Raw genomic sequence first — 72089 nt, 5'->3', positions numbered from 1 at the left:
TTGATGAACGTGTAGGCTCGGAACAACCATTCTCGAACTTCGATGTACCAGGTCAGCTGACTCATAAACTTTGTTTTCACTTGTTCCGGAGCTTCAGATTTGGAAGCTCTACTGATGAATTTTTTGAGGGCTTTCGTTGGAACTAGGTGTTTGTCAAGGAATCGGAAAAAGTCCTTTTTGTGTGTCTTCTTCGTCTTGTACACAAACCCTAGAACTGGATCATCAATAGGACCTTCTGCTAGTAGTTCAGCTTCCGGAAGCACATATTCAATCTTGGCAACAATGTCTTCAGTCCCGTACATATGAGCTAACTCATAGTCGCATCGACAGAATTCCGCGACATAGTCCTTGAGAAAGCCTAATGTTGCATGGTAAGCACCCATGCTTATGTCATATTTTTTAAGACTCTGAAGATGAGCAGCAATGATAAGGACATCATTTGGATTCATTGCAGGGAAGTCAGCATCAGTGATGATGCGGTATGCAGGTTTGTTCCGGATGATGTGATATCGAAACATTGGGCAGTTAAGTTCATACTTTACCAAGATTTTTCTTCCAAACCCAGATATCTTTGTAATCCTCTTCCTTGTCCACACTTCCTTTTGAGGTTGTGCGTTCTTGGAGTAGAAGGTTTTCAATCTTTCAAGCTCAGTCCAAATGATTAATTCCGGAGCATCATTTGGGTGGAGAGGAGCAAATTTTGTGTAGAATTTGTTGAATAGAGAGAGAGAGGCAGATCGAGTTGTTCGGAATCAGTTGTAGGGACATCATAGTACATAAAAGGTATTATGTCCGCATCACGGATAATGCCTTCACGGCATAGTGGAGAGATACCACGCATTGGATCAGGATTATCTTTAAGGGCTTGGATTAGGATGCTGTCTTTCAATGCTTTGTTGATTTCTTCCTGAGACCATCCAAACTTTTGCTTTAGAGGAGGTCCGGATTCCGTGATAGGCTTCTTGTCTTTGTCTTTTCCTTTGTTTAGGATGGAGATCACATGCATCATGTTCTCGTCCACAATGATCTTGGGAGGGGAGGATGGAAGAGGTTCTTCCGGAATGTCTTTTGGGCTCCGGAGAGGAGAACCTTCATCTATTGGAGCAATTTTAGGCTCCGGAATTGGTGGCAACATAGAAGGAGTGGCTCAGAAGGCTTGAGCGGTGAGGAAAGTTTTGGCCTTGGCCATTTGGATTCCCCTTTGAAGAACATCAGGTAAAGAAGATGGCCAAGAAACTGCAGACCAAATTCTTTGCTCTTCCTCCGTGAGCACTTTATCAGGGAACTTCCTAGGAGCAGGAATCCCAAGAACAGCTTTTTCAACAAACTCCTATTCCTCACTTTCATCATCACCATCATTGTTCCCTAGAAGTCCAGAAAGAACTTGAACGTCATCATCGGAACTGATATCTTCATCTCGGAGTTGAAAATCCGAGGCAGTCTTCCAAGGTTGACTTGGACCTTCTCCCCCTCTTGCATCGGTGGCCTTAGAAACCGGTGCAAGCATTAAAGATTCCTTTAGATCAAAAAATTTCTCAAACACCTTTTGAAGACCGGTGTTGAGTTGACGAGTGAGAGCATCATAAGCTTCGGAAGTGGGCGCTTGGGAGGAGAGATGATCAAATAGGTGTCCAAGGATGGCAAGCATCTCATCAAACTTGCGATTCGAAACATCAACAAGGTTCCAAGTGGATCAGAGCAGTTTAATGAGAACTTGTTGGATGATCAAGTTCATCTCATCCTTCTTCTTAATTTCCTTCTCAAGCCTCTGAATCTGCTTCTCATGACGAACATGGGTCTGCTTGATGAGATCATTGGTAGCAGCAACCAAGTCGTCATGGACTTTGAGCATTGTGGTGATTGTATCGAGATAGTGCTCAACAGAAGCATCATATTTTGCTTCAACTTCTTCGATTGAATGTTTGAGCCGGAGGGAGATCAGTTGATCTAGTTGAGCTTCTCATTCAGCCACGGAAGTTCGGGGTGTTGGCATCCGACATAGCTCTAAGGATGGCATCAAGCTTTGAATCAAGTCCGGAGACTTTCTCATCCAGCTTGGAGTTAAGCTTTATCACAGAAGTTTCAATGGATTCGACCTTCTTCATGGTGTCAGATATGTTGGTTTGAATGTCCAAAGGGAAAATGGATCAATGTGTTCTCCTGCGGAAGATCCGTTGTCAGAGCTGGAATGTTGAGGCTTGTGTTTCGGAGATTCCAGATTGAGTGGAGTGACAGAAAGACCGGGTTTATTTGTGGCTGCATCATCATGGAGTTTTTGACTCGATTCTGATTCATTTTAAGTAGAGGAGGAAGATCCGAAATCAAATGCAGGCTTAAATGAAGATGGCTTGGAAAGAAGTTGAACAAAAGAGAACAAGTTTGTATCAACAATATGTGCATCATCTTTGGTTAGCAACACCTCTTCGGAAATTCCATCATCCGAAGCTGAAGGATTTGAAGCATGGGGAGGAGTCTTGGGAGTTTCTCCGGAGGTAAACTCCAGATCAAATATTTCGTCTGAAGGGGAGACATAGGGCAAATTGCTTTGGATAGCTCGCTTCTTCATTGCAATGAGAGTGGACTCCACTTGAGATCTGGTAAGCTCCGGATGCCGAGAGTGTGCCCCGTTCACAAAATATTCCCACAATGGATCATTGACACCTGGTCGTCCTGTACCCTTACGGGGTATCAGACCAGTTGAGGCACAGGAGGTTGGAGGTACAACTCCAGCCTCGGAATGCTTAGGGTCCGGAACAGGGGTTCCGGAGTGTGTGCGTGTGGAAGAAGTAGGGATAGCAAAAGTGACACATGGGTTTGTTTCAGGGGGCAAGGAACTTTGTTCAACACCAGCATCACCTTTTTGAGAAGGTGAGGGTGGATTATGTGCATACTCCCTGTGAGTGTGTGCTTGTGTTTTTGAAACATCGAGGAGTACCTCGGATGAGTGGGTAGGAGGGGTGTTCGGAAGGCCAGAGTCAGCCTGAATGTCATGAGTTCCTACCTGTTGAGAGGAGGAATTGACTTTGGTTCTCTTTTTAGGCTTGGACTTTGAAGGAAAAGTCTTCTTTTTGGCAGACTTTTTAATTTTTCCTCCGGACATGGAAGGATTGGCCTCTTCCGGAGTGAGTTCAACTGAGACTGGGGCAGGTTGTGTTGGGTCAAACACAACCGAAGTCTCTAAGTGATGTTTCAAGTAAGGAGAGTCGGAAGGGATTATGGCCAACATATGGTCCAGAAGACGTCTAACCGGACCAAACGAATATTGGTCTGAAACTCTATAATGCTTAACAGTTTTAAAGGTTAGATATACCTCCTTCGGAATGGTACAGATCGGAATGGGTTCAGATCTCTCCTTGTAAAGTTGTTGAATTGTCAAGGCCCAAAACCTAGGGCTTGAGATTTCATTAGTCTTCCTCTTGACAACGAATTTTCTAAAATCCTGCCATAGCACTTCCGGAAGATCCACTGCATTGCTGCGGCCGGAGTAGATGTTGTAAACCACATACAGCCAGTCTTTGCTCAGGGTGTCCGTTCCACCATGCTTTCCGGACAGCCCTCTAATGATGAAATGCATCAACACAGTCCAAAGACCTAAAACCGATGACTTATTGAAGTCCTTAGCCTTGTAGTCTTGATTGTAACCAATATGATTCAGGAACTGTTGGAATTCTTCAGGGGTTAGTTCCTGAACCTTGAATCCTTCAGGATTCTCACTGACACCAATAGCCTTGAGGAATGTTGACTTGTGGATGGGCACATTCCTATCACCTGTGATCTTAGTTTCGAGAACACCATTGTAGATTATTTTGATTCTTGTGAAAGCGGTGTGCAAGAAATTGAGGGATAGAGGAGGTTCTGGGATTTTGATGAGTGGAATGGTTATGGGATAATTTGTGATGAACTCAATCATTACTCTAATGGGTTCATAAAAATCCAGAGGATTCATCGAGAAAAGTTGTGTGGTGTCTCGAAGAAAGGGCTCAGATGACTGTGATGAGGATGATTCTTTGGAGGATTTCTTTTTGTTGATAGGTTTCTTGGGTGTTGAGGCAGTTGCAGCAAGTTTTTGGGATGAAGATTGGGACGCCGTTGATGAAGGTGGATGATAACTTGATGAACACGATGAACATAACGAATTTGGGGGTTTTGAGAGTATTTGAGCGCGTAAAGAGGTAAAAGAGGGTTTTGGAGAGTATTTATAGGTAAGTGAAACGGGTCGGGTTAAGAAAAGTAATGATGAGGATCCGAAGATGAACCGGGTAGCATTTAATGAATAACCATTTTTGGGAGTGAGTTGACTTGGGAAAGGAAAGGTAGGGATGGCTGATAGCTTAGAAAGGAAACCCAAAACAGCGATTTGATGGTTGCTTTTGGAGACGTGCGATCGTGGCACGAGTTTCTAGGAAGATAAGGATCCTCAAAAGTTACCGTTACAAGAAAAACGTTTCATCTTATGGACTCTTGGGTTTCCGAATGATCGATTCCGGACAATATGAGATCCGGAGGGTAAGGAGTTGAGTTTCGGATTTGAAAATTTAAAGAAATGGTCTGGAATGAGATCAGTCTGGAGTGATGCTTTGAAAGTCCGGAGCCAAACAATTAATTGTGATTCCGGAGCAAAGATTTTTGAAAAAAAATCCAGAGTGCAAAGTTGAGAATTTCGAAATAGTTTTTTTTTTAATGTACCGGAGTCAATTAAGGAAATTTCGGAATATGGATTGAAAGAGTTTCGGAAGATGTAGTGCAATACCTTTCCGGATTTGAATTCCGAGATGGCCTTATGAAGTAAATTCCGAGATGCAAAATGTGATTAAGGTGACTATGTGGACTTTGAACAACAAATAATCAGGATGAACTGTACAACTTAAACTTAAGTGATGGTTAGAAATAAAAACAAGTAAAATGATCCTATGTATTCCGAGAGAGAATAGTTCTAAGATGAAAAATACTTTTGAGATCGGAACCAATTTTCTTTCTAATACTTCCATCAAAGAGAACAAGTCTCTTGAAAGAACTGAGGATCTGGCATCATCATGCCCATCTTGTTCAGAAAACCATTGAATTTGGTTTCGTCTAATGTTTTAGTAAAGACATCAGCAATCTCATCGTCAGATGGAACAAAAATGAGTTCAATGTTACCATTTAAAACATGATCTTTTATGAAATGGTACCTTATGTCAATGTGCTTGGTCATGGAGTTCTGAATTGGATTGTGTGAAATCGCAATGGCACTTTGAGAATCACAATAGATAGGAATGCGTTGAAAGAGGTAACCATAATCCAAAAGTTGAGACTTCATCCATGTAACTTGAGAGGTACAGCTGGCAGCAGCAATGTATTCAGCCTCGACTGTAGATAGTGCAATGGAGTTCTGTTTCTTGGATGACCAACTAACCAAACGACCACCTAAAAATTGACATATATCCACTTGATGTGCTTTTTCTATCCAATTGAAGACCACCATAGTTTGAATCTGAATATGCTTGAAGTAGGAAGCTCTCATTTGCTGGGTACCAGATTCCGAGACCCTTTGTACCTTTGAGATATCGGAAAATTTGTTTCACAGCCAAGAGATGAGACATCTTAGGGTTGACTTGAAATCTGGCACTCAAACATGTTGCAAACATGATGTCCGGATGACTTGCTGTGAGATAGAGCATGGATCCAATCATTCCTCTGTACTTCTTTTCATCAACTGCTACACCTGAAGGGTCGGCAAAGATCTTGTGTCCGAAGCCCATTGGTACTTTGGCTGAGGCACAGGTTTCCATTGAGTACTTTTTGAGGAGTTCTGAAATGTACTTCTCTTGGTGAATGAAAATTCCTCTGTTAGTATGTTTGACTTGGAGACCAAGAAAGAAGCTTAACTCCCGATTCATGCTTATTTGGAATCGATTGATCATAAGTTTGGCAAAGTCAGCAACCATTGATGAATCCGTAGATCCAAAAATGATGTTGTCCACATAAATTTGAACCAGCATGAGGTGCTTTCCATTCGACCTTCGGAACAGGGTAGGATCTAGAATACCTCTTTGGAAACCAGAGCGCTTGAGGAAGTCAGTGAGAGTCTCGTACCATGCGCGAGGAGCTTGCTTGAGGCCATAGACTCCCTTCCGGAGTTTGTAACAGTAGTTCGGAAATGAGAGATTAACAAAACCGGGAGGCTGTTGAAGATATACTTCAGTGTCAAGTTCACCATTAAGAAAAGCACTCTTAACATCCATTTGGTAAACTTTAAAGCCTTTGTGAGCAGTATAAACAAGAAAGATTCTGATGGCTTCAAGACGTGCAACAGGAGCAAAGGTCTCATCGTAGCCGAGCCCTTCAATCTGTGTAAATCCTTTAGCCACCAATCTTGCTTTATTTCGAATAATAACTCCTACGTCATCTAACTTATTGCGAAACACCCATCTGGTACCGACAATGGGATGATTCTGTGTCACAACTAGACAATTAGCTAGGAAATTCTATACTTTTGTAAACATTAACAATGACAACAACTGTAACCATAACTTGAAAATATGTATGATGTTTATCCAAAGACAACAAACTTCCATCAAAATCCAATTGGGAAGCCAAAAATCCATATTAAACACTTCAAATAGTCAACTAAAGATTTGGAAACCCTAAAAATCCCGGTTTAAGTCCAATAAGGACTAGGATTTTCTTATTGGGCCTAATGGACCAATAAGTCTCCAATTTGACTAGTTTGGGCTTAGAACTCGTAATTGGGCTCTAATTCAACCCTTTTTCATGAAACTTAACATTTTGGGCCATAATAGGCTTAAAATGGATTAGCTTACCTTCAATGGGTCTTATTGGGCCATAACAAATCTAATTAGCCCTAATGAGCCATAAACCCATTCTTTTAGTTTTTTTTGGGCCGTGAATGCGCCCTAGAGCCCAATGGGCCGAAAATTTTTATGTTTAGAATCCAAAGACCCTAACTACACTTAATAGACCCAAGCTACTCCACCCCTTTTTCTTCTTGGCCCAAGAATCTCGGCCTATCTATATAAAAAAAAGAAGTTTATGGAGGATAAATGAGAGTTAGACACCTCAACATGGTTTAATGGATAATTGAGCATTGTTCAACATATAACAATGCCTAGTCTCATGTTTCCATGCAAACTTTCCTTCCCTCCCCTTTTTCTTCTTCTTGGCCGAGACCACACACCCACACCACCCACATTCTCTCAAAAATATTCTTCAAAACATTCAAGAATACTCTCCTTCTTTTCATCCAAATTTTCGAGAATTAGAAGCATTCCAAGGAATTTTTCATCCAAAAAAATCACTTCAAGTTTCATTCTAGTGGTAAGATCTCACAAACATATGTAACATATTTTCTTTCTACATTCATTCACTCCTCTTACCACCTAAATTTCATGATTTAGCCACCAAGAACTTCTTAAGTTCGAATCCGTTCAAGAAAGCTTGCTAAAGGCCAAGATCCCTCCATTTCTTCCTTAAAAATCAAAACAACAAACCCAAGGTGAGTTCATACCCCCTTGTTTTTGGTTTTTACATAATTTATGGGGGAGAATACAAGTAAAATGTGTAGATCCATGTGTTTTTGTATGATATGTGTGATTTCTTGAATTTATTTGATGAATATGTGTTAGAAACTTGATCTATTCGAGATTCTTAACCTTGTTAAGGAGATATGTGACCTAAGATATCTTATACATATGATTATCAAGGCAAAAGTATTATACAAGTCCAAACTATGTAAAACAAAACACAAATTCTATTTATTAATCATTTTTGACAAATAAGCAAAAAAATGGAGGAAATGATGTCATTTACGATTTTTATAAGGGTCAAAAGGGTCAAATCACTTAAAATATGAGTTATTATGAAAATCACGGTTTTTAAAGGACTAAAAGTGTAAATTTTAGCCTAATGGGCTAAAGTTTGGGCTTTTCGGCTTTTAGGCCCAATTTGCGAAAAATATGAAACTTAAGGGACTGAATTTGCAAGTTTATCAAAATATGAGTTAAAAAAACAAATAAAAATATTTCAGGGGCTGAAAATGTCTTTCTTACCAAATGGGACTAAAAATGCAAAGTTTTTGGATTTTGGGCTAAAATTGTAAAAATCACGAAAATTTGGACTACAAGTGTAAATCTTTTTAATTAAAGGGCTGAAACTGTCCAAAACTTTATTTTGGGCTGAAATCATGATTTAAATGAGCTTTTGGGCCGAAAATGTCAAGAAACATAATCTAAGGACCTAAAATGTCATTTTTCATAAAAGGGGTAAAAATTTGTCATTTTTACTAGAAAAGGGGCTGAATTGGTCAAACAATTATTTATGGGTCAATTATGTCAATATTAAAATAATTGGGTCAAAAATACATAATTTTAATAACTTATGGTTTTAAATAGAAAAAAAATACATATATTTTTTTGTATATATAAATCTAAATATCATTATAAAACAATTTGGCGAATGTGGTGACTTTTCGATTAAACAATTCGTGTGAAACAAACCTTACGACATTAATACTATACAAAACAAGTAAACCTTATATCGGTTGGGCTTTAATATTTTTAATCATGCTTATTGGGCCTTCGTGACTCATTAACATGACTATTGGGCCCAACATAAATAATACATGTTTATTGGGCTTCCGGTGGCCCAATTACATGCCTAATGGACCCTCAATAGCTTTAGATGGTATTGGGCCTTAGTGGCCCATTGGCATTGCTAGTATGGTCCAAATCAATTATATGCTTAACGGGCTAACGTGTCCGTCGCATACTCGACAGTCTGTAATAACATACATGAGTAGTGGGCCATAGTTGTCCTCATTCGTGTTTGTTAGGTTTTATTCATATTCATGTAAACATCAAACGGTTTGTAATCCATGTTATTCAAATTCATGGGGTAATACTAGGGATTTAGTGAGAATTATCGGTTGTCACCAATAAGTGTCGGCCGTAGCCTGTAGTTATAACCAGAGTCTCCTGGAGGGAGGGCGAGAGTTTGTGTATAGATCTATACGGGGGTGACTCCCCCACACCTGAGCTGTTCGCTACAGTTAGACTTGGCCAGTCTAGGGTGACAAAATCTTAATTCCATACCGGTATTCGCAAGAATGCCAAGGCAGGCGAAATAGTCATTATTATGCATGGTTATAACGACTCACATAGAGATCCATTACCATATCATCATTCATGGGAGTCATATTTATACACTATGACGATGCAAAGTGATTTATACAATAATACAAAACTGCCATACTATTTAAATTGGAAAACATCGGGTTTTCCGGGGAACGACATTATTCACTTCTACATACAACAACTACAATACAAATGAACAATTATGAAAGTCATTCACTCTTACATGTTTTGAAATCACATACATTTATACTTATGGGATCATCACATCTTTTTCGTAAACAGCTTTTGTTACAGAAAATATCGGATTTTATGGATTTTATAAACAATACAAACCATTTTATGTCAAACATGCTTATGAACTCACCAACATTATATATGTTGACCGTTTTCAAAATAACTTGTATTCTCAGGTAACTTTTAGAACGAAGAATCATCAAGCGTGTTTCTGAAACTTCTTTTGTGCAATGCTAGTCGACAAACAATTTATGTTCTGTGATGTTGTAATGTAAAACAATGTACTTGATGTAAACAATGCGGGTTGTCATATGTAATGCATGGGGATGTTTATGTTGTGATTCATTTATATTCATTGTGATGATATTTCAATTGATAGTCACACTAGCCCTCGGACGTTTCCGCCGTCCGGTTCGAGGGTGTGACAGGTTGGTATCAGAGCTCTGTTTATAGTGAACTGGCATATCTAACCACACATTAATATGCAACTATAAACCCAAAGAGGGACTAAATAACTCTGAACAAAACAAAGAAAATATACTAATAAACACTCTTACTTGTGCGACTTTGAAAAATGAACATAATAACAGATCAAAGAAGATGATTGGGAGAACCTGACATCTTGGTTAAGCCATGACTGTTTACAGTTGTATTAGGGATAAATGTAGCCTGATCAACTACATTGATTCAGATTTCAACTATCACATGCCCTGGGGCGATCGCGATGGTCAGTAAACCTAAGGCATACCCTCTTGTTAAACAAGAAAAGAGCATCAACCCGAATTTTTTTACATATCTTAGGAGTAATAATAGTTTATTTATATACCCTCTCGCAGACAGTATGGCCGGCTTCCATCATCCTGGAGATCCGTATTTCCCTAAGCAGGGAAATAACGGATGGCTGGAAGAGGAACCTGAAGAAGACCCCGAGGAGGAGTCTGAAGAGGAACCCGAAGCGGAAGTCGAGGGCGGACCTGCTGAGCCAGTGGTAGACTTGGAAGAAGAAGAGACCGAAGGGGAGTCCGAGGAAGAACCCGGTGATGACGACGATGGTGATTCGGACGTGGAGTTCGAAGTCATCAACCCACCTTACCCGATTAGGGTGCCCGCTCATCGGATGGGCCCAAACGGCCCCACGCCTCCATGGGGCGTGGATATTTGGAGATGGAGTAGGTAGCAGGGGCAGCGACCCCCATATGGGATGGCCAGGGAATTTTATGATCTAAGAGACGGAGGGCCAGCCGACCGGGCACTTCCTGTCATGGTGAGGCGGTTAAGGAACACAGGCGACCTAGCCCAGGACACGGCCGAGCATTTGAATCAGATGCGAGCCACAGTGGCAAGAGCGGAACGAGAAACTCAAGAAGTAATCCATAACTTGCAGGTACGTCAAGCAATTTGGGAGGATCGACTACGAGCCACAGAACGGCAGGTGGCGCGTCTTCAGGGCGCATCCACATCATCAGCCCCACCACCCGACACATCTCAGAGAACTTCGGACCAGTAGACCTCTCTACTAGTGTTAGATTTCTTTTGTACGCACTATATTATGTACTACCGACTCCATGTTTAAGTGATTACACTACTCATAGAGTCGTTATGCTGTCGAACTTTGTACCTTTATGTATGCTCTTTCGAGCAAATTTTCATGTATCAAAGTACGGATAATATTAGTGGAAAATATTATGTGTTTATTCGTGATGTTGTTATCTGCTATGTGCTTAGTGTAAATTTATGGAAACACTTAGATGCGCAAATCGATTCACGAAATTCCCAACTTAAAAACAATACATACTCAACATCTTTCTATACCATAACAGCAATAAGACCCCTACTATCAAGCCCTAGTAGGCTATTGGGAGATTGAGGTGGGTCTAGATGACATTCCTGAAGAAAACCCTGAAGGAGGCCCTGCAATGGGTCAGGAGGTGGGACCCGGAGTGGAACCGGAAGAGTACGTAGTAACTGATTACGAATATGACGAATCTGACTGGGAGTCAGATGAAGGAAAGGACGTTAAGGAGACACCTAGTAAGCCCTACCCATCAGAAGCTCTATCAGACCCACACACGATTGAGGAAAGTGATACAGACTACATACGCTCTCTTGAGAAGGAAATAGCCAAACTCAAGCGTCAACTCTTTGCGGCCGAAGCTAGAGTCGTTCGAGTCGAGCAAAGGGAAGAAGTAATCACCCAGGAGGTGAATGAACTGGATGAACTCCTGATACGCCAGCTTGACGATTGAGTGTCATCATCATCATAATTGATAGAACGTACTCTACTACTTGCTATTTTAGATTCTACAGTATGTAGAGCCAGCCATATCTCCTACTAGTATTGTGCTTCGGTGGATATTACGTCGTAATACTATCGGATCGTACATTTTCCGATGGAATGTATGCCCCTCAGGCAAATTTTCCTGTATTAAAAATGGCTATTCCTAGTAGAAATGCTATGTGTTTTAATATGGGCACAAACAAACCATCGAAACCGTCAGATACTCAAGAACTTTGAGACCAAAATAAACAATGAACTATATGAATAAGACTTAATATTCGTGACAAGTTTACAAATTACCTACTATCATAAACACACCATACGGATATAGATCGAAACATTGTGAATCATACGACAAAACGCGAAAGTTACAGAGTACCACCGGAAATGACGTCGATACTTACGATCATGCGTATCATCATGCAGCAGAAAATGTCATTCCACAGAAATAACAAACACACCCGTGAAGCACCACTCTTGCAAATGGATTTTACTACATTCCAAGTTGCTGTCACAGCTGCCGTAACCGCTGCTATGGCACAACTCAACGCAAACAACACCAACAGAGGTGGAAATAGCGTCGACAACACCAGTCGAAGTAACAACCCCGAAAACCAACGAATGATAGCCTATCAAGGCACTCCAAACCCCAAACCTAAGAATAGGAAGCGAAAGTCTAGGGGTAAGGGAAAGGGGGCAGCCAACCCAAGAATACTCAAAGAAACGAAGTGTTGCAGCTGTCCCTATGGGAATGACACCTGCTACATCGACACCAGCAAGACCATATGTTGGGAGCCTTCCGAAATACAACAAGTGCAATCTCCATCATCAGGGAGCCTATCTGAAGCCGTATTGTAATAGATGTAACAAGAAAGGACACCCCACCCGGTAATGTAGATCTCGACCACAACAGAACCAACAACCAAACAACAACAACAACAATAACATCAACCGCAATGTTGGGGTTAGCCACACCTGCTATGGGTGTGGGGGAACCGGACAGTTCCGCCGGAACTGCCCCAACATTTATGACCAAGGAAAAGGAGGAGCGGGAAGGGTTCTGGCTATGGATCAAGGCGAGAAAATTCAAGACCCAACGGTTGTTACTGGTACTTTCCCACTTAACAACTCTTTCCCTTCGCATCTTACTCGATAATGGAGCTGAGCGAAGCTTCGTTAGTAACAAATTCAAACACATACTAAAACAACAATCCCAGAAGCTAAACGAAGCCTTCATGGTGGAAATGGCTAATGGGGAAAAACCGAATCAACCAAAGATACTTATGAAGGGTACACCTTAACACTAGACAACTATTCTTTTCAAGTAGAATTGATACTAGTAAATATTAGGAGTTTTGATGTGATAATCAGCATGGTTGGGTTGAGCCCCCACCATGCTGATACTATGTGTTGCGAGAAGGCCGTTTGCCTTCACCTCCCTAATCACGAAACTCTAAAAATCTATGGTGATAAACTTGGCGCCAATCCTCGTCCTATCTCGTGCATCAAGGCAAAGAAGTGCCTGCATCAGAAGAACTACGTATTCCTCGCTCATCTTGTGGACAATACCAAGGAATAAGTAGGCATACAAGGTATTCCAGTAGCATGCGATTTTCCGGATGTATTTCCCGAAGAACTTTCGGGAATACCCCAGAGAGACAGGCCAAATTTCGAATTGACCTCATACCGAGAACCACATCAATTGCCAATTCACCCTATAGGTTGACTCCTGCGGAGATGCAGGAATTGTCAAGCCAATTAAGCGAACTCTTGAGCAAAGGATTCATCAGACCCAGCTTCTTGCCATGGGGAGCTCCGATTCTTTTCGTTAAGAAGAAAGACGGATCCTTCAGGATGTGCATCGACTATAGAGAGAGCTGAATAAGCTCACTATTAAGAATCGCTACATACTCCCTCGGATTAACGACCTATTTGACCAGCTCCAAGAAGCTAATTACTCTCCAAATAAATCTAAGAATCTGGTTATCATTAGCTCCGAATCCGAGAAGAGGACATTCCAACAACTGTTTTTCCGAACTTGATACGTCTATTTTCGAATTCATTGTGACGCCTTTCACTCTAACGAATACCCCGTGGTATTCATGGACCCCACGATACATTGGGCCATTCGAGATTCTTGCCCGAACCGGTCCAGTGGCCTATAGGCTGCAGCTACCTGGTGAGCTCGGCAGTGTACACCCCGTGTTCCATGTTTCTAATTTGAAGAAGTGCTTATCCGACGAAACTCTCGTCATCCCATTGGAAGAAATCGAAATCAACGAGAATCTCCTGTTCATCGGGGAACCAGTTGAAATCATGGACAGAGAAGTGAAGCGTACTGAGCAAATTCGCATTCCGATTGTGAAAGTTCGGTGGAACGCAAAACGTGGACCGGAATTCACAAGGGAACGTGAAGACCAGATGAAGCAAAAGTACCCTCACCTATTCTCGCATTCTCAAACCTAGTTTCAAAAGAATTTCGGGACGAAATTCCCTCTAACGAGGGGATGATGTCACAACTAGCAAATTAGCTAGGAAATTCTATACTTTTGTAACCATTAACAATGACAACAACTGTAACCATAACTTGAAAACATGTATGATGTTTATCCAAAGACAACAAACTTCCATCAAAATCCAATTGGGAAGCCAAACCTCAATATTAAACACTTCAAATAGTCAACTAAAGATTTGGAAACCCTAAAAATCCCGGTTTAAGTCAAATAAGGACTAGGATTTTCTTATTGGGCCTAATGGACCAATAAGTCTCCAATTTGACTAGTTTGGGCTTAGAACTCATAATTGGGCTCTAATTCAACCCTTTTTCATGAAACTTAACATTTTGGGCCATAATGGGCTTAAAATGGATTAGCTTACCTTCAATGGGCCTTGTTGGGCCATAACAAATCTAATTAGCCCTAATGGGCCATAAACCCATTCTTTTAGTTTTTTTTGGGCCGTGAATGCGCCGAAAATTTTTATGTTTAGAATCCAAAGACCCTAACTACACTTAATGGACCCAAGCTACTCCACCCCTTTTTCTTCTTGGCCCAATAATCTCGGCCTATCTATATAAAAAAAAGTTTATGGAGGATAAATGAGAGTTAGACACCTCAACATGGTTTAATGGATAACTGAGCATTGTTCAACATATAACAATGCCTAGTCTCATGTTTCCATGCAAACTTTCCTTCCCTCCCCTTTTTCTTCTTCTTGGCCGAGACCACACACCCACACCACCCACATTCTCTCAAAAATATTCTTCAAAACATTCAAGAATACTCTCCTTCTTTTCATCCAAATTTTCGAGAATTAGAAGCATTCCAAGGAATTTTTCATCCAAAAAAATCACTTCAAGTTTCATTCTAGTGGTAAGATCTCACAAACATATGTAACATATTTTCTTTCTACATTCATTCACTCCTCTTACCACCTAAATTTCATGATTTAGCCACCAAGAACTTCTTAAGTTCGAATCCGTTCAAGAAAGCTTGCTAAAGGCCAAGATCCCTCCATTTCTTCCTTAAAAATCGAAACAACAAACCCAAGGTGAGTTCATACCCCCTTGTTTTTGGTTTTTACATAATTTATGGGGGAGAATACAAGTAAAATGTGTAGATCCATGTGTTTTTGTATGATATGTGTGATTTCTTGAATTTATTTGATGAATATGTGTTAGAAACTTGATCTATTCGAGATTCTTAACCTTGTTAAGGAGATATGTGACCTAAGATATCTTATACATATGATTATCAAGGCAAAAGTATTATACAAGTCCAAACTATGTAAAACAAAACACAAATTCTATTTATTAATCATTTTTGACAAATAAGCAAAAAAATGGAGGAAATGATGTCATTTACGATTTTTATAAGGGTCAAAAGGGTCAAATCACTTAAAATATGAGTTATTATGAAAATCACGGTTTTTAAAGGACTAAAAGTGTAAATTTTAGCCTAATGGGCTAAAGTTTGGGCTTTTCGGCTTTTAGGCCCAATTTGCGAAAAATATGAAACTTAAGGGACTGAATTTGCAAGTTTATCAAAATATGAGTTAAAAACACAAATAAAAAGATTTCAGGGGTTGAAAATGTCTTTCTTACCAAATGGGACTAAAAATGCAAAGTTTTTGGATTTTGGGCTAAAATTGTAAAAATCACGAAAATTTGGACTACAAGTGTAAATCTTTTTAATTAAAGGGCTGAAACTGTCCAAAACTTTATTTTGGGCTGAAATCATGATTTAAATGAGCTTTTGGGCCGAAAATGTCAAGAAACATAATCTAAGGACCTAAAATGTCATTTTTCATAAAAGGGGTAAAAATTTGTCATTTTTACTAGAAAAGGGGCTGAATTGGTCAAACAATTATTTCTGGGTCAATTATGTCAATATTAAAATAATTGGGTCAAAAATACATAATTTTAATAACTTATGGTTTTAAATAGAAAAAAAATACATATATTTTTTTGTATATATAAATCTAAATATCATTATAAAACAATTTGGCGAATGTGGTGACTTTTCGATTAAACAATTCGTGTGAAACAAACCTTACGACATTAATACTATACAAAACAAGTAAACCTTATATCGGTTGGGCTTTAATATTTTTAATCATGCTTATTGGGCCTTCGTGACTCATTAGCATGACTATTGGGCCCAACATAAATAATACATGTTTATTGGGCTTCCGGTGGCCCAATTACATGCCTAATGGACCCTCAATGGCTTTAGATGGTATTGGGCCTTAGTGGCCCATTGGCATTGCTAGTATGGTCCAAATCAATTATATGCTTAACGGGCTAACGTGTCCGTCGCATACTCGACAGTCTGTAATAACATACATGAGTAGTGGGCCATAGTTGTCCTCATTCGTGTTTGTTAGGTTTTATACATATTCATGTAAACATCAAACGGGTTGTAATCAATGTTATTCAAATTCATGGGGTAATACTAGGGATTTAGTGAGAATTATCGGTTGTCACCAATAAGTGTCGGCCGTAGCTTGTAGTTATAACCAGAGTCTCCTGGAGGGAGGGCGAGAGTTTGTGTATAGATCTATACGGGGGTGACTCCCCCACACCTGAGCTGTTCGCTACAGTTAGACTCGGCCAGTCTAGGGTGACAAAATCTTAATTCCATACCGGTATTCGCAAGAATGCCAAGGCAGGCGAAATAGTCATTCTTATGCATGGTTATAACGACTCACATAGAGATCCATTACCATATCATCATTCATGGGAATCATATTCATACACTGTGACGATGCAAAGTGATTTATACAATAATACAAAACTGTCATACTATTTAAATTGGAAATCATCGGGTTTTCCGGGGAACGACATTATTCACTTCTACATACAACAACTACAATAGAAATGAACAATTATGAAAGTCATTCACTCTTACATGTTTTGAAATCACATACATTTATACTTATGGGATCATCACATATTTTTCGTAAACAGCTTTTGTTACAGAAAATATCGGATTTTATGGATTTTACAAACAATACAAACCATTTTATGTCAAACATGCTTATGAACTCACCAACATTATATATGTTGACCGTTTTCAAAATAACTTGTATTCTCAGGTAACTTTTAGAACGAAGAATCATCAAGCGTGTTTCTGAAACTTCTTTTGTGCAATGCTAGTCGACAAACAATTTATGTTCTGTGATGTTGTAATGTAAAACAATGTACTTGATGTAAACAATGCGGGTTGTCATATGTAATGCATGGGGATGTTTATGTTGTGATTCATTTATATTCATTGTGATGAGATTTCAATTGATAGTCACACTAGCCCTCAGACGTTTCCGTCGTCAGGTTCGAGGGTGTGACATTCTGAGGGGGAGGGACGAGAGACCAAACTTCATTTCTATCAAATTCAGCCAATTCTTCCTGCATGGTTGTAATCCAATCAGCGTGTTCAAGTGCTTCTTTAATGGATTTGGGTTCAACCATAGAGATAAATGCCGAAAAATGACATTCATTTTGATGACTTGCAGCAGATCGAGTTTGTACACTGGCGTTTGGGTTTCCGATTACTTGGTTCGGAGGATGATCCTTGGTCCAAGCGTGTAACCTTGGAAGTTCTTGTGCAGCAGTCGATCCAATATCAACAGGAGGATTGATTTGCTCCCCCTGAATGGTTTGAACTTTGGGGTGATGCTCCCCCTGAACTTCTGAACCGGAGAGGTTGACATCACCATCAGAAGGGAACTCAAAGAAATTTTCGTTGTCATCAATGTTGATAGGATTGGAGTCGTCGAAATCAACAGCTGCATCTAGAAAACCATCCACATTTGATTCAAGAGAGGGTTGACCATTCTCCCCCTCAACCTGAGAAGGTTGAAACGGTTCGGAATCAAATGGAGAGAGACTTGGGATTGGACCGGAGACATTTTGAGAAACAGGAGCTTCCCGAGGTAAGATTTGGCTTGTTCGAAATTCCGAATCAAGGGCGGTTTCGGAAGGTCCAAAGAGAGTTTCAAAGTCAACTTCAAGGATTGTTTGCTGGTTCGGACATCCTAGCGCTGGAGCATCGGACTCCATAATGTGAGTTGTAACATGGGTTGGCCCAGAATTCCAAACGAAATTGTCATCGAATGTAACATCAAAGCTTTCTTCCAGAACACGAGTTCTCCGATTAAGAACTCTGTAAGCCTTTGATTTAGAAGAGTACCCAAGGAAGATGGCTTCATCAGCTTTAGGTTGGAACTTGGTAAGCTGATCACGGTTGTTCTTGATGAAGCATCTACATCCGAAAACATGAAGAAACGAGATTGTTGGCTTCCGACCATTCATTGCTTCATACGGTGTCATGTTGAGGCATCGATTGATGATACTCCGATTTTGAGTGAAGCATGCAGTTGATACGGCTTCAGCCCAGAGGTAGAGTGGTAGATTTGCGAAGTTAAGCATGGATCGAGTAGCTTCAACAAGAGTTCTATTGCGTCTTTCAACTACACCGTTCTGTTGTGGAGTGTATGGTGCTGAGAAGTTGTGATCAATTCCTTTCTCGGTGAGGAATTTCTCAATGGTTCCATTGGTGAATTCCGAACCATTATCACTTCGGATTCGCCTAACAGGAAGTTTGATGAGGACTTCAATTCCTTTGATAAAATTGATGATTTCAGAGACTGTTTCGGACTTCACTCTAAGGAAGAAAACCCAAGTGAACCTTGTGAAGTTGTCAACAATCACAAGAATGTATTTCTTATGATGAAGACTCTCCACAGTGGATGGTCCACAAAGATCAATGTGTAGAAGCTCCAATAGTTTCGAGATTGATTTTTCGATAATAACAATATGACCTTTCTTCGACTGCTTTCCACACTCACATGCAGCACATAAATGATCATTTTCAAATTTGAGAAGAAGTAGACCTCTCACCATTTCACTAGATACGAGATCATTCATGTACCGAAAGTTCAGATGAGCGAGCCTTCGGTGCCATAAACAACTGACGTCAGGAACGGCTTTGGAGAGAAGGCAGAGTCGTGGTTTGCCAATAATCATGTTGATGTCGAGTGGGTACATGTTCTTGTTACGATTTGACTTGATTAAGCACTCGTTTCGGTCTTCAATCATTACATAGCTGTGCTTCTTGCAAAATTCAACACATCGATTTGAATCAGTGAGCTGAGCTACACTTATCAAATTATGTTTCAGGTCAGCTACATAAGCCACATTTGAGATATAGAAGTTTCCATTGGTGAGAATTCCGTAACCACGAACTTGAGAATTGGAGTTGTTGCCATACGTCACGTAACCAGCATTTGGAGAAAGCTTGAGATCCCGCAGAAAGTCTTTCCGCCCCGTCATGTGCATGGAGCAAGCTCTATCAATATACCATATTGTTTCTTGCTCCGAAGCACAAAGTGCCTGCAAAAATTAGTGAGTGGTGGAGTTTTTAGACTCCGAGTTAGGTTTAGGGACATAGGCACGGGCTTTGGACTTTGATTGTGACTGCGGAACAACTTTGTGTTTTCTGGGAATATTTTTTGAGTTCTTAGGAAACAGACAAAAGGTTAATGTCTTTTCATCTATCTAGTAGTCATATTCAATGACTTGAGGGTTAGGAACAATTTTCTTCGGACCATTGACTTCCGGAGTGGTGGGAACAATTGTAACCTCCGAAACTGTTGTTTCATCAATGTGAGATTTGACTTTCCACACAAGATTTTGCTTTGAATATTTTGAAAAATTTGTTTTCCTAGCAATTTTTGATTTTCTGGATGACACATTTGTTTTCGAAATTTGGGTTTAAAAATTGTGCCATCAGATTTAGCAATGAAAACAGATGAAACAGTCTGAGGAGAGGTGTTTTGTATAGACATGGTATTCACACAAGATGTAGGCTGAGTGGTACTGACCACTTTCTTTGGTTCTACAAGACTGTGAGAATTAGAAGGTCTCTTTAGGATCTTAGTGGGTGTGAAGGAGTTTTGACTATGGGTTGATGAATGAGAATTCCGAGATACACTCTTTTTGGAGTTTTCAAGGAACCTTGAATTTTTTCTAGTCTTAACTTCCTTTTTGTGTGCATTTCGAGCTTCCACTTTAGGATCTACAATATCCTTCCTATTTAACATTGGTTTTCTCTTAGGGTGAGACGAAGATTTTGAAGTTTGTCCTGCAGATGGATTGCTAAACTCGGGATTAATGGGAACCAAATTTGTTTTTGAGATTACTAAGGAATCTGATTCGCAAGAATCAGAGGAGACACAGCTTGAGGTTTCAACATTATCATCTAAGGATGCCCATACAAACTCAGAGGTAACAGTTTCAGTTGTCACCGGAATAATTTCTTCAACAACACAGTTGTTAGGAGGATTATGCTTCAGAATGTAATCTACACAATTTGAAACACTGTGATGAAATTCCATGGTCCGATTCAGGTCCAGGTTTATCAGAGGCGGAAGAGGCGTGGAATCGGGACACTTGACAACAATTGGTTGAAACTCAGGAATTAGGGATGCAAAGTGATATGTGGTCTCAAGAAGGGGTGACAGGGGAGAAACAGGGGTGTCCGAATGTTTGATGTTCGAAACCTCTCCCATGAATGTCAAATTTTGTAATTCCTTCAAGGGACGAGCAATTGGTTTCGGAAACTCGCTTCCGAGACTAGGAGCTTTTGACCATGGATGACGAAAATTTTGAGTCATCCGTTTGTTTGCTTCAAGCATGTCAATAGAATTATGCAAAGCATCTATCTTAGCATTGAGACGTTTGTTATCAGAAATTAAGACATTTCTTTCAGAATATGTGATTTCACATTTGTCTTTCAAAATGATACATTTATTTTTTGACATTACAAGCTCATGCTCTAAAGTCTCGATTTTCAATTTTTTATCCTCAAAACGTAACCTAAGACGATTTAATTCACACTCCTTCTTCTCACTGGCTTCTATGGCGGACTCATAGGCTTTATAAATGGTGCTCATATATGTTTGGATCTGGGTTAGATAAGGTTCACAAAGAGACAGATCAAAATTATTATCAGTAATCATAGATTTTACCTGCTGAACGATGCTTCGACCAGGTGGATCGTTGGTGGCCATGTAGCAGTAGTGTGGTTCAACATCATCATCTTCATCTTCCGACCCAGATGACCAATACCCTTCATCACATTCAACAGTTTGTCTTGCCATAAAGCACATGTTTCTTCCAGTCACCATGTCATCATCATCTCCGGATGACCAATATCCTTCAACATCCCTTGATACAGTAGTTACGAAAGCTTTTTCACTTTCTGCCATCTCTTGAGCTCTTCGGGCGTAGTAAGCAGAGTCCTTGATCTTTGGTTTTTGCGGAGCTTTAGCCAGGCAATCTTTAGCAAAGTGGTTTACATGTCCACACTTGTGACACATAATTTTCGGTTTTTCGGATTTTGGATTCTGCGGTGGTTCCGGAGTAGAGTTTGGCTTAATAATGTTTGGTTTGTATGCGGGAGGATTTTCCGGAGTTGGTTGCGGTTCCGGAGCCGAGTATGGTTGAGGATTGTTTTGATGAGGAACATGAAATCGATTTTGGTATGGTTTGTAAGAGTGATTGAAAGGACGTTTGTATTTCATGGAAAGTAGAGCAAACTCCTGTTGGAAACGGAGTTCAGAGTCTATGGCTTCGGAATCATCAGCAGGATAGTTTTGTGTGGGTAAGACAGGTAAAGAGGATTGAACAAATGGAACAATGGGTTTGAAAGGATCCGAGATGGATGTGTTCGGAATGGTTGGTTCAAAGGAACTGACAAGAGCAAGAGGACCTCCGGAGAGTTCCCTTATGGTGTGAGCAACATTAGATTCATGTCCTTGAAGTTCATCAAAAAGTTGATAAAGCTTTAAATTTTTCAAGGAGTCATTACTTTGGAGACAAGATTTCACATTCCCCCATCCTTTACCGAGGATGTTTATGAACTTGAGATTGTACTCCAAGGAAGTTCGGACAATCCCATGAGCAGTCATGTTGTTGACTACGATTCAGTAACGGTTAGAGTCTGAGGCCACAGATTCACCAGGAGTGGTAGTGAAAGTGTCAAAATCATTGACAACTGAGGTGAGACGCTTGTCTTTCATGTTTTCCGAACCTTCTACCAGGTCTTGAAGAGTGTCCCAAATCTCTTTTGCTTATTTACACAACTTAATGTATTCAAAGAGTGAGGGAGGAACACCAAACACCATTTCCGAGAAAGCAACTTGATCAACATGTAGCTTCTCAATATCATCTGCAGTTAGAGGAGCTGGACGAGCCTCATTGTGACCCATAAGCTGAGCAGCAGCATCTCTCACAACCGTTCTCACAGGAACATGAGGACCTTCTTTGACGGATCTCCAAATATCTTCACCTTTTTCTTTAGCAAGTAAAAATCATTCCATTCTAACTTTGCAGTGATCATATTCTTCCACAACTAGCAGTGGGGCACGTGTAGGGCCACCCACACTATTTGCATTTGCATTGAAATCATTTGTTGAGTATTAGAAGCAGCCATTGAAGTTAAAGTATCTTCAAGCAAAAGTGGTATATAGAAGAACTTTTATCCTTAACACAAAAATGGTTGAAATACCACGGTAATTTCAAACCAACTATAATATGATCTTATGGATTCAAAGGCCAACAACTCAAGCTCTGATACCAATTGAGATAACAAATTGATCTAATGCGCATGGACAAGGTTTGAAAACTCAAACCTTGAGTTAATACTTTAAGATCAATGTCTACTTATTAATGAATATTCTAGTCAAGTCTGGATAGACCAGTCAAGTCTGAGTTAATGTATTCAATAAATGTTAAATCTATAAAGTGAGTGAAGTAAATGAGATATTGCTAAAAAGGTTTGAACAATCCGTCGTTTGATTTAACATTGAATGCTCCTATAAATAGGAGAATGAAGTACATGGTACTAACCGATTACAAACATAGGACTGGAAAAAAGAGTTACATCTGACACTCTGAATATCCGTGTTTGACAAATAAAGCTAAGTCCTATGACTAGTTAAATCAAACAAAAGACAATTGCATTTAATGCATAAAGACAAAATACGGATTCCGGAACAGCAAATAATCCGGACAGAAAGTCCATTCCGGAATGCCTTCACTCTCTTCCTTCATATCACCAACTTAACCTCAGGTTCGGACACTAACAGATTCCAGAACAGACTTCAATTCGGAACTACAGCTGACTTCGGAATTGACAAAAGGATTTAGGATTGCTAGAGATTCACTTTCAGGTTCCAATATTAAGTCATGTATTAAGCCCTTTTTGAGCTTAAGAGCCTTGTTTAGCCTTGCATGAACGTAAAGTTAGCAACTTTACATGTTTTCTCAATTCAATAACGTCTGATCTTCGTTTTGGGGCTTTATCTTAATGTATTAAGAGCTTAACGGGAGGATGGGTTTAGCAGGGGAGTACGCACGACGTACAAGCCTCTTCGCGAGTACGCTTAGCGTACAGCTGGGTACGCCCTACGTACTCGGTCTGTGGGCTTTGCGGTTTTGGGCTTCATGAGTGGGCTACCTGTAACACCTGGTTCCTGGTACGTATTTAAATTCAAGTATTTTGGTGTTCTACTCTGGGACTCGGCGAGTTGGAGGCCCAACTCGTCGAGTGGACTCGACATTATGCGAGGGTTTTAGTGATCTACTCGACGAGTCGGGGGACCGACTCGACGAGTAGGAGCTGTCTAGACAAAACCCTAATATTTGGGTTTTCACCCTATTTAAACAACTTATAACGCCCCAACACAGCCTCCATTGTTCCTCCCAACCCAAAGAAAGCCCTAACTCGAAACCCTAGCCATTATTGTGTGTTCTTGAGCTTGTTGCTACCTTTTTGTGTGTTTTGAAGTTGGAAAGGAGGAAGGAAGTTTGGGAGTTCAAGTAGAAGCAAGAAGATCCAGAGGTTTTGCTCCATTCTCAGCTCATTCTAGGTAAAAAACTGGAACCTTGACCATCTATCTCTTAGATTTTGATTTGGGGCTATTTTGTTGGATTAGTGTCTAAGTCCATAACTATTTTGGTATGTACTTTACCCGATTGTGAGCATGGTCCTTTTGGGTTGCCTTCACCATAGCAATATGTAGGATGAATTAAGGAGAGAAAGGTTTAATTATGATTTATTAATATATTATAAGAATAATATATTAAAGAAGAAATCATATTGTTTAATTAATATTAGTCAAGAATTAATTAAGAATTAATTTTGTGACTAAAAGAGATTAATTAAACTTAGGGGACTGGAATTGTAATTATAGGATAATTGCAATTGGGCTATGGATCACCTTGGAATAATAGGTTGGACGAATTCTATGGGGAAGCCCATTAGAAATCGTCCAAAGCAAGTTCCAGAAGGGGTCCATGGGCTGCTTAGGGCTTAAGCAGTCAAATTAGGGTTTCCTTGTTAGATAACCGTAATAGTCTACCTATTTAAGGAGCCCCTAAGCCCCAAAAACGTGGTGAATGATCCCCTTAGGGTTTCTGGACGATTTTGGGCAGCCTCTCTTCTTCTCTCCTTCATCCAATTGCTTAGTGGTGTTTGTGACTCCATTAGAGGTGCAACACTTGAGGCACTAAGCTTTCTGAAGCCAATCAAAGCAAGGATTGATTGTTATTGCTACATAACACTCAAAGGTAATTACTAAACCCTTATTTCAGTTCTTATATGATAGATCTAGGGTTTGTAAGTCTTGGAAGTTTATTGCATGTTCAAAGTAGAAAACCTAGATCCAAGCAATTAGGGTTGCATGAACACCATAAGATTGATGTTATGCTCAAAACCCATCATATTTCTACCCTTTTTATGAGTTTAGAGAAGCTAAAATCGGATTTTGTGGGGGTGCTTGGAGTTGCACTCCAGATCTGGAGCTATTGGGGGTCCTTATGGCATAAAGGTGTCGGCTTTGTTGCCATAAGCACCCCATGCATCTTGTAGACTTCTTTTATGGCTTTTGAGCCAAAAACCCCATGCATGGACGTCAAGATTGGAACTTTACATATAAAATGGACCCTAGGAGGTAAGATCTATGGTTTTGATGCATTAAGAACCATTATAATCGAATGTATAGTTTTGGACAAAGAGAGACTCAGCGAGTCGCTTGGGTGACTCGGCGAGTCGGGACGCATTTTTCCCCCAAACGTCTTACGGAAATGGTTTTGGTTGAGTGGAAGGAACACTCAGCCTGCTAAGGGTTTGTTTTGGACCTGGAAATCATAGGACTCGACGAGTGGATGAACAGACTCGGCGAGTTCAAGACAATATCCCAACCACATGAAGATGGACTCGACGAGTTCAATGAGAACTCGACGAGTCATAGACTGAACACCTTCATATGGATGAAGATGAACTCGACGAGTTCAAGGACGAACTCGGCGAGTGGGTTGAAGATAGCCCAGTGTGTTGTTGAAGGAGAACTCGTCGAGCTCTTGCTAGACTCGACGAGTAGGGACGAGATTATGGCATTTTGTGGATATGGGGACTCGGCAAGTTGGTGGACCAACTCGGCGAGTCGAGTCAACCAGATGTTGACTTTGACCAGATGATTGACCATCGACCAAGGTGTTGACCTTGACTTTGTCTTGGGCTGGAGTTGACCCTTGTAAGGGTTACGAGGATGAATTGATAAGTTAGAAAAGTTGTTGTGTAGGGATTGAGGATTCGAGGAGAGTTGGTTTTCATTCCGGGATCAGTGCGACACTACACAACTTTGAGGTGAGTCTCCTCCTAGTAGGAGTGGGTCTATGGCCACAATGTCGGCCCACAAGTAAGAGTATTGGATAGATGATTGTCTTTGTGATAATTATCTAGTGTTGATACGAGATATGTTTATTGTGCATGACATGATTATTGTGCTTGATATGTTTACTGTGCTTGATATGCTTACTGTGCTTGATATGTGTTAGAAGTAGTTCGGGGTTAAATAGTCCCCAGTTATCGATTGAAAGATACCGAAGGGGAGGGTAGCTCCCAGTTACCGGTTGAAAGATATCGAAGGGGAGGTTAGTTCCCGGTTACCGGTTGAAAGATACCGAGGAAGGAGCCCAGCTCCTGGTTATGCCCGACAGTTACCGGTTGAAAGATACCGAAGATTATGCATTTTTTGATATGGTTATGATGGGGGAACTCACTAAGCTTTGCGCTTATGACTTTTAGTTTTGGTTTCAGGTACCTCTCCATCTAAGGGGAAGGAGCCGACGAGGTATCTGCGCATCACACATCCACACATGATATTCCGCATTTGAGAAACCTGGGATTGTACTATGATATTATACTATTTGCTAAAATGGTTTTGAGACTTGTGATTTGAGACTTTATGTTTGAAAGGCTTTCAATGTTGTTTTCTGTTAGCTATTTTTACAAGTAATATACTTTAAAACAAAAAAAAAATTGGGTCTCGATTTTGGGATGTTACAAGTTGGTATCAAAGCCTTGATTTGAGGGATTCGGGCACACCTTCGGGGGTGTCTGGACTCAAATCGAGGGCTTGGAAGATTTTTACAAGAAAAATAGTTTTTTAGAATTTAAAATAATGAGTTTGAGAAAGAACAAGGTGTGTGATGCGTGCGACCGGCCCAACTCAAGTAAGTTTTCCCCAAGATACCCATACATGATATATTATGTTATATGATATGATTATGAGAACTGCATGCTAGATTAGGGCTAAGGATCTAGGAAGGATGCCTTATATGCCTATTGTATGAGCTTATGGAGCTATATGCTAGGGCTGGTTAGTCAGTAGTATGATGGCCTGATTAGGTTATGCTTGGTTATGGTTACTCGACGCACGAATGCTGCTTGCTTTGTGCTTATAGGGGTTCTAGCTAGCTTAAACTAACTAGTAAGCGGATATGTAATAGTATTCACAAGCTAGTTAGGAAGGATGGTAGGGACTCCTTGTGCAACTGATGGCGGAGAGTAGGTCGGAGAGTACCCTACGACAAGCCTATTAGTTTGGAAAGCAGCATTAGTAAGAGGGACTTGGTGAAGTCGAAGCAATCCTTGAGAAAAGTACGGATAGATGTGGAAGGTAGTATGGGCCCGTACTACTGGAAGCAGAGGATCCGTACTCGAATCAAGGAGGGCAAAGATGGAACCAGGGAACTTGGAGAGTGTGTGAGACCTCTCGAGAGTATGTGTGACCCTGCCGTTTATGTGTTTATTTCAGAATGGTGGTTACGCGTCATGGAGCAGGAGGTTCAGGGTCGAGATCAGGATCAGGATCAGGCTCGGGTGCTGGATCTGAGCAGGTTGATGGCGGGCTACGCAAGTTCATCGTGTCTGAGATCACGAGGGGTATCCTTGAGTCGACCCCGATCATTTTCGGGTCGATCAAGGAAGGGATTGTCGAGCTGGTGGAGGATCGCCTCCAGGTATTCAGGAGTGACTTGGCGTCCAGCCAGTCGGGGATGCGCACTCTGTCCTTCAAGGACTTCAGGGGGAGTGGTGCGCCAGACTTTCACGGGGTGAAGGACCCCATTGTGGCCAGGAGATGGATTGCATACATCGAGTCTGCACAGTTGACGAGCTTCTGCCCGGAGGGGTCGAAGGTCCGCTTTGCCGCAGGTTGTTTGAGGGATCGAGCCAGAGATTGGTGGGAGTTAGTGGGTGATTCACTGGGGGCCCCAGCCATTGAGTCTATGACTTGGTCAGATTTTATGACCAGGTTCAGGGTTGAGTTTGTGCCAGCCGTGGAGCTTCAGCAGCTGGCCATGGAGTTTCTTGATATGAGGCAGACTACTGAGACTATGGCGGAGATCACCGCCAAGTTCTGGGAGAGGGCCTTGTTGGTGCCTCAGTATGCAGGGGATGAGGAGATGCGGAAGACCCGCTATCATGATATGTTGAGGTCTGACATTCGAGAGCATGTCAGCTATTCTGCTTCCCGACTCTGGATTCCATGATTGCCAGGGCGAGGGAGAGGGAGATTGATTTAGAGCACCTCAGGAAGAGGAAAGCGGAGACATGACAGGTTGTTGGGGTTCCAGGTAAGAAACCCAAGGGATTTGACGCTAAGTCGAAGGGCCAGCCGGGTCGGGACCGCTGTGGGAAATGCGGTAGGTCACACGAGGGAGTTTGCCGCACTGGGTCGGGATCAGGCTGCTATAAGTGCAGCAAGACCGGACATTTTTGGCAGGGATTGTACTGCTCCTGCCCCCACTGTTCAGACATCAGACCTGATTTGCTTTCATTGCAATCATAGGGGCCATAAAAAGGCCAACTGCCCCAGGTTGACAGCAGCAGCAGCAACACCAGTGGTGGCGCCAACCCCAGCGACTACTCGAGTTACGGATGGCCGGAAGGTCAAGTCAGAGGCTCCAGTAGTGAGGAGTCGAGCTTTCTAGTTGACAGCCGAGGAGGCACGCGCCGCACCCGATGTGGTGACGGGTATGGTTTCTTCTCTCTAACTCTTATTATAGGTCGCTTGTGATATTGATGTATTATGCTATATGTTCTGTTTAGGATCGTTCCATGTGAACGGTATCCCAGTTCAGGTGTTGTTTGACTCGGGTGCTACCCGATCATTTGTCTCTCTTGCGCTTAGCAAGAGGTTCCCTGAGTCTTCGGGCATGTTGGATTGCCCTCTAGAGGTCGAGATTGCGGACAACCGATCAGCGAGAGCATCATAGGTTTTCAGGTATTATGTTTTGAGGTTGTTCGAGGAACAATTCTTGGTGAATTTGGTTCCCATACCATTTCGGGGGAACAAGGTTATTGTAGGGATGGATTGGTTGAGCCCCAATGGGGCAGTGATCGACTGTGCGCAGCAGTTGGTTCAGATCAGGACCCCAGGAGGGGGAGAACTGGTGATTCAGGGAGAGAGGCCACAACACGGACCGACTTTATGTTCAGCAGCGAAGGCTAGGCGGTACCTCCAGCAAGGTTGTGCAGGGTATGTCGCCTATGTTATGGATACCCGGGAGGCGGGTCAGGCGACGGTGAGTGATGTGCCAGTGGTACGAGAGTACGTGGATGTATTTCCATAGGAGTTGCCTGGGATACCTCCGGAGAGGCAGGTGGAGTTCAGGATCGACATGGTCCCTGGTGCGGCTCCAATAGCCAAGGCACCGTACCGGTTGGATCCTCCTGAGATGCAGGAGTTGTTTACACAGCTGCAGGAGTTGTTAGACAAGGGATTCATCAGACCGAGCAGTTCACCTTGGGGAGCCCCGATTCTATTTGTGAAGAAGAAGGACGGGTCGCATCGGATGTGTATAGACTACCGGGAGCTGAATAAGGTAACGGTGAAGAACCGTTACCCACTCCCGAGGATCGATGATCTCTTTGACCAGCTCCAGGGAGCATCTTGGTTCTCCAAGATTGATCTGCGTTCAGGTTATCATCAGATGAGGGTCAGAGAGGAGGATGTGCAGAAGACTGCTTTTCGGACATGATATGGTCACTATGAGTTCGTGGTGATGCCTTTCGGGCTCACCAATGCTCCTGCCGCGTTCATGGACCTCATGAACCGTGTGTGCAGGCCGATGTTAGATCGATCTGTGATAGTTTTCATCGATGACATCTTGGTCTATTCCAAGACTCGGAAGCAACATGAGGAGCACTTGCGGGAGGTGTTGGATACCCTGAGGAGGGAGAGCTTGTATGCCAAGTTCTCCAAGTGTGAGTTCTGGTTGCGCGAGGTGCAGTTTCTTGGGCACCTTGTCAACCAGAACGAGATTTCGGTCAACCCGGCCAAAGTGGAGTCCGTGATGAGGTGGGAGGTCCCGAGGTCTCCATCTGAGATTCGGAGCTTCCTGGGACTGGCAGGTTATTATCGGAGATTCATTCAGGACTTCTCCAAGATATCCGTGCCCTTGACCCGTTTGACAAGGAAAGTCGTGGTCTTTCGCTGGGGGCCTGAGCAGCAGGCCACATTCGAGACATTGAGACAGAGGTTGTGCGAGGCGCCAACCTTAGCCCTGCCAGAGGGCGTGGAGGATTTTGTTGTGTATTGCGATGCGTCCATCTCGGGTTTGGGCACGGTATTGATGCAGAGGGGGCATGTTATCGCCTACGCTTCGAGGCAGCTGAAGCCTCATGAAGCGAACTATCCGACGCATGACTTGGAGTTGGGGGCAGTTGTTTTCGCCCTCAAGATTTGGCGTCATTATCTCTATGGGGTCCTTTGTACCATTTATACAGACCATAAGAGTTTGAGGTATCTCATGGATCAGCCGATTCTGAACATGAGGCAGCGTCGGTGGCTGGATGTGGTGAAGTATTATGATTGTGAGATCCTCTACCACCCGGGGAAGGCCAATGTCGTGGCCGATGCGCTTAGCCGCAAGGCAGTGCCGACCAGAGATGTTTGTTTGAGGATGACGGTGGTGACTCCGCTGTTGGAGCAGATCCGAGAGGCCCAGCAGGAGGCTATGAAGGAGAACATCGCAAGAGTGAGCGTATTGTGGGCCAGATTTCCTCCTTCGATTATGACAGTCGCGGATTGTTGACACTACACCGTAGAGTGTGGGTCCCATATCATGGAGGTGTGCACCAGGTATTGATGGAGGAGGCGCACAAATCCAGGTTTTCCATCCATCCCGGGGCGACAAAGATGTACAGAGATCTCCATCCTGATTATTGGTGGCCCTGTATGAAGCGGGATATAGCTTGGTATGTTGAGAGATGCCTGACCTGCAGGAAGGTCAAGGCTGAGCACCAGAGGCATCACGGCAAGATGCAGCCGCTGGACATCCCCATGTGGAAATGGGAATATATTACCATGGATTTCATCACAAAGCTTCCCAGGACCGCTCGGGGAGCAGATTCCATATGGGTCATCGTGGATCGGTTGACCAAGAGTGCCCATTTCATACCGATCCGGGAGAGCATTTCGGCCGAGAGGTTGGTCGACATCTATATTCGGGAGGTTGTGGCCCGACACGGAGTGCCAGTCTCAGTGATTTCTGACATGGATGTGCGGTTCACTTCCAGGTTCTGGAAGAAGTTTCATGACGAGCTGGGTACTCGCCTGCACTTTAGCACCGCTTTTCACCCGCAGACGAATGGTCAGAGTGAGCAGACCATCCAGACTCTGGAGGATATGCTTCGGACGTGTGTTTTAGACTTCGGAGGTAGTTGAGATACTTACCTTCCTTTGACTGAGTTTTCCTATAATAACAACTATCATGCGAGTATTGACCGTCCTCCCTTTGAGATGTTGTACGGGAGGAAGAGCAGGACCCCGATATGCTTGGGTGAGGTTGGACAGAGGGTGATGGGGAGTACCGAAGTGGTACTCAAGACTACGGAGCGGATCCAACAGGTGCGGAGCAGGCTTCAGACTGCTCAGAATCGTCAGAAAATTTATGTCGACAGGCATCGTTCGGACCTAGAATTCCAGGTCATGGATATGGTGCTCCTGAAGGTGTCATCTTGGAAAGGCGTCATTCGGTTTACGAAGCGGGGCAAGTTGGGCCCCAGGTACATTGGACCTTTCAGGGTCGTCGCCTGGGTGGGCAAGGTGGCGTATAGGTTGGACCTGCCAACCGAACTCAGTCAGATTCATAACACTTTTCACGTCTCCTAGTTACGGAAGTGTCTCGTGGACGATTCGGCAGTGGTGCCTTTGGAGGATATTCAGGTGGATGACAGCCTGAACTACATTGAACGGCCTGTGGCGATCCTCGACAGGAAGTCGAAGGATCTAAGGAACAAGAGGGTGGAGCTGGTGAAGGTGCAATGGCAGCATCGCAAGGGCTCAGAATGGACGTGGGAGCCGGAGGACGAGATGAGGGAGCACTACCCCGAGCTTTTTCAGGACTCAACAGCAGACTTCGAGGACGAAGTCTAAAATAAGTGAGGGAGATTTGTAACACATGGTTCCTGGTACGTATTTAAATTCAAGTATTTTGGTGTTCTACTCTGGGACTCGACGAGTTGGAGGCCCAACTCGTTGAGTAGACTCAACATTATGCGGGGGTTTTAGTGATCTACTCGATGAGTCGGGGGACCGACTCGACGAGTAGGAGTTGTCTGGACAAAACCCTAATATTTGGGTTTGCACCCTATTTAAACAACTTATAACGCCCCAACACAGCCTCCATTGTTCCTCCCAACCCAAAGAAAGCCCTAACTCGAAACCCTAGCCATTATTGTGTGTTCTTGAGCTTGTTGGTACCTTTTTGTGTGTTTTGAAGTTGGAAAGGAGGAAGGAAGTTTGGGAGTTCAAGTAGAAGCAAGAAGATCCAGAGGTTTTGCTCCATTCTCAGCTCATTCTAGGTAAAAAGCTGGAACCTTGACCATCTATCTCTTAGATTTTGATTTAGGGCTATTTCTACCCTTTTTATGAGTTTAGAGAAGCTAAAATCGGATTTTGTGGGGGTGCTTGGAGTTGCACTCCAGATCTGAAGCTATTGGGGGTCCTTATAGCATAAAGGTGTCAGCTTTGTTGCCATAAGCACCCCATGCATCTTGTAGACTTCTTTTATGGATTTTGAGCCAAAAACCCCCATGCATGGACGTCAAGATTGGAACTTTACGTATAAAATGGACCCTAGGAGGTCTGATCTATGGTTTTGATGCAATAAGAACCATTATAACCGACTGTATAGTTTTGGACAAAGAGAGACTCGGCGAGTCGGGACGCATTTTTCCCCCAAACGTCTTTTGGAAATGGCTTTGGTTGAGTGGAAGGAACACTCAGCCTGCTAAGGGTTTGTTTTGGACCTAGAAATCATAGGACTCGACGAGTGGACGAACAGACTCGGCGAGTTCAAGACAATGTCCCAACCACATGAAGATGGACTCGACGAGTTCAAGGAGAACTCGGCGAGTCATAGATGAAGATGAACTCGATGAGTTCAAGGACGAACTCGGCGAGTCGGTTGAAGATAGTCTGATGTGTTATTGAAGGCGAACTCGTCGAGCTCTTGCTAGACTCGACGAGTAGGGACGAGATTATGGCATTTTGTGGATATGGGGACTCGGCGAGTTGGTGGACCAACTCGGCGAGTCGAGTCAACCAGATGTTGACTTTAACCAGATGATTGACCATCGACCAAGGTGTTGACCTTGACTTTGTCTTGGGCTGGAGTTGACCCTTGTAAGGGTTACGAGGATGAATTGATAAGTCAGAAAAGTTGTTGTGTAGGGATTGAGGATTCAAGGAGAGTTGGTTTTCATACCAGGATCAGTGCAGACACTACACGACTTTGAGGTGAGTCTCCTCCTAGTAGGAGTGGGTCTACGGCCACAATGCCGGCCCACAAGTAAGAGTATTGGATAGATGATTGTCTTTGTGATAATTATCTAGTGTTGATACGAGATATGTTTATTGTGCCTGACATGATTATTGTGCTTGATATGTTTACTGTGCTTGATATGCTTACTGTGCTTGATATGTGTTAGCAGTAGTAGGGGGTTAAATAGTCCCCGGTTACCGGTTGAAACATACCGAAGGGGAGGGTAGCTCCCAGTTACCGGTTGAAAGATACCGAAGGGGAGGTTAGTTCCCGATTACCGGTTGAAAGATAGCGAGGAAGGAGACTAGCTCCTGGTTATGCCCGACAGTTACCGGTTGAAAGATACCGAAGATTATGCATTTTTTTGGTATGGGTATGATGGGGGAACTCACTAAGCTTTGTGCTTACGGCTTTTAGTTTTGGTTTCAGGTACCTCTCCATCTAAGGGAAGGAGCCAGCGGGGTAGCAGCGCACCACACATCCACACATGATATTCCGCATTTGAGAAACCTGGGATTGTACTCTGATATTAAACTATTTGCTAAAATGGTTTTGAGACTTGTGATTTGAGACTTTATGTTTGAAAGGCTTTCAATGCTGTTTTCCGTTAGCTATTTTTACAAGTAATATACTTTAAAACAAAAAAAAATTGGGTCTCGATTTTGGGATGTTACACTACCTTTTTGGGCCTAGATGCTTGAGTCCTCTTTGGGACATCTGAGTAAGGATATTTTAGACCAAGTGAAGGTTTGGGCTTTTGGATAAAGTCCAAGTTGGAGTTAGGCCCAAATTGGAAAGTTGGGCCAAATATGGGCCTGTGATGGTTTATTTAGTGTTTGGGCCTTTTGGGTCAAGTTTTGGGCCTAAGGATAAAGAGCCCATTTACCCTAATCTTGGGGTGTTAGCCTAGATTGTAATCAAAGTATTAACTAGGTGATTTTATATTGTTATAGTGCGGGATTTCCGGGAGCCAGCAGTCAAAGACTTTTAGTAAGAATTCAGCAATGTGAGGTGAGTTGTCCTCACTATACTCTCGGGTTGAAGGCACCAATGTCGGCCCTTTTGATTGTATCATGATTTATCGTATGCTTGCTATGCTGTAGTGATCTGTTAGATCGATATCCTGGTAGATAGGATGTGCTTTGTTGTAGTGATTTGTTAGATCGGTATGACTGCTTGTATATGCTAGCTAGGTTTGACTATGTTATATGTGGATATGTGATGATGGGTTTGGTTAAGTCGGTCCTGCTGTGTGCAGAAGGCCAACAGACCCAGGGCGGCCCGGATAGACTGAAGGCATGTGAGGCGGACCAATCAGGCCGAAGACCCGGAGAACGGTCCAGAAAGGTTGAAGGCCCGGTGCGACGGTCCAGACATGATGAAGGTTCTGTATGCATGCTGTTGATGTGATATCTATGTTTATGTGTTGTTGAGGTATTTTGGGGAAATTCACTAAAAATTTGGGCTTACAGTTTTGGGTTATGTTTCAGGTACCTCAGATGATCGTGGGAAGGCAAAGGCTTAATCGTGCACCTCCTCATGTTATGTTTTGTGATTTTGGGAAAAACTCTGATGTCAAACATGTTTTGAAAACTGCAATGTAAACAATTAAGATTTTGGATGGCTTGAAAATGTTTAAATTTTTATGAAATTTTATGAATGTTACAAGTTGGTATTAGAGCCCTTGGTTTGAGTGAATTTGAGGAACACTCGTGTGAATCCAGTCTCAAACTAAGGAGAAAGATTTTTAAAATAATTTTCAAATGGTTTTCAAAATGATTGAGGAGGATGCAAGGTGTACGATCAGCCGGAGCCAGTAGTGACCCCAAATTACCCCATAGTTACTTGAGATTATGTTATGTTATGATTAGAACAGCATGCTAGTGATAGGATAGGGATCCTCAGGAATCGTATGATAGAATTGCCTGATATTTGATTCCTTATCTCTTGTAGAGTACTCTATTGATTGTTGTATGACTGTTTCATGTGTGAACTAACTATTGAATGAACGCGCTAAGTCCCATACTGCATGGGTTAAATGGTCTTGGGATGGGGGTGGGGGATTTGGCCCTGCTGTGCAGCTCTTTTCTCAGTCCAACCGTTGTGGGATTGAATCCTTTAGCCTAGGATTGTTTAAGTTATGTAGTATGTGATAGTGTTCATGCGATAGTTATCTGGCACCAATGGAGGGTCGTGTGGTAGTTGGTGGTAGGATGAGTTATATGGGGTCAGCCGACCAGTCGCGATATGTGTAGCTTTCCTCTAGGAAGTGAGGATAGAGAGCTTGTGTATGCTAGAGTGCAATGTATTGTTAGGGTGGTTGTGATGATCATTTGGGACAACTATACATGGGCAGGTCCTCGACTTGTAGATGTTAAGGAACCTCATACGGACTACGAACTGTAGGTATGAATGACTTATTCATGTGGGTAATTTTTTCGCCCCATGATCGTCTTATTAGCACATGTCGCTAAGGAATCCCCGAGGCAACATCGTTCACTTAGAGATTCTTTAGGATAAATCCTTTGAGATTATCAGTTAGGACCAGCAAGTGAGAATAACGAGAATGGGTAATCAAGTTATTTTTTTGATGTGAATTATATAATTATAACAAATTAATTATAATATTATGGGTTGAAAACCCTATGTACTTACCAGGTTTTCCAACCTAACCCACTCAGTTTACTTGAATCACAGATAATTAAATAAAGATACATAGGTAATGATTTATGTATATGCTGAGATATTCGAGGAGATACTTATCATCATTATGTAGAGACTTTGTAAGTCTCCGTTTATGCTTATGTTTCTTGTATCATTTATGGCATCCTCAACATTAATAAATCAATGGAAACATTTCTTCAAAAATACTTTTACGGGACCAAGTTCCACATTAATGAATAAACTCTATATTTAAGCATAAATAAAAAGTTTTAAAATAACTGTGAAATTGGGGATGTCACACATTGTCTCTAAGAGGTCCAAAATTTATAGAGTATATGATATATTCATAAAGAGAAAAAATTAATTTATCTAAAACTTATAGAAGAAGTATTTTACTTTAAGTTAGTTGTTTTTGTAATGTCGTGGCCATATTTGTATTTTTTAATAATAATAGTGCATTTTATAACGGTGTGTTTATTTTTGATTTACTTTTCATTATATTTAAGACTTTGGGCCCCATTTTTTCTTTTCTCCCCGGGCCTACTATATCTTTAGACCGGTCCTGATCATTTAATATATCTGAAACCATGAAATCAAACTGTAAGCCAAATCTTAGTGAGTTCCTCCAAAATACTCCACACAACAATACAATAACAATTACATTACATGTATATAGGGTTTGTTCAGCCGTGGCCTCTATCAAGGGTTTGTTCGCATATTGCCTCAACCCAACCATCCAAGGTTTGTTGGATTATAGCCTCAACTTAACCATCCTTGGTTTGTTGGTCTACCACATGAAGCAGTACCAACTTAACCCACCGTCCAGGATTTTTTGGCCTCCTACCTTAACCCAACCACCAATATGTTGACGTATGCAACAGATAATAGAAATAAACAAGTACATGTAATCATACAGATCTACAAATCTAACAGGTCACTACACCATACCAACATTCTATGTATATATATATATATATATATATATATATATATATATCAGATTACACAACACAACTTAGTAGGCCGACATTGGTGCCTTCGACCCACGAGTACAGTGAGGAAAACTCACCTCAAAGTATAGAAAATAGCCGAATTGATCACTGGTCCAAATATTAGTTCTATAGGCCACCTAAACATCAAACAGAGACCAGGCCACAATTTACTACTCAAATTACCCCATTTGACCTAAAGTCAAACTTGGTCAAAGTAAACGGTCAAAAGTGAACATTCAACCTGATCACGCCTTGCGTAGAGTCTAAGATGGAAATTACGGGGAAATGTGGCTCTACGCCCTGCGTAAGAGAAGTTACGCCCTGCATACTCCATGAAACTTCAAATTAATCAATAAGCTATTTATTCATACCAATTTCTATTCCAATTCTCAGATTTGGTTCCTAATAGCTCCATAATGGATAAAGTTTCCAATTTTATCCATTAGGATGGTCCAAACAACCAATATCTAGTCTTTAACTCTCAAAGGAACCAAAAATGCATCTTGCTCAACGTAATCCATTAAGTTCAAATCTCTAACCTTCATATCTGAATCAATATGATGTTTAAATGGATAAAGTTTCCAACTTTATCCATAACAAGGTTACAAACTTTCAAGATCTAAACTTTTTGCACTAAAATGACCAAAAATACTAACACAACTTGTATCGCCACAAGCACCAAAGAACAACTTTCCATGTCCAATAAGTCCCAAGAGTGTTCTATATAGCTCAAAAGGTGCTAGAGTTGCCTCAACTCCCAAACACAAGCTCAAAGGACCAAAAAGTGACAAAAATGGCCAATAACAAGATCTAAGAAATCAACGAGCAAGATAAAAGTTTTTTACTCACAATGGTCCAGAAATGAAGCAACCTTGCTGGATCTATACGTGAATCCTTCTTTCATACACTTTACAAACACCTTGTTCTTCAAGATTCACCATTCCAATGGATAAATAAGCCCATAAAAGATACCAAGGCTCAAAACAAGCAAGAGGAGGCTAGGTTTTCTCAATAAATGATCTTAGGTGATGGAGGTTGGTCATGAGAGGGTTTCCCATAAGTTAGAGCCCTTAAATATGGCTTAAAACTGAAGAATTAGGGTTTTGATATGTCGCAATTACGCCATGCGTAACCTAATTTACGTCACGCGTAGCCCATTAGAAACGTGATCCACATTCAACAAGTTACGCCCTGCATAATTTGATTACGCCACGTGTAACAGCTATGCCCTGTATAACGCCCCGAATAGGACAAAGCCACCAATTTCCAATTCAACTTCAAACGACCATAACTTCTTCGTTTCAACTCCGTTTTCGGCGTTCTTTATATGCATAGAAAGGTATTGAAGAGCCCCACAACCTTAGCTAGTTACTTTTGACTAAAAACATGTCAAACTAAAATCCTTAATTCATGCAAGAAACCCGAGATATCACCTTTCCAATTTTACCATTTGCTTTAAGGTACAAACCGAGGGCTTTAGTTACTTAATCCAACATTACCAACATCCGAAAAGGCCTAATCTTGATATTATGTAATATTTTGGTTCTTTTTGAATATCTTAAGACTTGTCTCTAAATTTGCATAGCTCATGACTTTTACACTATTTTTGTCCTAATCTTGATATTTCAAAACAAATCAACATTATTAAACCGTTTTCTAAATATTATAGTTTTCTTCCTAGGATCTTGGCACGACCAAGATCTTCGGCATATCTTAAGATCTAAAGTATTTCACAATTTAACATTTTATTCTAAACATCACACCATACTTACTAATTTGGTTATGAATTAGTTTATCAATTTTTGACCAAAACAAGTAGATGTCGACAAACATGTATATATCATGGAATAGAGCTACTGGTTCACATATATTACCTTCGACATATATATGTACAAATACTTGTTAATTGGTCATACAATGGGATGAGTAAAGCATATGCAAACAATAACATATATTGTAATAACCATATACAACAAGGTGAGCAATAGTATTGAAATTCCTTACCTGAATCGGTACTGCTTTTATTAAATATGAGACGATATTCGATACTCTAAAATCATGAAATTCGGGATTGCTAGTACCGAAAACCGATACCATGCCGGGTACCGGTAACGTTTGTTCGGTTTGGTGCTCAGTATAGACTTTTCACTCAATTCGGTATTCAAGAATCTTGATTCGGTACCGGATCCGTGTTATGTTCTTCCCTAATATACAACATATCAGTAGAAAGTAGTAACAAAAAATAAACCTCAAAACAAAATCATCCAATATTTAATTATTTTTTTTTAGAATAGCGAGGTAGTATATGTATAGATTGAACTCATGATCTTATTTTTACGCCAAATGGACCAATCCAAACTTATATATTTAATTAGTTAGAAAATAAATTTGAACAACACAAACGGATAAGATATGTATGAAGGGATATAGGCTAGTACTACTCAAATAATAAGCATGAAAATACCTCTTTATCATGTAATGTTCTAAAAATAGTCTAACTCCTTCATTTCTAATCTCAAGCTAGATTTTGCACTTTTTTTTAGTTCTCTCCTCCTCATGCAATCAATCATGACCGAATCCACATTTATATGGTCTTCACCGGTAGCCTCCTTTGCAGGTGTCCAGTGTCCACACCACCTCAATCTTTCTTCCGTTCATTTTGTGATTCTTTGGGGTCTAATATCATAATTCTAAACTCTATGGGCATAAATGAAAATTGAAAGGTAATCATATATTTTTATTGAAACCGAGAAGAAAATGATTTTGGCGGGAAGTGATGAGTTCGTCGGTGGTAGAGCCAGAATCGCCGGATCTGGTTTGTGAACTCGATAATGTTCAAGGCATGGTTGATGCCCTCACCTCAGTCCGATGGAAGCGCTATCAGGTTCGTTTCGCTTTTCCGAAATTTGCAACAAGATTTTTTTAATGGAAACCTAGGGTTTGATCGTCTTCAGTTTAATCATCAATCTAGGGTTGTTGTATGGGGGATTGTGCTAATAGCTAGCTTTTTCTGATATATTAGGATGCAGTTCTGGAATTAAGCGAACATGGAATCGTATTGATTGTTGAGGATACTGGATGTCTTCAAGCAAAGGTTTATCTACAACGAGAGGTATTATAACACGCCTAAATTTAAATTGAAAAACGTTTACACTTTATCCATCACTTAACTTTAAAGTAACATCTGCTTCTTGATCTTCCATTGTAGCTTTTTGTTCGTTACGAATACAGTGCAAACGGGCGACCTAGGTTTGGAGTAAGCTTAGGGTTATTCGTGGATTGCCTCAACACATTTTGCATTCCTGGACACTCGAGCACAATTGAATTCCAATATCCAGGCCCTGATATGCAGCTTCTTCTCAAGTACTTTTGGAACTCCTTTTTTCTTTTCTTTGATGGATCTGTGGATAATCTCTGATGCTAAATTTTCTTTTGTTAGATCTACTGATTCGTTAAGTGCTTGCACTTATGCTGAAATCAGAACTAGAATCCCTGACACAATTTCATGGGACTACAATTTTGAACCTGTTGGAAGCACTCCCATCAGTTTTACTGTTAAAGTAATAACCTAATTTCTCTCTCTAGCATATCATTTGTAGTAGTAATTCATGTTAAACTTTTTAAAAAACTATGTATCTGGTTTGAATTTTGAAGTCATCAGCATTGAAAGAAGCCATTGATGATCTTGAATGGCCTGGATCAAGCATCCAAATCACCCTGCAACCAACACCTCCATCAGTTACTTTTAAAGGCGAAGGCCATGGAGACTTACAGATAGACTTCATGTATTATGCAAACACAGATCTCCTTGTTGCATTCAACTGTGATCAAATTGATTCTCACAGGCATGTATTTCCTTCTCTCTTTCTGTCACTGTCACTGTCACTGTCACTGTCACTGTCAGTTTATCAGTGTCTTGTAATGTTGACATTGTAGGTACAAGTACAAGTTTCTTCGTGCAACAACTTCTAATATACCGAGTAGTGTGATTAAAGATAATAGAGGAAGTAAGTTGACTATTGGGAGAGGAGGGATGTTAAAAGTTCAACATTTGGTGTCTGTTGTAAGGCCTTCTGGTTCTCACTCACATGTAGATTCTGGTGGGTATCAGCAGCCTAGTCGTATTGCTTATATTGAGTTTTTTGTGAAGCCGGAGGTTGTTGAAGACAATGTTAATGATTCCTAGAAATCAACAAAAAGTAATCTTAATCGTTAACATGAGTTGTATGTTGTTGGAGGAGATAAAGAGTGATTGTTTTAGTAGGGTGAAGTGGATATTTATTTATATACAATTTTGGATTTAATCGTTAAGATGAATGTTGAACTGTTTTTATGTATTTATTAACATTGTGCAAGAAACATCATCCGAGGTTATAATATCAACAAGTCAAGAAATCAAAACATGATTTGATAAACAATTGAACCCAAACTATATTACATTTACACTCACAAATATGTTTGATTTTTATTATTAAGAATATGGTATAAACTTTTTTTTTTGTCAAAATCCGTATAAAAGAATAGACTCAAAGACTCGTGTAGAACATATGAGAAATTAACAGACAAAATTTTCAGAAAACACATACAATAGATGACCAATTTATTATTTGAGGAAATAATATGCTATCCGACTGTATGTTGTTTGCAACCCTTTGGTCCAAAGTGTTGTGAGCCACGTCTAACCACCTTTCTGCACAAATAACAGTAATGCCCTTGGCATGACCAACACAATATGTGATTATTATTCCCAACTTTCCCATTAATCTGACCACATTGAGGGCAAGAATGTCCACGATCACCAAAAAGTTCAGCCTGAATCTGCCCCATCACTTGTCGTGGATTCATCTGTTCTTCCCATTGTCTAATTTCTTCTCGAGGGAAAAGCTCACAAGCTCCATCCCTACAACAATTAGTTCAATTCCATTTATATTTATGAGAGAGAGAGAGAGAGAGAGAGAGAGAGAACCTGAAATGATCATATCCATCAATGGCCTTATTACACCGATAACAAAAATACTTGCCACAATTTTGACACACCATTTTATTACACCCTTCAGTTTTTGAAATTGCCATTTTACACCCCGGACATTGTTTTGCATCACGAAGTATTTCCTTCACACTCATAAGCTCCTGAATCATTTCCTGTTCACGTTTCCTTTGATCATCTTTCATTTGACTCGAGCTTTGTCTCTCCTGCATCATAACATAACAGAATTTTCTTATTACAAATTTCAATTTTGATTGATATTTGATACACAACAAAGTCTAAATTATTACAAATTTACCTGCAAGATTCGGAGCTTCATTTCGGGTGTAAGACATGTGATGCCAACATGGCGTTTGTCCCTACAAAGAGTGCAAAAGCTAAAGAAGCATTTGGAGCATTGAGCATGTTGATCTTCATCTTCTATGCAAGGTGTTTCACATCTTGGACAATAGACCACATCAGACATTGATTCAAGTGTTTTTTGTAATGTAAGTGATTCCCATTTCTCAAATTGTTCATCACCAAGTAAACGCTTTAAAAGGCCAGGTGGAATCATCCCTCCACATTTTGTAGTAGGGCAAGAAAGCTTGGTTACAGTACCTTCTTGTATATGAATGTTTGCATATGTCTTCATGCATTTTTCACAAAAGAAATGCTGACATGGCAATCTTATAAACTCGGTACCTATGAGAAATCAAGAAAGAAACAGAAATTCATAACTCTAGTGTTAAATGTAAATATGTAATCCAAGTTGAAAATCAAAACTTACCAGCAAATTCACTAAAGCAGATGCAACATTCATGAAAGTTTTTACGAAAATCTTCAACTCTTTGATTATCGTTGTAACTCTTCAATGAAGGAATATCGACATCTGGAGAGACACATCCCGAAATTGCCCTTGGATCATTGTTGTATTGGACACCATAAGGGCCAAGAATGATTTCTTTGTTAAAACCAAGATGAGAAAGAGCCGAATTATGCAACCATTCAGCCCATGAGTAGATAACTTCCTGTCCTTCTTGTTCTTTCCATATTGAATCCAAAGTAGAACACAAACTGGAAATTTTTGAAGAGTTTAACCATTGTGTGGAGATTGTGAAATATGGAGGGAGATGTGTAGGGTATGATTTGGGTAATAAGCATGTTAAAACAATTGGGGGAAGATATTGGACTTCAAATGAGTAAGAAAAATCTTCTGAATTGTTGGAATTCAGTTTTGTGGAGATTGTTAGTTCTTCAGGAGTTTCAATGTAGACATGAATCTGCATAAGAACACATAGATATGTAGTTAGTTTCATATATATTTCTTGTAAATTTGAATAAAGTTTTGCAAAATTGTTATTGGCACCTGAAAAGATCGCAGCCCACTTTGCTTGTCAAGGATGAATATGTTCTCTCCATAGATAGATTCCATAGCCAGTATCTTCAGTTTGATAATTGACAGAGAGAAGTTAGGGTTTGAATATACATTTTTTGAATCACAAGTTATAAACTGTGATGACATGTTTTATGGTTTAGATTCCAAAATATGATGAAAGTATATTTCCGATTTTACCAAAATCACAAATGCTATGCTTTTCTGATTATTAAGGAATGCTCCGATTTAAACCAGGAATCTTGAATAATTGAATTAGTGAACGATTTCAACTGATAGATTACAGAAATATGACTCCAATTGATATGATGATGAAGGATTTCGATTGCAAATGAAAGAAACAAATAAGAACACCCCCATGTTATTGCTCGATACTTTATGAATATTAATTGAGATGATGCTTAAAGGGCTCAGAGTTTATTAACAAGAAACCATCTTGGATCATAACAAGCATTAATCTTGGCAATAAAGATTGTGGCATTGTGGCAATAATCCTACATCAAGTGAGATCAGTCGATAACCCTTAAAGGATAATCACAAACCAGTTTGCAAGATTAAGTCAATTAACCATTACGTCGATACCAATCAAACTTAACTAATGAAAACAATATAAAATTTACCTCATCCTCCTGTAATTGATCATTAATACTCAGTAATTCCTCTGATAAATCAGGTTCTTCACCAAACAATCTCAACCTTTCTAACCTTTTCACCACATCATCTTCGTCATCTTCTTGAACATCATCCTTATTTGCACCAAATCCGTCACTGGATTCCTTCTTCGTTTGTTTTTTCTCGCCTTGTAAAGACTCTGCTTTGCCTTTATTTCTATCTCTATCACCATCATCCTCCCCCTGTTTTGAGTGAAAATTCAATGACCCGAGTTCAGATTTGTTCTCAAATTGAGTTCCAGAACTTCGATTCCTTGATGCCCACCTGGAGTTTCTAGGGTTCCGAGGTGATTTAGGGGTTTTAGGAATGAAATCTGAGATGGGTTTTGCAATTGAAGAGGTGGAAGGTTCTGTTGATGATATTGGATCAGATTGAATCTCTTGATGGATGTTGTGATCATGAAGCGGTCTGAAAGTCCAATTTTCGTCAACATTCTTTTGGTGAGATTTTCCTCCTCTTCTGCCGCCTCTTCTCATCGTTGAAACCCCGCCACCTGCCACCATCTCGGGTCGGCCTTTTATAGGTTCTCAGCGAGCCCATGCTCAACTTCGACCGATTTATTTATTTTTTCCGGAAATTGAGTAAACTAGCTGTTTCGGAACCTATTTTGTACTCGTTTTCGGGTTGACAGATCCATTTCGTTGCCTCGGAAATGCCCATTTTGGGTTTTTATACGTGTTTCGGATCGTAAATTTGAATTTCAAAATCCGAACCCTCGACTTCATTCCAGAACTTGCTTCAACTTTCTGACGCGATTCGATTCCGATTTCGATCTCCGACTTGGAAGACGACCACTACAACCCGATTATTTTACGGGTACGTTCTTTACTCCGATAACCTAGTTTGTTTGTTTGTATAATGTGATTATTCACTAGAACTACTGTTCTGGAATGTGTAGAAAAACCTCCAAAATGAACTGATGTTCCAGAGTTTTTAATTAAAGATGTTATTGCAGTTGAACCAACCCAAAAGTAGTTTAGATGTTTAAGTATTGTTAGTTTACATTGAAATATAGTGTTCCGGAGCATAAAATTTCATTATGGAACGCTCCGGAATGCGGCAAAATGGTCCAGAACACGAGGAACCGGTCTGGAATATTAGTCATTTTCCGTTCCGGAGTTGGGTTATAACAACGAGGAACTAGTCTGAAACACGAGGAACTAGTCCGGAACTGGTCCAAAATATTGGTCAGTTTTCGTTCCGGAGTTGGGTTACAATAACTTTTTTATTTGTGTAGCACGACAAAGTTTTTTGATGCATCAATTACACTATCTTATAAACCCAAAATCGGCGGGGGAAATTATTGTGGCATTGAAAGATATACTGGCATGCGAGACTATGTTTGGGAATTCATGTTTTGGTAGGTGGTTAGACATTCCTAATGTAGATGGAGATCATTTGCTTCTACATTATGTCTTTTGTCACAAAGTTATAACGGACTCCCGAAGTAAAGCAGAGGAAATGGTTTTTGAGATTGGGGGTTACAAGCTGTCTTTCGGGAAGAAATGAAATTTTCTTTTCACCTTCTTCCGTTTTGGAGATTATTTTCCTGAGTCCAGTTCCGGAGCCGCCTTCGTTCCCGTGTGTTTCCTATGATCGTGAGGAATGTCACCGTCAAATTAGACAATGTGAAGAAGGTGTTCGAGCATTCGCTCAATGAATTATCGGATGAGGATGCAGTCTGTGTATGTCTCTTATATCTGTTAGAGAAAGGATTCAATAGTCGGTTGGGTAAACAACCTGTTTTAGAGGAGTATTTGGCTTTGGTATCCGACTTTGATGAATCGAACAAGTATCTTGTCGTAAATTTATTACGAAATTTAATTAAGGTTAATTAATTATTATTAGTAATATTTTTTAGAAATTTAATTGGGAAACTTTTATGTCGTAGATATAACAACTAATTACTGTATTCAATACGGTTGACAAACATATACATCCAGTGGAACCGAAAAAGAAACAACCTCAAAAAATGACCTATACCCTAAACGACTTTTTATATGCTTTCAAGGTAAGTAAATGATTAACATTTTTTTTTTGTTTTCTAACATTCTAATAAATGATTTTTTCATAGATGGATTCTTGAAACATTTCCTGTGAGCAGTTTGTTTGGTACCTAACAAGAGAATGCGATCCTTCAAGCTATTGCATGGTCGAAACTGAGGCCATTACAAAAGACTCAATGCAACCACTTCAAAATCAACAACATATGGTTATTTGTATATTTTAAGATTTTATTTTATATGCATAATATATGTTTATTTATAGTTTTATAATTTTTTGGCAGCATAATTGACATATATAGAAGTTGGAGCCGACAGAAGTTGAGAGTACTGCTGAATGGTGGATAGTTAGCTCAACATGGATTGATCGCCCTAATTTTCCCGACATAGAAGTTCACATGGTACCTTCCCTAACACCATCACCCAAACGATCCCCTACCTATGAGCCTCGACAAAAGAAGGCACAGATGAATATTCCATCTCACCCGCCGCCACCACCACCGCCGGTCTCTGAACAATCAATCGACAAGGACCGAATTATTACTGGCTTACAAAATGAGCTCAGTGAATGTCATGAGCATATGAGGTCACAGGATAAGCGTTTAGCAGAGCATGACACAACTTTAGTCATGCTTCTAAAACTAATAAATAAGACTCCCGAAGACGATTTTGGTACCTCGAAGGGGGTGGAGGTACATTGTTAAATATGTCACTCCCATACATTTTTTATTTAACTTTATTGTTCTTATGTTTTTGCATTTTTTTAATTAAACAATATGGAACCGTACATGCACTTATCATGAAAGATGTGATAGACTTCGGAAGGTCGTGGGATACCCACTTACCTTTGATTGAATTTTCGTACAATAATAGTTATCATGCGAGCATTAAAGTTGCTCCCTTCGAAGCATTATATGGTCGTAGATGTAGATCACCGTTGTGTTGGGCTAAGGTAGGTGACACTCAGCTAGCAAGAGGACAGACACCAAACAATGCTTTAACAGGGCCATAAATCATACGTGAAATGACAGAGAAGATAGTTCAAATCAGAGCTCGACTTCAAGCATCACGAGACCGACAGAAGAGCTATGCTGATAAACGGCGAAAGCCCTTAGAATTTCAAGTCGGGGATCGGGTGTTGTTAAAGGTCTCTCCCTGGAAAGGGGTGATTCGTTGCGGGAAACGGGGAAAATTAAACCCACGATACATTGGGCCATTCGAGATTCTTGCCCGAATCGGTCCAGTGACCTATAGGTTGCAGCTACCTGTTGAGCTTAGCAGCGTACACCCCGTGTTCCATGTTTCCAATCTGAAAAAAGTGCTTATCCGAAGAAACTCTTGTCATCCCATTGGAAGAAATCGAAATCAACGAGAATCTCCTGTTCATCGAGGAACCAGTTGAAATCATGGACAGGGAAGTGAAGCGTACTAAGCAAAGTCGCATTCCGATTGTGAAGGTTCGATTTAACGCAAAGCGTGGACCGGAATTCACATGGGAATGCGAAGACCAAATGAAACAAAAGTACCCTCACTTATTCTCGCATTCTCAAATCTAGCTTCAAAAAGAATTTCGGGACGAAATACCCTCTAACGGGGGGATGATGTCACAACCAGGAAATTCTAATGTTTTTGTAAACATTAACAAGGATAACATTTGTAACTAAAACTTGAAAGCATGCATGATGTTTATCCAATGACAACAGAATTCCATCAAACACTCTATACAAACACTTCAAACAGTCAACAAAGGATTGGAAACCCTAAAAATCCCGGTTTAAGTCTAATATGGACTAGGATTTTCTTATTGGGCCTAATGGACCAATAAGTCTCCAATTTGACTAGTTTGGGCTTAAAACTCTTAAATGGGCTCTAATTGGACCCATATTCATAAAACCTAACCTTTTGGGCCATCATGGGCCTAAAAATGAAATGGTTTACCCTAATGGGCCTTATTGGGCCATAATTGATTTAATTGGCATTAATGGGTCATAAAACTTGTTCTATTATGCTAAATGGGCCGTGAACCATCCAAAGGAGCCCAATGGGCCGAAAACCTTTGCTAGGAACCTCATGATTTCGAACCAAGGCTAGAGGTGGGCCAAATTAATCCATGTTTCTTTTACTAAGCCCAACTCGGCCCAACATCATTAAACAAAAAAAAGGAAAATAATTGTGATAAGAGTGATTAGTGAGGTGCCACCTCACTAATAACCATTAGTCCTACATGTCTAATACACAACATACATCCATAAACTCTCATGTTTCCATGCACCATCATTTCAAGCTTCTCTCCTCTCTTCTTCTTATCCTCGGCCGAAGATCACAACACACATACACACAGATTTACTTTCAAACACCTCCAAATCTCTCAAGAACATCCCTACTTGCTTATAAGATTTTTGAGATTTAGAGCAATTTCAAGAAGGTTTACCACCAAAAAGTCACCACTCCTTGGTAAGTTCTTGCATGTTCAAGTGTTATAAGTCCATTTTATGTCAAGAAACTCCTTCTAATCAAGTGTGTGTAATCATACTCTTAGAAACATCTTAAGTCCGAAAACCACTCCAAGAAGTTTGTTCAAGCCAAAAAACAACACCATCTTCTTCCATTTCTACTTCAAAACCGAGAACAACTAAGCAAGGTGAGTTCATACCCCCTTGTTTTTGGTTTTTACTTGTTTTTGGGGGGAGAATACAAGTACTATGTGTTGATCTATGTGTGTATGCTTGTTATATGTGATTTCTTTGGTTTATGTTGTGAAAATATGATATTATTTGCTAAATCTTGAAATCTATGGCTAAAGTGTGAAGGATACATAAACAAATAACATAATAAACAACATACTTCAAAGATCTAAGAGTCCTTAGGCTCAAGAAGTGAAAACAAAGTCAAAAATCCTTATAAGTGTCATTTTTGCAAAAATAACAAAGATTTGGGTAAAATATGATATTTTCGGTTTTATAAGGATAAAATGGTATTATTTACATAAAAATCTGACTTTTATGAAAATAACACTTTTCTAGGGGTCAAAAACATAAATTATAGCTTAATGGGCTTACATTTGGGCCTCACGGGTTTTTGGGCCCAAAGTTGCGAAAAAGGAGAGTTTGGGGGGCTGAAGTGGTAAACTTATCAAAATATAAGTCTAAAACATGAATAAACTATTTTAGGGGCTGAAAATGACTTTGATGCAAAATTTTGACTAAAAATGCAAAGTTTTTGATTTTGGGGTCAAAATTGTAAAACTTACGGAATTTGAGCAAAAAGTGTAAACTTTTACAAATAAGGGCTGGAAATGGCAAATACAATATTTTTGGGCTGAAATTATTATTTAAATAAAGTTTGGGTCGAAAATGTCAAGAAAAATGGTTTAAGGACCAAAAATGTCAATTTTCATAAAAAGGGACTAAAAGTGCCATTTTTATAGATAAAGGGGCTTCAATGGTCAAACTAAATGTTTTTGGGCCAAATAGGCAAATATTAAATTATTGGGTTAAAAAAATCAAGTTTATAACGCATGGTTTTTAAATATATATATATATATATATATATATATATATATATATATATATATATAACCAAAGCTTCGTTATAAATCAAACGTCAAAGTATTTTAACACTTTGAATAAACATTTAGATTACAACAAATACCTACACTATGAACTTAAAATCGATAAACTATAAATGATTCAATGATTGGGCTCAAAAATCTTCTGTACGTGCTATTAGGTCTTTGTGGCCCAATATAATTATTATTGGGCCCAATATATTCACACATGTTTATTGGGCTTCCGGTGACCCAATTGCATACCCAATGGGCCTTTATCAGCTTTAACATGCTATTGGGCCTTGGTGGTCCATTTGCATTGCTAATATGGTCCTAAACTTTCATCATATGCTTAATGGGCTATAACGTGTCCGTAGCATACTCGACAGCCTGTAATAACATACAAAGTTAGTGGGCATCAGTTGTCCTTTTTCTTTGTCTGTTAGGCTTACGTTATATTCAAGTAAACATAAATCGGGTTGTAAAACAATGTTATTCAATTTCATTTGGATTTAGTGAGAAATAACGGGTGACACCAATAAGTGTCGGTCGTAGTTTGTAGTTATAATCAGAGTCTCCTGGAGGGAGAGCGAGAGTTTGTGTATAGATCTATATGGGGGTGACTCCCCTACACCTGAGCTGTTCGCTACAGTTAGACTCGGCCAATCTAGGGTGACAAAATCTTAATTCAAGACCGGCATTCGATAAATTTCCAAGACAGGCGAATTAGTCATTATTATGCATGGTTATAACGACTCACATAGAGATCCATTACCATCTAAGTAATCATGGGAAATCATACTCATACGCTGTGACGATGGAAAGTGATTATACAATAATACAAAACTATCATACTATTTATATCGGAAAACATCGGGTTTTCCGGGGGAACAACCTCATTCACTTCTATCTACAAGAACTATAATACAAGGAACTACTATGAAAGGCATTTCACTTTTACATGTTTTGAAATCATATACACGTATACTTATGGATCATCACACCTTTTTCGTAAACAATTTTTGTTTCAGAAAATATCGGATTTTCTGGGTTTATGCCTCTAGACAGTTGAAGCCTCACGAGGCTAACTATCCGACGCATGATTTAGAGTTGGGGGCTGTTGTGTTCACCCTCAAGATTTGGCGGTATTATCTCTATGGGGTCCGATGTACCATTTACACAGATCACAAGAGTCTGAGGTACCTCATGGATCAGCCGAATCTGAACATGAGGCAGCGTCGATGGTTAGACGTGGTAAAGGATTATGACTGTGAGATCCTTTATCACCCGAGCAAGGCCAACGTAGTGTCCGACGCCCTGAGCCGCAAGGCGGTAGCGGCTCCGATCCAAGATATCTGTCTGAGGATGACAGTGATTACTCCACTGCTGGAGAAGATTATGGAGGCGCAGGTTGAGGGCCTGAAGGAGGAGCGCCAGAAGTGCGAAAGGATAGTGGGTCGAGTGGCTTCGTTTGATTACGACAGTCGGGGGTTATTAACCCTGCGTGGGAGGGTCTAGGTACCATACTGGGGCGGAGTACGACAGGTGTTGATGGATGAGGCCCACAAGTCTCGATTCTCCATCCATCAAGGGGCGACGAAGATGTACATAGATCTTCGACCCGATTACCGGTGGCCCTGCATGAAGCGGAACGTAGCTTGGTACATCGAGAAATGCCTAACCTGCAGGAAGGTCAAGGCAGAGCACCAGAGGCCCCACGACAAGATGCAGCCACTAGACATTCCCGTGTGGAAATGGGAGGATATCACTATGGACTTCATTACTAAGTTTCTTAGGACCGCACGAGGGGTTGATTCGATATGGCTCATCGTGGATCGGTTGACCAAGAGTGCCCATTTTATACCGATCCAGGAGAGCATCTCGGCCGAGAAGTTGGCCGAGATTTATGTGCGAGAGGTAGTGGCACGTCATGGAGTGCCTGTCTCGGTAGTGTCAGACCGAGATGTCCGGTTCACTTCCAGGTTTTGGAAGCGGTTCCACGACGAGATGGGCACTTGTCTCCATTTCAGCACCGCTTTCCACCCTCAGACGGACGGACAGAGCGAGAGGACGATCCAGACTCTCGAGGACATGCTTCGGGCATGTGTGCTGGATTTCGGTGGCAGTTGGGATACGTATCTTCCGTTAGCAGAATTTTCGTATAACAACAACTATCACTCCAGTATAGACCGGCCTCCCTTCGAGATGTTGTACGAGAGGAAGTGTAGGACCCCAATCTGTTGGGGTGAGGTCGGTCAGCGAGTCATGGGGAGTACAGAGGTGGTACTCAAGACTACAGAGCGGATTCAGCAAGTCCGGAGCAGGCTCCAGACTGCTCAGAGTCGGCAGAAGAGTTACGCCAACAAGCGGCGTTCGGACTTGGAGTTTCAGGTGGGCGATATGGTCCTCCTGAAGGTGTCACCCTGGAAGGGTGTTATCAGATTTCGGAAGCGGGGCAAGCTGGGCCCCAGGTTCATTGGTCCGTTTAGGGTTTTGGCCCGGGTGGGTCAGGTTGCTTATCGACTAGATCTTCCAACAGAGCTCAGCCAGATCCACAACATTTTCCATGTTTCTCAGTTGCGGAAGTGCTTAGTGGATGAGTCAGCAGTGGTACCCCTTGAGGATATTCAGGTTGACGACAACCTGAACTATATCGAGAAACCGGTAGCGATTCTGAATCGCAAAGCGAAGGAGCTGAGGAACAAAAGGGTGGAGTTGGTCAAGGTGCAGTGGCAGCACCGTAAGGGTTCAGAGTGGACGTGGGAACCCGAGGAAGATATACGGAGGCATTACCCCGAGTTGTTCGCAGAGACAGCAGACTTCCAGGACGAAGTCTGAGATAAGTGGGGGAGAATTGTAACGCCCCATTCCTGGTATGTAATTTAAATATTGAATTTCCTTTCTTAAGGGTTACTCGACGATTCGGTAGCCCCGACTCGTCGAGTAGAAGCGGGATTGCACGTGGACTTAGTGGGGCGACTCGACGAGTCCATTCCCGACTCGACGAGTCTGCCAGTCTGGATGAAACCCTAATTCTTAGGGTTTGGACCCTATTTAAATTTCATTATAGCCCCTATCCCAGCCTCCAGCACCTCTATAACGTTCCCCCTCAAAACCCTAGCTCCCCCCCATTGGTGAGTTTCAGTGATTCCTTCTTGATTTTGAGTGATTTGGTGTATTCTTGGAAGTGTAGAAGAGAAGGAAAGAGAGAAGGTGCAAAGGAGAAGAAGGAAATCTAGAAGCTAGCTTCCATTTACTACTTCATCTGGTAATAAAGCCTCTACCTTGTTCATTTTCCTAGTAGATCTTCATTTATGCTTGTTTTGCCACTTTTGGGGCATTTCAAGGTCCAAAATCGAGATTGGAGCTCCCTTAGGGTAGTGAACTATAGATATGGGCATCTTTGAGCTCCAGGAGCTCAAAGTAGCTACCTTTATGCAATCAAGGCCTTGTTCCAAACCCTAGGTTCCCATTTCTAGCTTATGTTGGGTGTTTTAGCTTCATACCTTTATGCAAGCACGTAAAGTTGACAACTTTACGTGTTATATTGGCCCTAGAAGCTCAAATCTATGAATTGGATGCACTGGAATCGATCAGAATCAACTGTATAGTGAAGACATGCATAGGACTCGACGAGCCGTTCATCGGACTCGGCGAGTCGGATCGCAAACCCCTGATTTCCCCGATTTGAGAGTTGTGAGTTGAATTAGTGAGTGGAAGAGGACTCAGTGAGTTAGAACAAGGATCTGGAAGTAGAGGGACTCGACGAGTCTACACCCCGACTCGTCGAGTCGAGTCGCGAGTTAGAGAATTGTGAGTTAGGGAACTCGACGAGTAGAGTCAACCTGGAATTTTGACTCTGACCAGGACTTTGACTTTGACCAGGGGGTAAATTGGTCATTTACTCCATGAAGAATCATCAGTTGATTCAGAATGTTATGTGATTGTAGCCGGGGAGTCGCCGGAGCAGCAAACAGGGATTTCTCACTCGGGATATCAGCAGCCAGTTATACGAGGTGAGTTCTCCTTCAGTAGGAACGAGTCTACGGCACCAAGGCCGGCCCGTAGCATGATATGATAGTAGCTGAGTGTGGGCGGGGCCCGTATCCTATCTTAGCAGAGTGTGGGCGAGGCCTGTATCTTATAGTAGTAGTTGATTATGATGTATGAACAGTAGGTTAGCTTTACATGTTGTCTGTGTGATACTTTTATGTTGGGTTTAGTAGTTGAGTGTGGGCGAGGCCCGTATCTCATCATAGCTGAGTGTGGGCGAGGCCCGTATCTCGAAGTAGCTGAGCATGGGAGAGGCCCGTACCTCAGAGATAGTGGAGTGTGGGCGAGGCCCGTATCTCCTGGGCAGTGGAGTGTGGGCGAGGCCCGTATCTCCTAGATAGCGAAGTGTGGGCGGGGCCCTTATCTCCCAGTTAGTGGAGTGTGGGTGAGGCCCGTATCTCCTAGTTGCATGCTATGTGTAGATGGTATGTGGTAGATTGGGGAGACTCACTAAGCTTCGTGCTTGCTGTTTTCAGTTTTGGTTTCAGGTACTTCCACTAGCACTGGGAAGGGCTCGGGATGATCGCATGACACACACCACAGTCTTCAGCCTGGAGTTAGACTTTGATATTTGGATATGATATTTTGACACGAGATTTGAGATGTGACATTGTTATGATATTTTGAGACATACTACTTATGGTTTTTATTATGATATTGGATATTAGGGTTTTCACAATGAATTAAAAACGAAAATTTTAAACTGTATTTTTGGGACGTTTCAAGTTGGTATCAGAGCCTTGGTTTGAGGGATTCGGGTACGCTTTCAAGTGTGTCTGAACTCAAACTAAGGAATTAGTATAGGAATTTTCAAAAAGAAAATCATTTTTACCAAAAAGGACTTTTTTTTAATAGAAAAGGACTTTGAAAAGAGAAAAGGGTGTGGTGCATGCAATCAGCCGAGCTCAAGTAAGTACTCCCAAAATACCCATACAAGATTATATTATGTTATGATTATCAGCTTTATTAGAACAACATGCTAGATTAGGACTAAGGATCTAGGAAGGATGCCTTATGTGCCTGTTATATGTGTTCAGCTTTATGAGAACTGCATGCTAGTACAGATTAGTCAGTATGATAGCCAGAGTAGTAGATGCTTGATTATGTGTACTCGATGCTCGAATGCTGTTTGCTTTGTGCTTTTAGGGGTCTTAGTTATCTTCTACTAACCAATAAACGAATATGTTACATTGCATATTGCAAGGATTAAATAATTTCAGAAGGTTAGGTCTAGCTCTATTGCGCAGCTCTTGTTTGAGTCCAACCGTTGTAGAGTAGGATCTCTCATTCGAAGAATTATCTAGTCTAAGTAATAGGTTATAGTATTCGCAAGCTAGTTAGGGGAGGAAAATAGGGACTCCTTATGCAGTTGATGGCGGAGAGTGGGTTGGTGATTACCCTAGGGAAAGCCTAGGATGAGAGTAGCAGAGAGCAGTGGCAGTCGAAGGGACTTGGTGGAGTCGAGGCAGTTCTTGAGGAAAGTACGGATAGATGTGGAAGGTAGTATGGGCCCATACTACTGAAAGCATAGGATCCGTACTCGAATCGAGGAAGGCTGAGACAAGACCAGGAAACTTGTGGTAGATGTGATCCCTCTAGTTATATTAGTGTTTCTGACGATTGTCATTATGTGTTTCAGAATGGTGGTTTTACGCCCTAGACCAGCAGTCGGCAGTTCAGCTGCCGGAGAGGGATCAGGTTCAGTCTCGGGAGCCGAGCATTTGGATGAGCAGAACAGAGAGTTCATCTCTTCAGAGGTCACGCGTAGCATACTTGAGCAGACTCCTGTGATCTTTGGATCGATAAAGGAGGGTATTCTTGAGCTTTTGGATGAGAGGATGAGTGTGATCCGCACGGAGATGATGACTATGATGGGGTCACGTACTTTGACATTCAGGGAGTTCCGGGCTTGTGGAGCTCCAGATTACCAGGGGCCCCGAGACCCCATTGCGAGTACCAGATGGTTGGCTGATGTTGCCAACGCTTTCCGCACTAGCAGATGTCCCGAGGGGGACAAGGTCCGACTTGCATCCTGTCTTCTGAAGGGCAGGGCACGTGATTGGTGGGAGGAGGTCGGATATGTCATTGGGGATGATGCAGCCTTTGATGCTATGACCTGGACGGATTTTGTGGCCCGGTTCAGGGTCGAGTTCGCACCTGTCATTGAGGTACATCAGCTTGCTAGGGAGTTCCAGGATCTCCAGCAGACGACGGAGACAGTGGCGGAGATTACCACAAAGTTCAGGGAGAGGGCTCTTCTCGTTTCTCAGTATGCGGAAGATGAGGAGATGAAGAAGACTCGTCGAGTAGAAGCGGGATTGCACGTGGACTTAGTGGGGCGACTCGACGAGTCCATTCCCGACTCGGCGAGTCTGCCAGTCTGGATGAAACCCTAATTCTTAGGGTTTGGACCGTATTTAAACGTCATTATAGCCCCCATCCCAGCCTCCAGCACCTCTAGAACGTTCCCCCTCAAAACCCTAGCCCCCCCATTGGTGAGTTTCAGTGATTCCTTCTTGATTTTGAGTGATTTGGTGTATTCTTGGAAGTGTAGAAGAGAAGGAAAGAGAGAAGGTGCAAAGGAGAAGAAGGAAATCTAGAAGCTAGCTTCCATTTACTACTTCATCTGGTAATAAAGCCTCTACCTTGTTCATTTTCCTAGTAGATCTTCATTTATGCTTGTTTTGCCACTTTTGGGGCATTTCAAGGTCCAAAATCGAGATTGGAGCTCCCTTAGGGTAGTGAACTATAGATCTGGGCATCTTTGAGCTCCAGGAGCTCAAAGTAGCTACCTTTATGCAATCAAGGCCTTGTTCCAAACCCTAGGTTCCCATTTCTAGCTTATGTTGGGTGTTTTAGCTTCATACCTTTATGCAAGCACGTAAAGTTGACAACTTTACGTGTTATATTGGCCCTAGAAGCTCAAATCTATGAATTGGATGCACTGGAATCGATCAGAATCAACTGTATAGTGAAGACATGCATAGGACTCGACGAGCCGTTCATCGGACTCGGCGAGTCGGATCGCAAACCCCTGATTTCCCTGAGTTGAGAGTTTTGAGTTGAATTAGTGAGTGGAAGAGGACTCGGTGAGTTAGAACAAGGATCTGGAAGTAGAGGGACTCGACGAGTCTACGCCCCGACTCGGCGAGTCGAGTCGCGAGTTAGAGAATTGTGAGTTAGGGAACTTTATGAGTCCATAGTAGGACTCGGCGAGTAGAGTCAACCTGGAAGTTTGACTCTGACCAGGACTTTGACTTTGACCAGGGGTAAATTGGTCATTTACTCCATGAAGAATCATCAGTTGATTCAGAATGTTATGTGATTGTAGCCGGGGAGTCATCGGAGCAGCAAACAGGGATTTCTCACTCGGGATATCAGCAGCCAGTTATACGAGGTGAGTTCTCCTTCAGTAGGAACGGGTCTACGGCACCAAGGCCGGCCCGTAGTATGATATGATAGTAGCCGAGTGTGGGCGGGGTCCGTATCCTATCTTAGCAGAGTGTGGGCGAGGCTCGTATCTTATAGTAGTAGTTGATTATGATGTATGAACAGTAGGTTAGCTTTACATGTTGTCTGTGTGATACTTGTATGTTGGGTTTAGTAGTTGAGTGTGGGCGAGGCCCGTATCTCATCATAGCTGAGTGTGGGCGAGGCCCGTATCTCGAAGTAGCCGAGCATGGGCGAGGCTCGTACCTCAGAGATAGTGGAGTATGGGCGAGGCTCGTATCTCCTGGGCAGTGGAGTGTGGGCGAGGCCCGTATCTCCTAGATAGCGGAGTATGGGCAGGGCCCGTATCTCCCAATTAACGGAGTGTAGGTGAGGCTCGTATCTCCACGAGTGTGGGTGAGGCCCGTATCTCCTAGTTGCATGCTATGTGTAGATGGTATGTGGTAGATTGGGGAGACTCACTAAGCTTCGTGCTTACTGTTTTCAGTTTTGGTTTCAGGTACTTCCACTAGCACTGGGAAGGGCTCGGGATGATCGCATGGCACACACCACAGTCTTCAGCCTGGAGTTAGACTCTGATATTTGGATATGATATTTTGACACGAGATTTGATATGTGACATTGTTATGATATTTTGAGACATACTACTTGTGGTTTTTATTATGATGTTGGATATTAGGGTTTTCATAATGAATTAAAAACGAAATTTTTAGACTGTATTTTTGGGACGTTTCACTTGTCCTTAAGTTATGGAAAATCAAGAGTCTTTTCATAAAACCAACATAAAACTCATAAGTTATAGAAATGAAGAGTTTTGACAAGTTTCAAAACTTGTCCTGAAGTTTTGGAATTTGTAAAGTCTCACAACTGAAACATTTAATTCAAATCCTTAGAGTTTTAAAAGTTAAAATTCAACCCTTATAGATGTCTAGTTCAGACAACTATGGTCTTCCCGAATCTTTTGGAAAAAGCTTTCCACATGAAGATGATATTCCACAATATCATACTGCACTTCCTCCACCTCCTCCAATTATTCTCCCTGGCCCACAATTTTGAAGACTTGAAAAGTTCAAGGTCACTCAAGCCCTATTGGCTAGTAAACACCAAAATGGAAGGTCTGTGTGTGCACATGTCTTGGATATGAAGTCACACATTGACAGGCTGGGAATGTTGGGTGTCGTTTTCCCGAGGAAGTTGGCTGTTGACTTGGTTCTTCAGTCACTTCCCGAGTCGTATAGTCAGTTTGTTAAAGACTACTATATGACAGACCGCGACGTGCCCCTGATTGATCTTACCTATTTGCTTATTGCTGCTGAGTCTGCAATGATTTGGCGCACTGTTAAAGAAAATTTTATTAGAAGATCTACTTCCCAAACTTCCATGGACATTGACAATGGAAACATTGGAAGTCCAGAAAAGACTTCTCTTTCCAAGGGAAAGAGAAAGGCTAAGTCTGAGATTGTCCCGTGTACCATTCCAAAAGTATTTTTTTGATTCTATTGCCAAGAGAAGGGGCATTGGTTGCGAAGCTGCCCTGACTACTTGAGAGATCTAAGAGATGGTAAAGTCAAAATATATGACTCCACTTCAGGTAAGTCCACTATCTAAAATCTATTAAGTTCCTATTTAGAGATTCATAATACATGATGTGATAGGATTACATTTTGATGTTTTGTAGGATCAAAGAAAAGAAAGGAAGCTTAAAGAAAAGACATGCTGAGTCTGATTGCGAAGAGATGAATTTCAATCACATGGTTCGATGATCAGATTTTTGAGCTGCTTAGGAGTTATGATAGATTGCTTAGAAATATGTAGTAACATAGTTTTCATTTGTAATTGCATTGTAAGGAAAAAAAAATTCCGCACCTTTTATAAATAAATAAAATTTTGATTTTTTTATCTTATTTATATTTCCTTGCAATGGCATATGTGAAAATTGATGTTTGTATTTTTTTAGCAATATGGATTTGATTCTTTCGTTTGTGGTAGTGTCTAAATTTACCAAATAAGGAAAAATTCTCATCACCCAAGTTTCAGTTGGACAGAAACTTGGGATCATGCAACTTGTATTGTATGATGAATGAGAACCTTCATCTTTGGGAAATTAGGACTAATTCCTTGTTCACATACAAAGGTGAGTTAAGTGAAGGACTAGGGGATCGGGTACACTTGGTTGTGCACTGGTCAGGTCCACCACAAAGAACGATAAGACTATTCGTTATGGTTTACTAATGTTAGTAAATATGGTTATGCTTACTAGATTAAGTATAATTCTGAGTCATTGAAAAGTCTCAATGTGTAGCGGAATGAATAAGAAGAATCAAAGTCGGCATAAAGATAAAAGTTTCTCCAATCTGAAAAGATGGGAGAGTACTTAAGTATCGTGTTTTATGATTATCTTAGTGATTATGAAACCATATCACAATTGATCCTCTAAGGACACCTTAGTGCATTTGTTTGGCTAAGGAGAGGAATCATGAATTGTTGAAATGGTTAAATCAAAAGATAAATCATACTTCGTTCCAAAAAATCAAGTCTTAGAGTCATACTCTAAGATTGTAACTTGAGTGATATAATCTTAAGAAAGTTAATAACACTTGTCAAATGTAGAGTAAGATGTTTCCTATTCTTGTAAATTTGAAGTTAGTTAGTTGTGATGTTTTGGATAAAACAAAGACCAACTAAGACCAATTGTGAGAAGTGTTTAACTTGATAAGAATCCGCACTAACTCTTGAATATTTGTTTTGTCAAGGAATGATTCTTGACAAAAGAGAATCTTATATGTCAAGAGGTCAGTGGGAGCCTTAAAGGTCTTGAAAAGTTTCAAAAACTAATCAAGAGTAAACTTATTGTTAATCACTAGCATACGACTTGAGGTTTGTAACCTATCGTGTTGACATATTCTTGTTTCTGTGGCCATTCCAGTTAAAGTTGACTATGCATGTGAGTTCTATGAGTTCTCAATTGTTTGCATAACAACTTGGAAGCAATGGTAGGCCCTTGAGCTGCCAGGTGGCAAGAAATTAAGATTGAACAAGTTTGGTCCATATGAGCTTGGATTTGTCACCAACCCTGTCATGTGATCATGGTTATGACAAATTCACATGGATAGGAACACATACACCATAAAATCTAAGTGACAAAGGTTTCTCCCCGCTTCATGAAAATGATTGTGACGAAACATTTGTTGGATTAGTGTCTAAGTCCATAACTATAATTGGTATATACTTGACCCGACCCGACATGGTCCATTTGGGTTGCTTGGCATCGGGACATTTGGATAGTCCTTTTGTGAGAAGAGGATATTTGTGACATATTAATATATTATAAGTTCTAATATATTAATATGAAATCATATTATTTAATTAGTATTGATCAATAATTAATTTGGCATTAATTTAGTGATCAAAAGAGATTAATTAAATATATGGGGATTGATTGTGTAAATCATTCATTCTTATATATGTGGGCTTATGATCCATGATTCCTTATGTTAGGTTTAACCCATGTGGTGACCCATGGATACTCCATGGAGGTTAAAACCCATGGAGCATAAGGAATGGGTAAAGTCATGGGTTACATGGTGTAACTCTAATGTGCACACTATATAAAGACCCCATTGGTTGGTGAAATTGGCACTAGTGCATAATAAGGAGGGCAAGCCGATTTCATAGAGTAACAAGTCTAGTATCTTTTTCTCATGGTTATTCCAAGATGTTGGTGATGTTGTGTGAACCATTTGAGGTGTCACACTTGGGGCACTAGGCTCTTAAGCTCCATGGAATCAAGCTACAAGGAAGAGGTATGTAATTCTACTAGTTTTTATATTACATGTTGTTCATATTATGCTAGTTAGGATAATACCTTGGAAAAATTGATATTTGCATGTATAATAGAGAAAACATAGATCCAAGCTATTTAGGGTTTCATGTACACCATAGGAGTGTTAGAATGCTCAAAACCCAACAGTGGTATCAGAGCCTAGGCTTGTTTTCACTTATACTTGATGCAAATTGCTGAAAAAGCTGAAAAAAATCGATTTTCTGGTTGTCTGGGCACTGGACTCGCCGAGTCCACTGATGGACTCGCCGAGTCCATGAAGAAATTCATCCTACTCGTCGAGCAGGTTCATACACTCGACGAGTAGAAGCCCCTGACAACATATTTTCGACTTTTAAGGCTGGAATTGGAGTAGGAACATTACCCTAAGCTGTTTTTGAACTTATAAACCTGTTGTTGATGTGGTAATGTTCATGCTAATCCAATTTCAAAGATAATTGTCATAATTTCAAGATTTGTATTAGTTTTATGTTCATGCTATTTTCTTGAAGATTGATGATTTGAATTATCTTGTTCTTATGAGTTAGCTTAGATTAATAGAAAAGTTATGAGATAATGTGTTTTCAATCCATATTGATCTAAAAGTTATTCATAAAATGTGTTTTTGTAACTTGTCCTCAAGTTATATGAAAAGTCACATTTATGATTTTTAAACACTCATAAGATTTCCATAAGTTATGAAAGTGAAGAGTGTCATTTTTAAATGCTTTAAAGTCTTTCATAACTTGTCCTCAAGTTATGGAACTTGAAGTGTTTTCCATTAAAACTACTTTAAACACATAAGTTATGGAATTGAAAAGTTTTAAATAGTTTCAATAATTGCCCTCAAGTTTTGGAATTTGTAAAGTTTACCCCTCATGAATGCTTTAATTCCAAATCAAACCCTAGATTTTTAAAAGTTTAAAATTCAACCCTTATACTATTATTATAATTTTAATTATATGGATATGTATAAGATAAAGTCAATCTTACCGTTAGTAGGCCTCATTTACGAAGCCGGTCTATAAGGGGGTATAAGGTTACTGCCTATAAAATGGCAGTTTAATGGGTGTCCACTCTCACCCACCGCTTCCTTGACTGATGGAGGGTCGTTAGCCGAACGGGTAGGATAAGGACTATAATTCTCCCTTCATTAAAAGTATAATGATAAATACTAAGTAACTAAATACTTATTAATTCCCAATCTTAGTTACTTAGGAAAATGTGAAATGGTGCTAACCCATGAAATTGCACTTTGCACCTTTGTTAAGTCGTTAGTGGAGCGTGTGTGGTTAACCGGCACACTAACATGGGACTGACAATGTGTGGAAAAGGGTAACTTAATGTTTATCATAGATTGGTGGAGCGTGTGTGGTTAACCGACACATCAATTAGGTGATAAAGTTAAGGGTACCAAGTTAATTTGCATGATTATTCACACCTTGTTTGTGATCCTCGGCATCCCAGTCACAAACTTGAGAGGGCACAATCGAGATTCAAACATGCCATTGAAAGTTCAATGTATCTCAAAAGGTCTAGGAGTTTCAAATCCAATTAAAACTTAATTATATTTCGTTTTCATGGTGGAAATTGGTAAATCGTCATTTACCTACCTTCAAATATTTTATAACTTGGATTACGACATCCCTCTTCCAGTTATAAATAGTTTGTTGGGTCCTAGCCTTAATATTTCATATTGGGTGTTGTATTAAGGGCTTAAATCAACTAAACTTGAATTTCTCCCTCATAAATGTCTATTTCAGACAACTATGGTCTTCCCAAATCTTTAGGAACAAGTCTTCCTAATGAAGATGATATCCCACATGGCAATCAAGGTGAAAGATTAATCCCTTTGTTGTGCATTAATGGGACTGGAAATCATGCTTCACTTCCTCCACCTCCTCAAATAATTCTCCCTATCCCACAAGTTTCAAGACTTGAAAAGTTCTAAGTCACTCAATCCCTATTGGCAAGCAAAGACTATATGTGCTTACATCTTGGAGGTTAAGTCACATATTGGCAAGCCGGGAGAATCGGGTGTCAAAGTCTCGAGGTAGCTGGCTAAAGACTTGGTTCTTCAGTCACCCCCTGATGCCAGATCACGACATGACCCTTAGTGATCTTATCTATTTGCTTGATGCTGCTAAATCAGCAATGATTTGAAGTATTGGTAAAGCAAATTAGATTGTAAGATCTACTTCCCAAACCTATTTGGACATTGACAACGGTGACATTGGAAGTCCAGAGAAGTTTTCTCTTCCCAATGGAAAGGGATTGGCCATGGTCAAGTCATTTGACTGATGGTAAAGAGAAAGGCTAAGTCTGAGACAATCAAGTGTACCATTTCCAAAGAGTCCATATGTGTCTTTTGCCAAAAGAAAGGGCATTGGTTGCGAAGCTGCCGAATTTACCTGAAAGCTCATAAGGATGGTAAAAGTCAAAAAGTTTTGACTTTGCTTCAGGTAAAGTCCATTATCTAACTCTATTAAGTATCTTTTGGAGATTCTTAATACATAATGTAATCTAATTACATTTTTATGTTTTAGAGAATCAAAGGAAGCTTAAAGAAAGAGTATGCTGATTCTGATCGTGAAGATGGTTCGGTGATCAGAATTTTGAGCAACTGCTTAAGAGTTACGATAGATTGCTTAGGAATACATATCAACATAGTTTTCATATGTATTTGCATTGTAAGGATAAGATTTTTCCGCAAGTTTTAAAATAAAAGAAAAAGAAAAGTTTTGATTTATTTTAAGTATCCTTACAATGGCATTTGTGAAAAATTGTTGTTTATATGTTTCCATTGATAGCAATATTGGAAAATGGATTTGATTCTTTCATTTGTGGTAGTGTCATAATTTACCAAATAAGGAAAGATTCTCATCACCCAAGTTTCAATTGGATAGAAACTTGGAATCATGCAACTTGTATTGTGTGATGAATGAGAATTTTCATCTTTGGCAAATTAAGACTAAGTCCTTGTTTACATGTATATGTCAGTCAAGAGAAGGATTAAAGGATCGGGTACACTAGGTTGTGCGCTGATCAGGTCCACCACAAAGAATGATAAGATTATTCGTCATGATTTACTAAAGTTTAGTAAATCTGGTTATGCTTAAAAGTTTAAGTGTAATTCTGAAACATTGGAAAAGTTTCAATGTATGGCAGAACGGATGAGAAGAATCAAATAAGGCAGAAAGATAAAAGTTTCTCCAATCTGAAGAGATAGGAGAGTACTTGAGTATCTTGTTTTATGATTATCTTAGTGATTATGAAACCATATCACAATTGATCCTCTAAGGACACCTTAGTGCATTTGTTTGGCTAAGGAGAGGAATCATGAATTGTTGAAATGGTTAAATCAAAAGATAAATCATACTTCGTTCCAAAAAATCAAGTCTTAGAGTCATACTCTAAGATTGTAACTTGAGTGATATAATCTTAAGAAAGTTAATAACACTTGTCAAATGTAGAGTAAGATGTTTCCTATTCTTGTAAATTTGAAGTTGGTTAGTTGTGATGTTTTGGATAAAACAAAGACCAACTAAGACCAATTGTGAGAAGTGTTTAACTTGATAAGAATCCGCACTAACTCTTGAATATTTGTTTTGTCAAGGAATGATTCTTGACAAAAGAGAATCTTATATGTCAAGAGGTCAGTGGGAGTCTTTAAAAAACTTGAGATGGTTTCAAGAACTAATCAAGAGTATTGTTAATCACTAGCCCAAGACTTGAGGTTTGTAACCTATCGTGTTGACATATTCTTATTTCTGTGCCTATTCCAGTTAAAGTTGACTATGCTTGTGAGTTCTATGAGTTCTCAATTGTTTTCATAACAATGTGGAAGCAATGGTAGGCCCTTGAGCTGCCAAGTGGCAAAAAATTAAGATTGAACAAGTTCAGTCCATATGAGTTTGGGTTTGTCACTAAACTTGTCTTGTGATTATGTTTTTTTGACAAATTCACATGGATAGGAGTACATACACCATAAAAATCTAAGTGTCATAAGATTTCTCTCCGATTCATGAAAATGATGGTGAGGAAACGCTTTCACTAAGAAGATTTTAAGTAGATAGTAATTGTGATTTTTGCATTCTCAAAGTCATTAGTGGAGCGCATGTGGTTAACCGTCACACTAACATGGACTTATGAGAATGGAAAAAAGGTCTAAACATTATGATTACGGCATCCCTCTTCATAATTGTTTAGACAAACATGTGAGCTATCTAAGGAAAGGTGTATGATTTTGATAAAGTCTTATCAAAGCAATCTTGTATCAGAAATCTGAACTTTGGCAAGAAAGTCAATAAAGTATTGATTGCTAGAAGTCCGGTTGATTTCTGAGTACATGTCAAAGCTAGTGGGAGCATAAGTGTTGTGCTAGTAAGATAATAATCATTGTGCTAGTGGGAGCATGATTATTATGGTTAGTGTTGCAAGTTAGCAATGTTAATTATAGAAAACAAAAGGTTCAATTCGCTTTGAAAAATTGTTTTGCTATAATTAAGGGAGAGGATTTATACTTCATTCCAATTCTGAAAGCTTAGATTGAGATTTTAATCAACTTTAGTCAAGGGTATATATGAATGTTATGATGGAATGGTTCAACATAAAGAAATTCTATATATGTTGCATTCTCAAAATTCGATTATGATTACGGCATCCCTCTTCATAGTTCGAATTTTGAGAACATGGCAAATAAATTTTTTTATAGCATGAATCGGGTCCCATATGCTTCGGGTATAGGATCGATTACATGTGCTATAATATTTATCCATTCTAAATTTTCCAAATGCCTAGGGCGTTAAGAGGGAAAAAGGATTAGAAGTGGATATGACTAAAATGATTAAGCAATTGTCAAGGACAATCTAAAGTTTACCAAATTGGAAGTATAGAGATAGGACCATATTGACATATTCTGAAAGGAGGTAACTCTTGTTCAGAAGTGATATTCAAAATGGGAATATGGAATTGTCTCCCTAGGTGGAAGTTATTCTTTGAATCTGTGTAAGATTAGAGAACTGAATGCAAGAAGGGTGTTCAAAGGAATGTACTTTGAATGTGAGACTTCGTTTCCATGGAGTTGATCTCCATTGGAATACTCTGTAATGTCTGTTGACAAGGCTTTGTGACTTTGTGCATAATCATTACAAGGGGACCATTGCATATAAGTTTAGAATCTAACAGATTACGGTAAATGGCAAGAATTTGGTATTCTTACATTTACAAAGTAAGGATTGGGATTGTGAAATGAGCATCATTGAAATATTGTCAATCGACCTGTTTCACAAAGTAAGGATCATAGACAAACATAGTGTGCATACTTGGAGTATGGCATAACTAGTGTTTGGAAAAACATAGTGTGCATGCTTGGAGCATGGCATGACTATTGTTTTAATTCAAGTATTAAGTTAATTAATCGAAACATTGAATAATGAGTAATAAATATGGTGCTTAGATAAAAGGTGTTTTATTTACTCTCAAAGTGTTGGGGCCATATAGGATTAATATTATTCTTGTGTTTCACGTTGCATGTTTTGACTTCCAGAATAACTAGGTCGTTCTTCCTAAATGACTAAGTTATTCAAACCACCCACAGTCGATAATACATTGGAAGTAGGTATTAAGGCAAGAATGTCATGAAGCTGGATTGTAGATGTCCAAGGTATGGGATATAGCAAGAGTTGCTGCAATATTCATGAGTGCTCATAAGTTCTGAGTATTGGATTAAACCCACGCTAATTTGACTCACTTCATGGATTTTATCACGAGTGAATCATGAGATGATAATATCTTATATTCTTTAAACCTAGAGATATGAGTTGTTGACTATGAGTTGGTTATACATTGATTGCACGAAAACACATTGGTAACTCGATGTTATAAAACGTGCCTTTGTGTATGATTCAAAAAGTAGTTAGTACAAGCATATTAGTCAAAGTTTATCCATTCCTTTTACCCTTAAAGGGATAAAAGCGATATATGTGGGCCCCTCGATGATTTAGTGATGACACCCCTAAGTGCTTGGCCAAGCCTGGACTGATTTGATTTGTTCAATTAGTCGGACGTCATAAATCAGAAATCGGGAAACAACAAATGGACAGAGAGAATGATTATAATCCATGTCTCAGTCCATATGATATCTAGAATGGAGGAATATATGATCACTTATCTAATGGACGCGTCATTGATTTGTTCAAAGTTCGACATCGGCTTTTAAGAGCTACGATTGCTAGTCGGGTTATGAAGTCGTACTTGCAATAATAGTTATTAGACTTATCCAAGTGGGAGACTGTTGGATTAGTGTCTAAGTCCATAACTATAATTGGTATATACTTGACCTGACCCAGCATGGTCCATTTGGGTTGCATGACATCGGGACATTTGGATAGACCTTTTGTGAGAAGAGGATATTTGTGACATATTAATATATTATAAGTTCTAATATATTAATATGAAATCATATTATTTAATTAGTATTGATCAAGAATTAATTTGGAATTAATTTAGTGATCAAAAGAGACTAATTAAATATATGGGGATTGATTGTGTAAATCATTCATTCTTATATATGTGGGCTTATGATCCATGATTCCTTATGTTAGGTTTAACCCATGTGGTGACCCATGGATACTCCATGGAGGTTAAAACCCATGGAGCATAAGGAATGGGTAAAGTCATGGGTTACATGGTGTAACCCTAATGTGCACACTATATAAAGACCCCATTGGTTGGTGAAATTGGCACTAGTGCATAATAAGGAGGGCAAGCCGATTTCATAGAGTAACAAGTCTAGTATCTTTTTCTCATGGTTATTCCAAGATGTTGGTGATGTTGTGTGAACCATTTGAGGTGTCACACTTGGGGCACTAGGCTCTTAAGCTCCATGGAATCAAGCTACAAGGAAGAGGTATGTAATTCTACTAGTTTTTATATTACATGTTGTTCATATTATGCTAGTTAGGATAATACCTTGGAAAAATTGATATTTGCATGTATAATAGAGAAAACATAGATCCAAGCTATTTAGGGTTGCATGTACACCATAGGAGTGTTAGAATGCTCATAACCCAACAACATTTTCACTAAGTAGATTTTAAGGAGATAATATTTGTGCTATTTGCATTCTCAAATTCGATCATGACTACGACATCCCTCTTCATAGTTCGAATTGTGAGAAATGGCAAAAGTGTTGGGTTTTGAGCACTATAACACTCCTATGGTGCACATGCAACCCTAAATGCTTTGGATCTATGTTTTCTCTAATTATACATGCCTATTTTCAATTTTCCAAAGCATACATCCTAACTAGCATACAAATTGTCAAATGAACAACACAACTAGTTAAATGACTTACCTCTTAGAAGGAATTGTAGTTCTTGACCTTTGAAAGCTTGAGCACCCCAAGTGTGATGCCTCTAATGGTTCACAAACACCAATATCCAAGAGGAGTCTTGAGAGAAAAAAAGTTACTTGGCACAAAATCAACTTCACTCTCTTAGAATGCAATGGGTGTCGATTTTGGCACTGGGGGTATGCTTTTATAGTGTTGCTAAGCCATGGTTACTGTGACATCCCCAAATTCACGGCCAGAAAAGACCGGTTTAATTTATGCTTTTGAAATAATTTCAGAGTAATCATTTGATTAAAAGTGTTGCGGAATTTGTTCCCAGAAAAGCATGATAAATATGTTATCAAATCATTTCCGAAGAAATGTATTTTATTCACTTAAACCATTGAGATGTCATTGTCAATACAAAAACATAAGCATAAACAAAACTTACATTCATTTACACTAGTGATCTACTTCTCTTTTAATCTCTCGGTGTAAAGCAACTTCGTATCGATACCTGTGATACAAATAAACTGAGTGGGTCAGGCTTGGGAGCCTGGTGAGCATATAGGGTTTTCAACCCACAATAAATAATTTATTATGCTTAAACATCAAACAATCAACCCAACTACCCAATCCCCATTGTCTTATTTATTTCTTAAGGATTTACCCTAAGAATCAACTATCACTCATTCCTAAGGATTCATCCTAAGGAATAGGCACGAAGTCCATCGCTGCCCAAGGTTTATACTACAAGCACTAACAACGTCGATCCCCACATACTGATCCTATACAGTGATCTTACTAGATCTAGCCTAAAGGATCGATATGAACAACCAACTAATGAAACTGCTTCGAAAATCCCCTAGCAGCAAACAAGGATCGATAAAGATATCGAATGAATGGAATAAGTTTAACCACGAACCTTTGTTCGTAAAAGAAAGAACCACATGACAATTAAGTCAGGGGTAGTTATCAATGCCTAGGCTGTGGTCTGAATATCGTGAGGTATGTAGCCCCCAGACGCACCCTATCCATCATCAAACTTTGCCTAGGCTGTGGTCTGAATATCGTGAGGTATATAACCCCCAGACGCACCTTATTCGGCAATAGAAACGTTTACTAATGCCTAGGCTGTGGTCTGAACCCCAGACTCACCCTATCCGGCATCGGAAATGAAAACACTGACTAATGCCTAGGCTGTGGTCTGAACCCACAGACTCACCCCTATCCGGCATCGGAAATGAAAACACTGACTAATGCCTAGGCTGTGGTCTGAACCCCCAGACTCACCCCTATCCGACATCGGAAATGAAAACACTGACTCATGAAGCTCGTCCGATCACTTCACAAAAGAAACGAAGACTCCAAAACTCTTCAAAATAAAAGCATAGGGAAAATACTAATAAAGTACTCTCGTATGCTCCCGTACCCCGACACGTAATAGTGTCAAAAAGAAGAACTAACGGATGAACACATAGTTAAAAAACAAACACTTAATGAACGTATAGTTCGAGAACACCTTATGAACATATAGTTCAAACATACCTACCAATTACAAGTCTGCTAACGTTCCACTGGACTATCTAAAATAGTCTGTGGCCGTTGTCTATACTCTGCTAGATGACTAGATAATCTTAAACATCGATATCTCTCATCACTTTTATTTCATCACACATCATCTAATTTATCTACCCATGTTTTACCCAACATATTTGTAGATAAAAATACATACACAGTTTAAAACTTGTATAAAATATCAAGTCAACAGTCACCTCAAATAAACAATTAATATATATTTACACATAGCACGTATTTTAAGGTAAATACTTCATATCTATGTGTAAGATGAAGGTGACTATACACTCACATGATTTAACGATAACCGGGCAACACTTCGTTGCCTAAAACGATCGTTTCTAATAAAACCGGGAGTTTTATTGAGAACCGGGCTCTGCGAGGGTGAAGCTTCAAAACCGAAAAGATAAATTTTCCGGGCTCAACGGGCACTTCGGGGCGTATTCCGGGTGTGAAAAATGATACCGGGGCTTCGGGGGAAGTCGAGATAGTAAAAATATTGAATTTAGGGTGAAAAGTGGCAATTTTCCAAACTTACCCGGGAGGATTCGCACCCTCCTATTTATAGATGCGAGGTTCGGAGCTCCGGCCGAAGGAAGGGACATGCGGCAGCAGCAGCGAGGCTCGGACAGGGCAGGTGGCGAGACACGCGTTGGATGCGAGGGTTGCACACGCCTGCGAACTCGGAAGATGCCACCGATGCGAGGCGCGTCGATATCCTAGTGGACCTCGACTTCGGACGAATCAGCGGCTGACACGAGGCGTACACGGGTCATCTCGCATGCGAGGTGACGTGGCCGAACCCGAGCCATGCGAAATTCCTCGGTTTTTGCATTTTTCTCGAATTTTGTGTCCCAAACTTCTAAAATTCATAACTTTTGCATACGAGCTCCGTTTTTTACGTTCTTTATATGCACGCGTAGGTAAAATTACGCTCTACAACTTTTGTTTAGACTTTGTCGGCTAATTTAGACTTTAATTTTTATATTATTATTTTTAACAGACCGGGACAGGAAATCCGTTAAAAATTCATAACTTCTTCACCCGACGTCCGTTTTCGTCAGACTTTTTACCGTTGTGCTACTATTTACGAGACCTTCGATTCTCGTTTAGGTCGTGTCGGCTAAAAATCACTCGATCTAAAATTCGAGTTTTTAGCTGTCTACTGCTAAGCTGAAACTTCGAAAAATCAAAACTTCCTCATACGAAGTCAGATTCGGGCGTTCTTTTTATACCTACTCTCGGTTTAACGAACACTACGAGTTTCGTTTAGATCACTAAGGCTAAAAAGTAGTTTATCAAAAACTCACTTTTTACGACATTCAGCACTGTGCCGGTTTTGTCGTGAAACTTCGACAGGTCATAACTTCTTCGTTATAACTCGGATTTCGGTATTCTTTATATCTCCGGAATCCTTGTTTCGGCCACTACAACTTTCTTAAAAGATATCAGCTTTATTTAATATTTATTTTCAACGCTTATTTTTATTATTAATTAATTAAATCATAATAATTAAGCAAATACGCACGTAATTCACATAATATTCACATAATTCCTCTTTATTACTTCAAAATGAGTTACAAAGGTTAACCTAGACTATCACATCAATATTAATGCCTAGGCTAGAAACACGAGCGTTACAATTCTCTCCCCCTTAGGATGATTCCGTCCCCGGAATCACACCTCAACAAACAACTGCGGGTAGCGACTCATCATGTCACTCTCCGTTTCCCAGGTGAGATTTGACTCATTCGTATGTTTCTAACGCACCAGCACTAATTCGACCAATTTACGTCACAACTTCTTAGTCTTACGGTCAACGATTGCCGCAGGTTCTTCAATCAACCTCTTGTTTTCATCCAACCTTAATTTAGAAATGAGAATTATGTAGGGCACATCTCCCGTAAACTTTCTCAAATAACACACATGGAAGGTATTATGAATACCCTCCAGTTCTTCCGGTAATTTTAGCTCGTAAGCTTGATTCCCGATCCTCTGAAGAACTTTAAATGGTCCAATAAACCTTGGACTCAATTTTCCCCTTCTACCAAACCTTATAAGTCCCTTCCACGGCGAGACTTTAAGTAAAACCGAATCTCCAACTTCGAATGATATCGGTTGTCTTTTCTTGTCAGCATAGCTCTTTTGAGCAGCTAACCTCCTTTCCCTAATCACTTTCAACTTTTCAGCAATCTGATGGACTATTTCAAGTCCCATAAACTGTTTTTTTCCCCAGCTTTCAGCCAACATGACGGCATTCGACACTTTTCCCCATACAAAGCGTGATAAGGTG

The 72089-nt window shown here is 40.4% G+C and overlaps 2 protein-coding genes across 2 annotated transcripts; one reads left to right on the top strand and one right to left on the bottom strand.

The window, feature by feature from the left end:
- The first annotated feature begins 39440 nt into the window (after positions 1 to 39440).
- On the top strand, positions 39441 to 41319 carry LOC145165531 (PCNA domain-containing protein). Its single transcript, XM_079084261.1, has 6 exons — positions 39441 to 39862; positions 40001 to 40090; positions 40187 to 40341; positions 40418 to 40538; positions 40633 to 40823; positions 40915 to 41319. The coding sequence occupies exons 1-6, from the start codon at positions 39755 to 39757 to the stop codon at positions 41162 to 41164; spliced, it is 915 nt and encodes a 304-aa protein (XP_078940387.1). The 5' UTR covers positions 39441 to 39754; the 3' UTR covers positions 41165 to 41319.
- Positions 41320 to 41384: 65 nt separating this feature from the next.
- LOC145165530 (uncharacterized) lies at positions 41385 to 44543 on the bottom strand. The gene is made up of 6 exons (XM_079084260.1): positions 43961 to 44543; positions 43314 to 43388; positions 42735 to 43227; positions 42264 to 42649; positions 41945 to 42171; positions 41385 to 41878 (listed from the first exon to the last, which is right to left on the bottom strand). The coding sequence occupies exons 1-6, from the start codon at positions 44513 to 44515 to the stop codon at positions 41602 to 41604; spliced, it is 2013 nt and encodes a 670-aa protein (XP_078940386.1). The 5' UTR covers positions 44516 to 44543; the 3' UTR covers positions 41385 to 41601.
- Positions 44544 to 72089: the final 27546 nt, after the last annotated feature.

Source organism: Lactuca virosa, chromosome 3 (assembly GCF_052849685.1).
Source record: "Lactuca virosa cultivar CGN04683 chromosome 3, Lactuca_virosa_CGN04683_v6, whole genome shotgun sequence".
NCBI lineage: Eukaryota > Viridiplantae > Streptophyta > Magnoliopsida > Asterales > Asteraceae > Lactuca > Lactuca virosa.
This window is presented reverse-complemented; position numbering and strand designations above follow the sequence as displayed.

Coding starts and splice junctions, on each gene's coding strand:
- LOC145165531 (XM_079084261.1), top strand. CDS start 39,755: ATGAGTTCGTCGGTGGTAGAGCCAGAATCGCCGGATCTGGTTTGTGAA. Junction 40,091..40,186: donor AGGTTTATCTACAACGAGAG/GTATTATAACAC, acceptor CTTCCATTGTAG/CTTTTTGTTCGTTACGAATA. Junction 40,824..40,914: donor GATCAAATTGATTCTCACAG/GCATGTATTTCC, acceptor TTGACATTGTAG/GTACAAGTACAAGTTTCTTC.
- LOC145165530 (XM_079084260.1), bottom strand. CDS start 44,515: ATGGTGGCAGGTGGCGGGGTTTCAACGATGAGAAGAGGCGGCAGAAGA. Junction 43,389..43,960: donor ATCAATTACAGGAGGATGAG/GTAAATTTTATA, acceptor ATCAAACTGAAG/ATACTGGCTATGGAATCTAT. Junction 41,879..41,944: donor GATGGATATGATCATTTCAG/GTTCTCTCTCTC, acceptor TAATTGTTGTAG/GGATGGAGCTTGTGAGCTTT.